General features: G+C 42.3%; 2 protein-coding genes across 2 annotated transcripts; one reads left to right on the forward strand and one right to left on the reverse strand.

Annotated features, from left to right (window-relative positions):
- Window positions 1-17812: 17812 nt before the first annotated feature.
- Window positions 17813-18754, reverse strand: GSX2 (GS homeobox 2). Its single transcript, XM_048943208.1, has 2 exons — window positions 18271-18754; window positions 17813-18153 (listed from the first exon to the last, which is right to left on the reverse strand). The coding sequence occupies exons 1-2, from the start codon at window positions 18752-18754 to the stop codon at window positions 17813-17815; spliced, it is 825 nt and encodes a 274-aa protein (XP_048799165.1).
- A 12921-nt stretch (window positions 18755-31675) lies between these two features.
- Window positions 31676-54238, forward strand: CHIC2 (cysteine rich hydrophobic domain 2). Its single transcript, XM_048943210.1, has 6 exons — window positions 31676-31975; window positions 39362-39416; window positions 39562-39717; window positions 49331-49387; window positions 49554-49613; window positions 52330-54238. The coding sequence occupies exons 1-6, from the start codon at window positions 31857-31859 to the stop codon at window positions 52378-52380; spliced, it is 498 nt and encodes a 165-aa protein (XP_048799167.1). The 5' UTR covers window positions 31676-31856; the 3' UTR covers window positions 52381-54238.
- The last annotated feature ends 16705 nt before the right edge of the window (window positions 54239-70943 follow it).

Raw genomic sequence — 70943 nt, forward strand, 5'->3', positions numbered from 1 at the left:
GGTCACACTATATGCTTTCACTAGTTTGTTTTCCTAATCTGTGGGCTTTATATTCTAATAAGGGTCATTTTAGCAAAGAAAAATCTGAGTAGCAACCTCAGAGAAAAAATGCATGTACCCAGTCTGTGTAGTGTATTATACATTACCTGCCCCTTTGATGATGACGTATTTTGCAGGAACAGATATAATTTTAGTTGGTGGTGTAACCTTAGACTCTGATTTCAAGAATGCTACTGATTAATATGACCAGCCAGATTCCCATGAACTAGAGATGTTGTGCAGTGCTTCTGCACTGCCATGCCTTAGCACAGATCTTTTTCAGAACAGAAGGGCATTGCATCATTTCTGGGGCAATGTAGGTAACTTTGCAAGGCATCTCTTCTGGAGAAGGATTACCGTCACCCATTATTTCCTCCTCTGATTAATCCAAGAAGTGTCAAAAGCCAATTGATTGGCTGCAGAATGAATGAATGAGAAAAAAAAAAAAAAAGTAAAGAACATGGAGAAGTCACAGTGCAAAATTTTGCCATTCACAATAAGTCTCCCTACAACCCTGATGGAGTAGCAGTATTGAACGCCGGCATGCCAGGCTGGCAGCAGTCTTGTGTTTTTGTTTGTTTTTTTTTCAATTGGTTGGAAACAGAAATGCTGAGGAACTAATAGGCTGACTCCTGTTCTTACCCCTGCCACCAAAATGGTTCCAAAGAATGTTTATCAATCAGGTGATAGGCGCTTTATGTACAAAAATATAAATATAAATATATATTTAAAAAGAGAACTGTATGAGTCAGCTACATTCAGAAGTCAGTTATTATACCACTTTTCTGCACATGATGTCCAAGCATACTTTTTTCAGCAGCTTTCTTAATTTCTCTAGGCTTTCATTTAGATTTGTCCTGCATTTATTTGTTCGTTTCCAACAATTGCTTATTTACCTAATATTTTGTTATTTATTTTTTATGACAGTAAGATAGCAAGGCTGGGGCTCTATAGTGGTGGATGCTTTGCACACACACACACACACAGATGAACGGATTGTTGGATGGGTGGATTGCTGGATGGATTGATAGATGGATGGATGGATAGATAGAGCCTGCAGGTGGGGTCCCAGAGCCTGCAAACACATGCTCCCCTTGCTTCTGTCTCAGCCCTCGGGTCCCAGAAGAATTTAGTGGAGTTCAGGTCTGGTTCAGTCACCATGCAGAAATAAAGCTGCTCTGGCCCTTGTTTGGGATAAGGGCTGAGTGCTACCGAACAGAGATACTCTGGAGAAATGATTACTGCTGGCAGCAAAGCTGTTACCAGCAAGGTTGGAGAGGCTCAAATACAAAGTCAAAATGGAGAAATAAAGTTTTAGGGATGCCACTAAAGAGAAGCATAAATCACAGCAGGCAATAAATAAGGAAATTAATTGAAAGATTAATTATAAATTTTATAAGGAAAAGCACAAAAATTTTTAATACAGTAAGAGATTCTTCACCTATATTAGAAAGAGGGTCTCACTGAAAGATCCGAGGGCCCACTGGATCATGAGGGACGGAAGGGAATATTCAAAATAAATAAATTGCTGAGGAACTAAATAGTTTCCCTTCATCCACGTCTATCATCAGAAATGTGAAAATATGCCTGCACTGGACTTGCTTACTTCCTTTAAGAAATATGAGATCTTCTTGAAGATTAAAATGTCAGAAGAAATTAGAGTTTACAGGCAGTTAAGTTGCCAGTTCCAGATGTTGCCTATCTAAAAGCTGTAACCAAACTCAATATTAGAGGAACTGAGCAGCCAGCAACAACACACAGTCCCAAAAGTCTCTCAAAGACTTGGGCGATAAAGTGTATTAACACTGTTTGAAAGGCAGGAGGACTGGGACAGCAGCAAAAAGAGGAACTTAATGACAGGAGTTAGAGAAATTAGATAAAATCCATGATAAGAAAGTGCAAGGGCATATCACAGTGGACTGTTAGAAGTTTTGCTGTGGAAGAAGAAAGATTGTAGATTCACAGCATAACTTTGAGCTCCGAGATGTGTGAAGGCCAGAAGAGAAGGCAAACAGATAATAGGATTTCTTAGGGCAGGAATTTACAGCAGAGAAAGGAAAGAATAAAAGTCGTTGTGTGGAGAGAAAGTAATCTCTTCATCCTGATGTTTAATTGTCTTAAATAAAGGGAAAGAAGCAGTGGTGCTGCTGGTTCTTCAGTTGGCTTGTTGAAGTTCAGCATTCGGTCAGGATTTCCTCATTTGCTGAGTAGGTCATCAGAAAGTCTGGAGAAGGAGGCAAAAAACCAACAGGATTGAAACCAAGGCTGCAACCTGGTAACTCCACTGTGAGCTGGCACGCTTCTCTGAAAGCAGCTCAGAAGTATCAGCTTGTGAATCTTCCCTTCTCACCACACAACCTTTCAGAAGTTGGCTGGAGATGACAGCATATCACAGAATACCTTGGCTGTGTGCTGAATTGCCTTATTGCACCACCAGGAGTAAAGGGAAGATATTAAAGCAGGCATAGCTGGAAGCTATATTCTCGGAGTAATCTGGACCTCGTGTTGTTTATATCTGTAAAGTGATTAACCGTTGCACTCCTCTTTCAACACATCAGCCCTGTTTTATTCTAAAAATAATTCAGTAAAACTACATCTGTGGATATTTCTTAGGTAATTCTGTATGTAGCTGCCATTATTACTTGCTTCGGGGCTTTCTCATTCTTCAGCACTCACATCTACATTGCTCCAAATAAGAGTATCTAGGGGCTGGTACTGTGCCAGTCTCCTCTCACTCATGTGTACTTGTTGCCCCTTGGTTGCTGAGAGACACAAAACCCAGATTTCTCCAAGGTGCTAGTAAGTATTTCCCTATGTTTGCTCAGACTCCCAGAGCAAATGCCACCCCTTCTCCGTGCATTTAGTTTCTTGTCTCTCCAATCTCCTCTTTCTCTACTGCATCCAGAAATCAAAATGTTTTGCCTTGGCCCGGGCTTTCTGCTCTCCACTGTTGTTTTTCTAATGCCGCAATGGAAATGTCCGCTTTTCTTTGCTCTAGCAGTCAGGCAGCTAAGTTTTTGTAAAGCTTTGGTGCTAGCAGAGGGATACTGGTTGACATCTGTGAGCGTGTGACTCTCCCCCCACAGGTGGCTCGTGGGGGTTCATGTGCTTTGAAGTTGAAGGACGATTTTCCTATTTCCAACCTCACAGTTCTGTGAGGGTTAGAAATAATTTCTGTCAACTGTGCCCTCAGTCTACATCGCACAGCTCCACTAACACCTCCATTAGAAAAGTACACTGACTAGCTGCAACAGTTTAAAGTGTTGCATGTTTCCTGTGGAGTGGCAAATTCCAGTGTGGACCAATGGAAAATGAGGTCTCTGTATCAGCACACTTGGAGGCAGGAGGGAATTAGAGTCTTTTCAATAATCAAAAATGTATAAAGTTAAGGCTCATTCAAAGTCTGAATCAAAACCCATTGAATCGGCTGGAACACTTCCAAGGGCTTCAGTCAGCTTTGGGCCAGTTCCAGGCTGTAGAAAATAAAAAGGTGAAATTTAGTATCCTGTGATATATGGGTGCACACTTTGGATGAAGTAATGATTTCATTTCAGACATCAGCTCTGTATGCCTTGTCAACTCTGAGGCTTTTTAGCCTGTTAAACAGTTCTAGCACAAGAGGTGTGAAGAAAACAAAGTAGACGCAGACACCAAGTGGTGGGGCACGATACAGGTCTCCCAGGGGCACTGCAGCCTGCACGCTGTTCTTCAGCTGCATGGCACTGTGCCCAGGCTAATAAGACCTGCTGAGCAGCAGAGCTTGTTAGCATCAGAGCAGCTTGGCCTTTATAGTTTCTCATCTCTTATGTTCCCATTTCTGTATGAAGACCGCGCCAGTTTCTATCTGCTGAGCTGTTTGTAGGGTTCTGATGTTTTCCACAGAATAGGTCAGCTTAGAAAGATTCTGTTCTTTGAAGTGACTAAGTTAACCTGGTCCATCTCTGCTGACTATGCAACATGAAGGGCTGACTATGTAAAGTGAAGTAGGAGCAGCTTCAGGTACAGATAGAAGCTCTGCACCAAATCCTGAGTATCTTATTCTAGCACTTTGTTGCTGCTCAATCTAACTCAGACATGATTTGAGTTACGTGGACATGGTTTCATGGGCATGGTGGTGATGGGCTGACAGTTGGACTAGATGATCATAGGAATCTTTCCCATCCTTGATGATTCCACGATTCTACAAAACTCTCAGGCAGAGGCGCTGCTCTTCTGCTCTGGAGGGGAGCTGCAGCTCAGGCTGACATCAGGAATGTGAGATTCATCCCAAAATCAATAAGCAGGTATCAAGTGCAAATGAAACAAAGAATAACTGAAGAATCCTTTACTGTCTTCTTTTGTTATTTGTTAACTTTTACAGAAGAGATAGTAAATGTAGAAGAGTCCATTGTTCCACCTGTTTCTGGCTTTAAAATTAAAATTTCCTTTCATCATGAACAAAGACAACAGCACATTTTTCCAGACTTTAGTTTATCATTCTCTCTCAAGACAGTTGATTATGTAAAAATAAAGGCTATGCATCATTTCTAGTGTTGTGCTTTCATAATATTAAAAGACAGCAATGGCAATTTCACCAAAAGGAGATGTAGTATGTGACATTTTCCCATCATACATTAAAACTGCTTTTAAAGTGAAGCAAATAGACACAATTTTCCAAATTATGCCAGGAGACTATAACTCTTCAGTACTCTGGAGGAATGGAAATAACAGTTGATTTTTTTACTGCAGAAAGCAGTATTACTCCAATAATGAATCATTTGAAACATTCACACGGCCTATTATAACAGTATTTTAAATCAAACTGTAAGGGAGTTAACCCCATAAATTTGAAAATGGGGTAAGCCATCTGGGAACTACACTGATGTCTTGATAGGCCAGATTCTGCACCACTGAAATCAAGGAATAGTTTTACTTTCCTGGGAAAAAAGGTATGAGGAATTTATGTTCTATACGTTTATCCTATTGTGTATCTATAGGCATGTGGATGTGTTCAGCATATTAAAATACAGTTTCCTTTCTGTTTAAAAAGTCATCAATCTCTCTTAACCATTCCAAGTTCTCCCATCATTCCTGCCTTGATTTCTCATGCACAGTGTAGGTTTCCCAAATGTGTTTGGGTTCTGGTACAGTAGTGTTTAGGAACAGGAAGCAAAGAATGCTAAGAAATCCCTCTGGTCTGGAAAACACACCAGTGGAGTAACTCTGGGGCACAATACAGAAACTTACAGAGGTGACCTTACCCTAGGGTCGACATAGATATAAAAAAGTAATGTCCTCAATAAAACTACACTTAGCATTTGATGCCGTGTGCCCTACTTCCATCTAGAAATGCTCTCTATCACATGGGAAGGTTCTTCCAGATAAAACCACACAGAAGTTAATGTGCAGTTAAAATATTATATTATTACAGTACTACCCCCTCTTTTTTTTTTCTCCTTATAAAGCTGTCAAAATAATATGGCAGTTATTAATCAAATCTCTTTGGTTTCATCCCAGTCCTGGCCACGTTGCCAAGGCTGCTCTTGATTCCTTGACAGGGAAAGCATAAAATCCCACCTACTCTTCCACCACACCTGCAGCCAAGCATGAGCTGCTCTATGAGCTTGCTCTGAAGCACATCTGTTAGACCCCCTTCTTCAAAATAAACCTCCTTTGAGAGGATACCATCCACTCTAAGGAATAATCTTTCCCAAAGAGAACCATAAAAATTCTTGAGCTGAGGTGGAGAAAGTGAGTTGGGGAAACACTTCACTACATACTTAACCTTTGAAGTGTGTACTGAATTTTCTAATTAAAAGCCTGGGTAGTTATCCAGCATACAGCCACAGTGATGAGAGACAAATCAACGAACATGAAGTACTACGAGCATCAATTTAGTCTTCCCTTATGATGTAAATTCTCTGCAAGATTTCTTGAGAGCCCTTGCACACCGTGCCTTCTGCTGAGCACAGCCTGCATCTGGACTACTGCAAAAGTGACAGGAGAGCATCTAACTGAGGGGAGGCAGAATTGGGTATGGAAAGTCAAATCAGAAAGTCTTCTGGTTCAAAGTCACATTGGATTGATTCCCAAGGGGAGGTCCTTGTAGACTGATGAGGGAAGTTAGCAACAGCAGCACCAAGTCTACTAATGTTTGACTTGAAACACTACAGAAAAATGTTTGTTTATAGTGGAATGTGTATATGATGTTTACCTCTCTCTTTTTTGAGTATTTCAAGGTGAAATCTCTATGCAGCATAGTGATCGTGTTTCTCAAAGAGTTTAAGTACGCTTCTGGGTATTCCAGGTGTTCTAGGCACCAAAAAATAATAATAACAATAATAATAATAATAAAAATTAAAAATAAAAGAAAGAAAGAAAAAAAAAAGAAAGAAAGAAAAAAAAGTTCCTTGACAATGTTTTATACTTGATTTCGTCACATAAATATACATATATAACTTACATATGTATATATATATATATATATATATATATACATTTGTAAGATAGGTGCAAATGCCTAGGCATACTTACAACGTTTTACGATCATTCTTTAGGGCAGAGGGGTCTTTCACGAGTCTCACATTTCTGTAGTCTGGGTAAATGTGAAAAAACAGGAAGCTCTGACACCTTGTAAAATATACAGCATAGCCAATTCGTGAGCTTTTGTTTCCTTCTGGCCAGGGAGGGATCCATATTGCCTTACTTCAGGCACACACTGTGGGTTATTTGTATATACAGGCTGGGTTACGGCCTATGGAAGAAGTGAGCTGAAGTGGACCTCAAACTGTATTTTGTATATTGTATTTCACTGTCCTTGAGTAGCCATGCTTTCAACAAAATTGTTCTCAAATGTGTGTTTTATTTTTTACTGTTTAATATATATTAAAAAAAAAAAAAAATCCATGTACATATTTCCACTAGAAAACAGACAAAACAAAGTAGATAGGAATGAAACTTTGTTAGTTTCTATATTTATAATTGTTTTTCGCTGGACATGGTGCCACATCATCTTCAGAACAAAGGCTGCAAGATTTCATCACAAATAACAGAGAAGTGGTTATCTGCTGAATGTGCATTAAGGCTTTCTGTGTTCCTGGATTCCAAAAACAATGATCTACTGATCACATGGGACAACCTCTGTGCACAGCAAGAATTTTCTCTCTGAGAGAATTTAGTAGAGTACGTTCACTTAATTGTTTGAAGAGCAGAAAAAAATCTTCAGTCTGAATAGGTTAAGCACTCGTGGAAAAATACATGTTTTAATGCATTGAAGAGGATCACAAGAACAGCTGACTTCTGTGCAACTGCAGTCCAGACTGTGCATGTGAAATGTTCTTATGTCAGTCAATGTTGCCTTAGGATGTGAGCTTGCAGCAAATGAAACCAAAAGAGATCTTTGTCACTGGTTTCAGATAACCATATTCATTTAGGGAACTTAGAGGAAGATGTGGAAGACTGGAAGACAGTGTTAAATCTGGAAGTGGCAATCTGTTAAATGCAGAAATGGAAACAGATCAAGGATACAGATAAACGCACAGCAAGCCTTCAGAACTGGGATGATCTTGAGCAGAGAGTAACACATCCAACAGCAGTTACAAAATGTGGCCTTTGGTCATCAGTCTGAACTGGTGCTCCTTCATTCCCCATCACCCAACATAAGAACTAAGCATGCTGATAGCTCTTCTCCAAGCATTGGGCCAGTGAAAGCTCTGACAAACACTTAACACTGGCTTAAGAAAATAAACAGAAAAAGGAAAGTGGTATATAATCTCCTGCATTGTTTTTATTGTTGGTTGCCCACAACAGTACTGAGGACATGCTCTGATAGCACTGATCTCTATGTCCTACAGGTATCTAAAAGCAGTGCAAACATCAGACTCTTCAAATTTGTATTCAAATATAAACCTCACAGAGAAGCCATTTTGGTTAGGCAAGAACTCGACAAGTCCAGACATTTTATAATCTGTGTATGGAAAACTATTTTTTCCCTAATGTTGTTGAAATGTGTGAGTGCATTACGATTTGTTCAAATGAACAGATGCATTTTCTTCGTTTTATTCCAAATCTATTCTTTTTCCTCAGAATACTGATAATAGATTTAAGATGAGGTCACTGACTGTACATACATGGTGGGTGGTTTTCCAATACCACACCAGCAGAAGGACAATAGCATCCTAAAAAAAGGAGCATTTTTTGTTTATGAAGCAGCAAGAAATATTGAAAAATGCAAATGAAATAAAATAGCTAACGCCTTTGGCATGGATAATTAAAACACATTTATAAAAGTATCTTTTGTGTTAGATGGAAAGCTTAATTCAACCCTAAATATGAAGCCATCACTCCCCCCCTCCCCCCCTCCCATTTCCTTATTTATAGTATTAATATTTCATTAAAACAATATGTGATACTTTATAAATTTAATCTGGGCATACTTTCCCCATAGTTATCTCTGGAATTTGTCTCTGTGTTTTTGCTAAATGGTACTTCATGCTAGGATTCCCAAAGTGTTTGGATTAGGTGCCAAGCACACCTACAGGAATCACATAGATTTTAATTCTAACAAGTTTGCCTTACAAATTTGGATGTGATACAGAAATACACCACAAAGACTTAGAGCATCACCTAATTGGAGAGCCTTGGCTCCCATCCTGCCCCTGCTCTCCCCCAGTACTGCTCCAGCACTGCTCCACCCTTGGCTTGGAGGCTCAGCAGCCCCCAAGCAGTCCCTGGGAGCCTTTCTGCACAGACCCATCTGACTCTCGCTGTCACTCATCCCTGGATCTGCGTCCCACTTCTCTTCCAGCTGGATGCAAAACAAGTGAGCTCTATCTGCAGCGCAACAAAACCTTCCCAGCTCTTTCCCAGGAGAGTGGGAAGTGGATAACAGCATGAAATGTTCCAGGCAAATATTACCATCCTGTTTCGCTTTCTAAAACAATTAAAGCAACATTTTCCCACTGTTTTCTGCTGCGGCTAATCAGTGTGTGTAAGCAGACTCCTGTTTACACACACGAATCCCATTTTGTATGTGCAAATGCACGCCTGCATGCAGACTGCATGGGTTGTTTGCTCATGGGTACAGTTGTTTGTCTGTGTACTAGCCAAGACACGCAGTTTGAAATATTTGTCTCTTGACTTTTTCTGCTGAAAATAAGCACAGAATATTTTAGACAGAAATCTGCTTGTTGAAGCACTCAAAGTGACCAGGATAGGCTGCTATGGCAAATGTGTTCTTAACCACCATGACATCACTTTTGTAATGCTATAGAACAGTATGAAGATGTTAACTGATCAGCATCGATGTAATTAAAGTGGAAGCTCCTGCTCCTCAAAGATGAATACCTATTCATTAATGCAGTGTTCCAGAGATGCGAGCATACAGTCAGTCCAGCAAAGAAACCAGCAAATTCCACAACATAAAGAGCCAAAGGGTGTTGGGACCACACAAGGGCACCTTGTTAAGGCTGTAAGGGGTTACCTTTGTGCCAGTCCCTTTCTCATTTACAATCATTGCGAATAGAATGGATTCATGTTGTGCCATTTTCTGTCCTGACTACAATCAGAATGAAGTTTTCAAATCCCTGTCTGCTCTTTAATTTGACTGTCACTCCCTTTCCCCTTTTATAGCTTGGCAGCAGAACAGTAAATTCGACAGAGAATCAGAATATCCCTTTTGGCGGGCAAGCTTTTGTTCTCCATTTGCCCTTACAAATCATGCCTTTTGCCCTCCCCACACCTTCCAGAGAGGCCTTACAGGGACCGGCTGCAGCTTCCCTGCCTGATACTGAGCGCTGACCTCCTGGCTGGCAGTGGTTTAGTCTCTCCATTAGGTGGCATTCGCTCCGGTTCCCTCTTGCACATCACACAGCCCCCAGCAGCAGCCTGGCGCCCCCCTCGCCCCGCTCCTGCATGGCTCCCACCTCCAGTGCTGCGAGTTCTGCAGGCCTGCCAGCGTTCCCTGCCAAAACTTTGCAACAATTTGCAAATATACACGTTTTGTGTGTGTGTGTGAATAATCTTTTAAAGCACACCATTTTCTGCGAGCTACTTTCAGTGCATAGAAAGAACAGTGCGTGTACTTCTGTGTTTAACTGAAAATGTGTACAAAGCCAACCAATTAACTATAAACCAGTGTCCAACATTATTCTGCTTGCTTCAAAGGGGAAAGATGTCAGAAGGTAAGAGGGAAGCAAGTCCTTCCTTATCTCTTTCCTTAATGAATCCTGAAACGGCAAGGGGAAAAAAAGCAAACCATTCAAAACTTTTTTTTCTTTTTTTCTTTTTTCTTTTTTTTTTTTTTTTCTTGAAAAATGCAGTTGGGTTCTTTACAGTAAAAAGATGTGGCAGAAAATCCAGGGTATAATGCTGTCAGCTTTCTTCTGAGAGAAAAGGGAAAGGGAAAGGGAAAGGGGAAGGGAAAGGGGAAGGGGAAGGGGAAGGGAAAGGGAAAGGGAAAGGGAAAGGGAAAGGGAAAGGGAAAAAAAATAAAAAAAAAATAAAAAAAAAAAAAAGGAAAAAGAAAGAGAAAAAGGAAAAGAAAGAGAAAAAGGAAAAAGGAAAAAGGTAAAAGGAAAAAGGAAAAAGGAAAAAGGAAAAAGGAAAAAGGAAAAAGGAAAGCACATTAAAAAGAACATAGGATCATAGATACACCTATATTTTTCCTTCCTGCAAAAGATGATCCAGGAGTTTCCCAGGTCCCTGCATAATAAATAGGAATGGGAGATGTGAGGTGTACAGACACCCTGGTGAGGACTGCTTTCTGTCCCAGCACTGGGGAGGCTGAATCTGAATGCTGCAAATGAATGTAAAACAGAAATAACTTTCAAATATTTGTTTCTCATGTTGACTTTTGAAACAGAAATTACTGCCTAATTTTGAGGATGGGATTTCTTCATACGCCCTTGGGTTTGCCTAGGGGGAGAAATGCGGACACAAGGAAAAAACAGTAGAATCCTTCCACTTCCATTCAGAGTTACAGGAAGAGCTCAGCACAAAGTTAAGAGGGGAAAAAACAATTGTGAAAACAACATGTCTGTGCTGCCCTTTGCTCTGAATACACACTGTTTACTTTCTCCTCTTCCTGAGGCTTTATGGAAGCTTTTTCTCTGCAGGTCAGATCCCCAGCTGTAAAAGGACCCCAGGACTGTCATTCTAGGCACAGCACAGTGCTGCTGATACTGCTACTGATACCCAACATCTGCAGCACTCTTCCTGCAAGAAATGCCTCCTACAAAGGCTGCAATTGCACTGACGATTTTTAAAAAGATTTCAACTTTGATCCAGCAACTCTGGGAGTGCAGCTTCTGCCAGCAGCTGTAATACTGCATTTTCCAGGGAGATGAAGTGGATGAGAGCAGTCTGCCAGTCCCTCCATCTGTCTCTCAGACTTGTCCCATCTACTCAGCTCAGCAGTTCTGGGGTCCATGAGCCATGTCGGTCAGGAAAAGAGCAGAGGTCTGAAGGATATGCTCACACCCTATCCTCCCTGCAGAGGCAGAGCTGTAAACAGGATGACCTGGTTGCACCCTCTGCTTTCTTGTGCTTCTCGGGAAATGGGATGAAGACAAGGGCACAAGTTTTGGTATGAAATAGAGGAGTAAAGGAGGGGACAGGCCGCAGAACAAGAGATGGGCAATGGCAGGAGGCAAATGCCACCTTTTTAACTAGATGATCTTTGAGATCCCCTCCAGCCCAAGCTGTTCTGTATGATTCTATCTTTTCCAGCAACTCTGCTGTCTTCTTTCATGACCCTCCAGCACAAACAAGGCTGATACACACCAGCCTGGCAGCCTAAGTTTCTTGCAGTTCACTTTCACAGGATTTCCCTCAAAATTAAAAGCAGCACATTCCCCTCTGTTTGCATGGCAGTACCTTCAGGATGAGGAGCTCCAATGCTGCTGTTCTCAGCCCAGCAGCATCCATGCAAACACCAAGCTCAACTCCTCGTAGGGCCATATGGGGATGCATCTGCTCCCCTGTGCATTCTGTTGGCATTTGCCACACAGGCACACTCCAAGCATTGAAATAACTCCCTCAGTCTTGCTCATGAGTATTCAAAGAACTTGAAGCCACAAATCAAGGCTCTCAAAGAACTCAGTGTCTGGTTTAGGAAAATTCGAAACTTTCTGTGCACTCATTCACTCACATTTAACAGCAATTGTGAAAGGGAAAAAAATGCTCTGACAACTTCACTGCAATTTGACAACTCTCACTGAAAACCCAGTGGGCTGAACTGCCACAATCTATTACATCACATATTGCCTAAGCCCACTCAGTCTTGCAGTAATTACAGAAGATAAATCTGGCTGTGAAAATGGCTTTTTATCAGGAGGAAACTTGATGATAGACATAACAAAATGCCTCCTGTCTTATGACCTTTCCTTAATGGCATTTTGATACAATGATTTTTGAGATCATATCTTTTACCTGTGAAAGACTGGTAGGTACTGATACCTGGAAAAAATAGGAACTTCTGTTTGCTTCCCTTTATCTCATTACAATCCCCTTAGAGGTACTGAGGTGTCTGCACAAGCAGAATCGACTTATGATCAGAGTTCCCCTGTACTCACCGAAGTCACTCATGCGTCTAAAAATTCCATGGTGTCTTTACTATGATTGTCAGCTTAATGAAAGCCAGTGCAGGATCCTTGTCTATTCATTCCAGAATATGTAGGCTAGGCTGAGTCTTCTAGGGAGCTGAACTACAAACACCTCCCTTGCTGTACTTGGATTGGAGGTGAGGTTTTCTGTAGCCATACTGAGAGTCTGAAGCTGAGAATGCTCCAATACTGCTCTGCAGAATGGAATAACAGTGATAGGTTAGTTAAAAGCTGACTATACTGGTGAATAGCTAGAGCGACAAACTTTAGTTCAAAGGTTTCTTAGCTCAAAGCAACCTGCATCAACTGCATATGTGGTTGGCCAATTCTGGCCTATGCTTCACACTGTTTGAGAAGGTCAGGAGCACTTGTAGCATGAAAACACCGTTGATTTGATCCGTTGCTGCCTCCTTCTACTGAGTGCTCCTTCCTCTGTGGACTGTTGCTGGTAAAATACACGAGTTTTGGCTGGTGGGTGTCATTTACCTATAGCCGAGTAGGACTGGGGCTGTGCCATCAGATATTCAACAAATAACAGAAGCCGGCACACGCACGTCAGCTAACCCACCTAAACACATTTCCAGCCCATACCTACGTTTGTTGTTGGTTTTGTTGTTATTGTTGCGTTGTTGTTGGCTTTTTTTTTTTTCCACCTCCCCTTCGCATAATTAATATATTCGCGTTTCCTCCCACTCTCCCAATGGGCTACCAGCTGCAGCGCTCCTGAATAGCGAGCTTAATTGTGCTTTGTCATGCAGAGTACCTCTCTTTTCTATAGCAGGTTCCAAAGGGGCCCCAGCGGAGGTGGCGGCGGGCGGGCGGCCCCGCACCGCTCAGGTAGCGCCCGCGGGGGGACCGATCCCAGCCCAGCAGCCTCTCCGCTGTCCCACACGGGGTGATATATGTGGGACCCCGCGGGCGGGTTTCGTAGCAAAGAGAGGAGATGGGAGCTAATGGCAGAGTCCGGGATAGGAAGAGATTGGCCGTTATAGGCTAATCATACGTCATACCGGCTGTATAAACAGAGTGGAGTGTGGGCTGTGGATATTCACTGCGAATTACGGCTAATTATTATTTGGATAGCGAGATTTGGATACCGCTGCCTCTGCTTGCTGACCGGCACCTCTGTCTTCACAGTATCTCTCTCCCCCTCTTGTCTCTTGTTTTGACAGTTTGAATGCGGGTCTATGAGACATAGAAAGCCAATAAAATTCTCATTTCATCGTTAATCTGATTCCGTCGCGGTGTGGGTTGTTACCCTCACACCTGCGTGGCAGGGTGTAATTCCATTAATAATAATAATAATAAAATCAACATATTCATTGCATGTCTTTTCCCCGATGATATATTGTGAGCAGTGTGAGTTAAAAAGAGCCATTTATTCTCACCGTGAATGAGTCTGCCGGGAGCCGAAGACTTCACCTGCCTCCTCCGTCAATTAGGAATGTATCGAAAATTCTACCAGAAAACGAGTTAAATTAACCGTTGGCTAATTTCCTTGTGTCCCTCCTCCGTAATCCCCCCTTTTCAGCTTGCCCCAGAAATTACCACATGTTGCAAGGTTCAAATAGCGCCTAATGAAACAGTGACTAAATGGTTCGCTCAAACTCACAGCGAAGCCCTTTCGCTGTGCCTTCAAAGCCTGTGGGGCTGCAGCGGTCGGGGGTCCCTGTCTTAGGAAAGAGGAGGGGAAGAAGAAAAAAAAAAAAAAAAGAAAGAAAGAAAGAAAGAAGAAATGCTCGGTTTTGGCAGAGAACCCTGCCCGGCCGCACAGCCCTCCCGCCCCGCCGCACACGGACGGGAGATTGGGACTGGCGGAGGCGTCTCGGGAGGCGCCCTGGGGACACGGGGACAGGGGGACGTGGGGAGCCGGGGGCTCGGGGACAGAGGGACATGGGGACAAGCGGACACGAGGGACGGGAAGCGCCGGGGGCTTCCCGGAGCCGCGAGGGCTGTGCGGGCGCTGTTTGCACTGATGGTCCTCTCATATACTGCAAACCTCGGTTTTTATAGAGGTCACTCGGTCTGGGGACGGAAAGCGAAGCGAGCCCCGGAGCGAGAAAATAAGTCCCGGGCGGAGTTTCGCCCCGCGGCGAGGGGCTGCGGTCACTGCCCGAAGCTGTCGCACCGACGTGTCATCTGCTGAAAGTCGGTGAATTCCCTGAAGGGAGCGGAGTCACTTCTGTGAAGCGGTGAGGCTAATACAAAGTCATCAAAGCACTATGGTTCTTGTCTTTAAGTGACAACTCCCTTTATGGGACTGCTTGAAATACGCCTCCCGCTTTTCAATGTCCCTCTATCCATCTTTGTCTGCTCTTCAGAAAAGCAGACAATATACAGCAAAGCCTGGCGAGCTCCCCACGCTCTGGCTTGGGCAGTGCCAACGTTAGCCTTGAAATTGTCACTCCTTCATTAATCTGCAAGCAGTCCTTTTGCCAGAGCGCGCAGCACACGCTGCCGGTCCCTTTGGGTTCGCCTGCAGCATCTTATGCCTAAGGAGGGATGCTTCGGGCCGTATCATAATGCGGGGCTGTCACCCGCGGCAAGAGCTCTCTCCGGCTCCTCGGGCCCCGGAGAAGGGTGGTGCAGCGTTTCCTCCCCAGGGCGAAGCGCCCGCTTTCTCCCCGTGGCGCTCCGCTCCGCCCGGTGCCCGTCGGGTCACCGCCCGTATTCGGGGCACCGGGACGCGGCCGGCGGCTGTCCCCGGCGGTGCTGCTGAGCCGCGCGGTGCCGGTGCCGCTGCGGCAGCGGCCGTGTGCGTGTCGCTGAGCCTTCCTTCCGTCGCGGGCTCCTAAAGAGTGGTTGATGGATTGCTCCCGCGGGAGCGCTAAATCCGGCCGCGTTTGCAGCTCCTCCAAACACCGCCGTGACAAGTGCCAAAGTAAGAGGGCAGAGTTTGCTGTTCGTTCACCGCGGTTGCAGCGAGTATAGAATAGCACGAAATCAAGGAAGGAAAAACCTGCTGTCTGAGTTCTGTCCTACGGCCCTTCAGCCATCCCCACAGCTCCTGCATCCCCTCTGCTGCTGTCCCTGCTTTCGGGCTGCCCTGGCAACGCTGTTTCCCTTTGTCACGGCCTTTCAGGATGCGTCAGGGCACACCTATAGCTCTGTTCCTGTATGGGAATGGGGAGAGCTCTTCTCACATCCGATGCTCACTATGAAATCAAACAAGTCTGGTGATGGCAGCAGCTGCCTCAGTGGCACAGCTTGCACACTGAGTGTAGGTCACTGTTTCCTTTCAGTCCTTGAACAGCACACATTACCATTCACACTGCAGGTAAGAGAAGCTCATTTCTTTTCCTTCTCATTTTTAAGAAATTGTCAAATACTTCAAGGTAGTATTCCCACATCTCTGGTGCTGAACACCTACTTGTTCCCTGAATTACTTCCGCAGAACTGCACTGAGGACAGACATGCACACAAGCAGCACCCCTGCAGCTCCAGTGACAGCATCATCCTGATGTAGAAGGGTGCAGTGATCCTCAGGTCTGGAGCTCCTTCTGCTTTGGAACAACGGTGACACTACTGTGATACCCACGGTGTCAGTTTCTCCTGTCACAGCTTCCAGGTGGGGAAGGCTCAGTGTGACTTTAGGAGCCAGGAGGTCCTCTGTGAGGAAATTATAAGGGCTATGAGAGGACACAGTTGGAATAGATGGTCTAAAATGTTTTTTTCCAGATTAATGATGTTACAGTTCTATGACATAAGGGAATGGCCTGGGCAGTGAAGGGAAAGCCTCTGGGGAAACAGTGTGCCCCCCCGTTCAAGCTGGGTGCCGACCTCTGAGAAGGCCCTCATCTTGAAACACTGGATTGAGGTTCTGCACTTATTTCCCAATCCCAGGCTGGTTGCCAACCTTCCCGGAAGGATCACAGTGCTATCCCAGACCCCTCAGTTGGCACAGACTGTGAGCAGTACACCCTGGGCCCTCTCCTCCTGCCCTCAGCAGCTACACCCTGCACTGGGCAGTTCCTGCTGAGCTGTGTGAGGTCTTGTTCCTCGTTTTCTGATTAAAAGCAAGGCAAGCACTTGGAATTGGAGCTTTGAGCTGAACTTTTGAGGTTATGAATCAAGCACAGAAAGTGTTTGGGGTATTATTTTCCTAAAGGCTCTGCACTGGATTCAGGGGCTGAAGTCAGAAGTATAGATGGAGTCAGTGGAAAAGCCACACTGGGAAAGGACTGGGAAAGGTGCGAGTGGGGAACAGCACAGCAGGAGAGAGGCACACACATCCTCCAGGACAAGAGGAACCAAGAAAAAGTTATAAAGAGGCACGGCTGGGACCGAGCAGCTCTCCTTTCCACAGAAAAAGAAGTTAAAAAAAATGTTCTTTTAAATAATCTGATCTCTGATTGTCACCACCCAGCTGAGCACGGGATAAAAGTAGAGAGGTCGCTGTGTGCATGCAGCCCCTTCGAGAGGCTGAAACTGAGGGCAGAAACTGAGTATCCCGGCGCACAGCCCCACGCCGGCACCGGCGGACTCGGGACAGCGGCAGCTGTCTGCCCCGGACCCTGTTTCCCTTCCCTGACGGCAGAGAGCTGTGGTCGGTTTCGGGCCGTGCTTTCCCGGCCTCGTTCGTATACTCGGCTCCACCCTGTTGCCAGAGCCCCCACCCCGCCCCGCCCGAGCCGTTGGTGGCAAAGAGCCGCTCGGCTGCTGGCGGCGGAGCTCAGCTGGGTTATAGCGGAATTGGGGCACACGGAGCCGCGCTGTCCCTGCGCCCAGAAGCGCACACTGCCCCGGCCGCTACTGCGCCTTCGCCCGGGCAAAAGAAATAAAGAATAGGAAGAGGAAGAAGAAATTCTCATCCGATCTCATTTATTTAAATAAATATAAATAGAACTTTTATATAAAACTATTCACAAACAAACCGACGGCCCGAACCCAAGCGACTGGTGCTTTACTGCCTTCCTTATTCACTTTCAGAAAGTTCGTCCAGGAGGTTCTCAGCCTACGAGTTCTTTTAAGGTTTTAAAGTCTCGGCTTTCTGTCCGAAATAATTCGGGCGGCTTTTTCTTCCTTCAAACCGCTCTGGGGAGAGGCGGGGAGGAACCCCCTGGCCGGGTCCGCGCTCCGAGCTGGGCGGGACAGGTGCCCGTCCCAGGGTCTGCACACAGCGCCGTGGCTGACCGCACCAACAGCCTCTGCCCGCGGGCTCCGACGGCGGTGCTCGAGGTGCCCCCGACGGTTCAAAGCGGGGAGATCTCCTTCTCCTCGGTGGCCGAGGATGGGGACAGGGACTCCTCGTCCTCTGACCTGGGGAAGTGGCCCTGGCCCGTGCTGCACTTGCAGCCGCCGTGAGAGCTCCGCGGGGCGCCTTTGCCCTCCTTCTTGTGCTTGACGCGGCGGTTCTGGAACCAGATCTTCACCTGCTTCTCGGAGAGGTTCAGGTACGTGGCTATCTCGATGCGGCGCAGCCGGGACAGGTACATGTTGGACGAGAACTCCCGCTCTAGCTCCAGGAGCTGCGTGCTGGTGAACGCCGTCCGCATCCTCTTCCCGTTCTGGATCTGGCTGGAATCGGACCCTCCTTGGGAGGCAAGCGACAAGTTAAGCGGGACGAGGGAAAGGAAAAAAAGAGAGAAGAAGGACACCCGAGGAAGGAAACCCGCCTCAGCCTCCCCGACTCCCGGCCGCGGGCTCCTACCCATGCCGAGGCAGTGGAACCTCCGCGGGTCGCTGACGCTGTACGCGGTGGCCGCGCAAGCGGGAGGGTGATGCGGCGGGTGCCCCAGGGCGGCGGCGGGCACGGCGGGCGGCGGGGGCTGCGGAGGAGGGGCGACGGGGCTGCCCCGCGGGCAGCACTGGGCCTCGCCGGCGGCGGCGGCTGCGGCGGGGGGAAACTGGCCCTTGAGCAGCGGGATGGCCCCGCCGCCACCGCCGCCGCCGCCACCGCCGCCCCCCCCGCGGGAGGAGTGCAGGTGAGAGGTGACACAGAGCGGGCAGACGCAGAAGGCCCCGCTCTTGCGGGACGGGCATCCCGGGCCCGCCACCGACATGACGAGGGGGGACGGCACGCCGAGGGGGATGAAGAAGTCCTGGCCGTGGTGGTGGTGGTGCTCGGGCAGGGCCGGCAGCGGCCTCGAGGAGTCCTTGATGATTAAGGAGTCCACATAGAAGGAGCGCGACATCGCGGCGGGCTGCGCTGCTGCCGACCGGGCTGCCACTGAAGTCCTGGCGAGGCGAGAAGGTGCTTATGTTGGAGAGGCGAACAAAAGGGTCCCCGGAGAGGGCTGGTCTTAAAGTCCCCCCGCCTGGATCCCCTGCGCTGAGGGTTTTATATCAACTATTTAAACACGTGATGGCTGAAAGCCTCTCGGACCTAAATCTGCCCAGCTTCTCAGGCCGGCGGGAGAGGCGGCGAGAGGAGGGGGAGGGGAGGGGGGCACCAAGTGTGCGCGCGTGCTTTTTCGCTGCCCGATGGCTTCAGTCTTCGCCTTCGTCCCAGACAAATTGTGAGAGCGTGGGAGCCGGGGGAGGGGGGGGGGAAGGGGGAGGGGTGAGGAGCGGAGCGGTGACCTCGCATCCGTCCAGCAGCAGAGCCGGAGGGGAGATAAACTTGCGTGAAACATTGTGCCCGGCAGCACCTCCGCATCCCGCATGGAGGGAGCTAGGGGAGAGCCGGGGATGCGTAGGGAGCAACGGCAGCGCTGCCCTCGCGGCCGGACCGGAGCTCCCCCGGGGCACCGGGAGGCCGCTTCCAAGCGGAGGAGCTCGGGCCACTGCTGTAGATATAGGTAGGGAATTCGGGATGGGGTGCACCTACATGTGTCCATAAACACTTCTGCTCACAGGGTTTGGCGTTGGTTGTTATTGTTGTTATTATTATTTTCACCCCTCTCACCCCATCCGAAGCTTTCTCCAAATTGGGACTGAGCCTTCCCCACCGGTGCTAGTCTCGGCCCAGTGCTATCACAAAGCCACTGCCCCGCCAAGTGCCCGGTCGCTCCGGGACCGGCGCGCAGCGCTGCTGAGAGGCGGCCGTGCCGGAGCCGCTTTGATGTGCACCGAATGTGCTGAAGCAATCATTCAAAGTAAAATTGGATAAACAGCTAAATACGGTCGGTGGCTCCCGAGCATTTCAGATTGCATTAAAGGGCCGAGGTATTTGCGGCATATTACGCGATTTTCCAATGACCTGTTTTATGGGAGTTTAAAAAGAGTCCTCGGCGGAGGAAGGGCAGTCGCACTCCTGTTGGGCAGATACGACGCGGCATTTGGAAGCGGCCGCGCATCCTGCGCCGCTCGGCTGGCGCAGGGGAGCGACAATTGTGCTCTAAGGCAGAAAACGCAGAGCACGGCTGATTGCCGGAGTGCGGCCCGGGAGAAATCGGCAGCCTTCACGCCTTTAGAGGCGGTGGGCGCGCGCAGAGCAGGGACGCGGACATCCCCTGTACCCCTTCACTCTTTAAATCGAGAAAAACAACACCAGAGGCATCGATACCGCTGCCCGCCCTCCGATCGGGGTGGTTCTCCGTCGGCCCGGGACTTAGCGCTTTGCCCTAGCCCCGTCAGAGGGGACACGGACGGCCCTGGCTCCCCTCGACGGCCGCGATGTCGCAGAGTTTTAGGGACGCTCCGCAGCCGCGAACTGAGGATTTATGGATGGCAATTAAAGTTTTATGAATTGCAGCTGAGGCTGGTTATGGAGCTATTTGAATGTGATTAGAATTCAATTAGAAAGTGTTTACCGGCCGGCGGGGCTCCAGAGTGTAAACAGACAGCTATTCCAGCAATGCGCTAATCCCGCGTCTTGTGACAACAATTAGGGACCGGCGGCTTTCGACGGGTCAACTCCGACCTCACCTAGCTCTCCCCAAACCGCTGCCGAGGCTTCGGGGCGGCCGGAGCCTTTCCCAAGGCTCTGTAGTTAAGGTCCCAGGGCGAACGCAGTGGACTTTCTCCGGTTAAAATGCAGTTTTGTCTTTTCTGTCTTTTTTTTTCTTCCTTTTTTCTTCTCTCTCTCTTTTTTTTTTTTTTTTTTTTTTTTTTTTTTTTTAGGAGAAGCTACTTAGAAAGAAGGGCTTCCAGTGTGCGTGGAAAACCTCAGTGTGCAGCAATGGAGCGGGGTTGGGAGGGGGGGGGCTGCTGTAAGTGGGGCGGACAGCGAGAGTCGGATCAAAGTTGCGATTTCTAATTGTTATAATAAACCAAGCGCGGTGATAAAAGAAAGGAGGAAAAAAAAAATAGCACAAAGCAAATCTCAGCCCTGAAAGCAGGAGCAAGAAAAGAAGTCATTTGAGAGCAGAGATATCCCAAACCAGGCGGAATGATGTAAGGCGTGCGCCCACATCACATCGGCCTCGTTACGATTTTATTTTTCAATAATTCTGTCCGATAAAATTTCATTGTCCATTAAGTAATCCCCGAAATGAGAGCTCTTATGAGCCTATAATGAGCTCTAATTGCTACGACTGGGAGAGCCACGTGGAAGGATTTAGAAGGTATTAAGCGGTTGGGTACAGAGCACAGGCTGTTACCTAGCCATTACTTTCATAATTCAAGGAGAAAATTAGTCCTTTTAAGGGAAAATCCTTTGATTCCCTTCATTCTGCTCGGGGTGACAGAGTATAGCTTTGTCTGCCTTTAGTTCAAGGCAGTGTAACAAATGAGAATGTAACGAAATTGCCCCCTTTTGAAAGTGGAGCAGTTCAAAAAGAACATCAGAGCCGCTCCCCCGGCCCGCGGAGCGCAGCGCTGGGCGCAGGTCCCTCCTTTCTCCCAGATGTCTCCAACACCTTTATGTCGGGGAGATTCACGGCTTATGCGACAAAAGCGGCCCTCTCCCCTCCCTCCCCCAGCCCCGGCTGCAGAGAGGCACTGCCCGCCCGGTGCAAACCCGGCAGAGAGAGCCGCACCTCGTGGCCGCGTTTTGAGGACAAAAAAAGGGGAAAAAAAAAAGTTTGCAGGGCGAACGTGACCCGAAGAGGGATCTGGGCGGGCGCGGCCCTCGCCCCCAAAAAAACCCCGTGTGGCCGCGGGGCCGCCGGCCCTTAAGCCGGGAGAGCGCTCCTTCCCCGATCTTACATCGATTTGGGATCGGCTCCCTAAGCCGCTGGCTATCTCGGAGCCGGGCTGTGTGAAGGGAGCGCAGGCAAAAAAAGACAGGACTTGGCCACAGCTCCCATTAATGAGGTCATTATAAAAGCGTGAACAAGTCTATTAATGTTTTGTTGAAAGCGCATCGTTAACTTGTATCCATCCTTTTCTGAGAGTGGCATTGTGATATTGCTGTCTGTGGCACATCTTACCCGATATAGCCCGAGATTTCTCCATTATCTGTAACCAAGCAACACTTTCTGAATACCAAAAATTGAAAAGAACCGCTTAGTCTTCAAGAAAGTCCTCAATAATAGTGGAAAAGAACAAAGATCCAGGAGACAACAAAATGCCACAGGGGTGACTTTTCATGAGCAATTATCTCTCATTAATCAGAAGAACAGCTGCAATATTAATTTTCCTTCTTTCTTCCTCTCTTTTCACACTCCCCAACATTTGAATAATCATAAATTTTGATTTCATGGAGCGGCAGCATTGCCAGCGGCTTCGAGACACAAGCCACCTACACGGGGAGGACGCTTTGCAAACGGCCCCTTTTTTTTAAGGCTGCCAAAGAATAAAGTGGAGAAAAGAAAAGAGAGAAAAAGTCGGGGCCGGGCTGCTTTCCCCTTTCCCCGGAGCCGGCCGAGGCCCGGCCCCGCCGTTCCATCGCCGCCCCCGCAGCCCCACGGCCCCGGCGGCGGGCGGGGACGGAGCGGCCGGAGCGCCGCGCAGCTCCAGACGTGGGAGTTTCGACAACTTCGCTGGCCATTTAACTTCCAAACGTGAAGCCAAGCGTTGTAGATCTGTCCAAAGAGACAATCTTAGGGCGTAACATGCATTGTGAGACATCAAAAGGCCTTGGCGTTATATGCAGTAAGGAGTGCATTCAGCAAGAAGGGTGCAATGCCTCTCCTTTCAGGGCTCGGGAGCTGATTGTTTAACGAGTGATGTCGCAGCGGCCAGAAAACCGCACTCCTTCCAAAGAGAGGGGTGTAACATTGAAAACTCCCCACCCGCCCCCCCTTTATTTTTGAGGGTTTCAAAGGATCTCAGGGACAGGAGGCGGCGACTGGGAGAAACTGCACTTGGGGTCGAGAGCTCAGCAGGCTGAGACCCCTCAAACTCTGCCCCACCTCCAGGCGCTCGTATGTCCCCGCCCGGCCCCGGGGAGCTGCCCATGGAGCAAAGGAAGCCCGTTATCCCCATTGGCCCACAGATGCGGCCCTGGCTTGCTCTTCCAGCGCCTTTCTCTTCTCTGCCTGCAGGGCTGATTGCAGACAACTTTCTTTAACGCAATGACCTTATTCTCCCGCTGTTTATTATTATTATTATTGTTATTATTAGTGGTAACTTTCTTTAAGGACTTAAAGGGAGCTTATAAAGTGGATGAAGACCGACTTTTTACATGGTCTGATAGTAATAGGACAAGATGGTTTCAAACTAAAAGAGGGAAAAATTAGATTAGAAATCTAATTAGGAGGAAATTCTTTACTTAGGGCATGAGGCAGTGGCACAGCTGTCCAGAGAAGCTGTGGCTGCCCCGCGCTGGAGGCATTCAAGGCCAGGCTGGATGGGCACTGGGCAATCTGACCTGACGGGGTAGCAGCCCCATCCACAGCAGGGAGATGGAATTGGGGTGAGTTGAAGTTCCTTCCAACCCTGGCCATTCTATGATTCTACAGTTCTGTTATTTTTGTCTTGGACTTGAGAGGCTTTGCCACGTCCCTAAGTACATGGGACAACATCAGGACAGACTTCAGTCCTGAGTCGTTATTTAGAGCTCTTGCAGCTAAAATTGTTACCTACCACAGATGACTGAACACACCAACCATGATGGAATTAGTTTTTACACTGATGTATCACAAAGTAACACAGGAGTGCTACACTTCATAGTAATAGGGACAAAGAATATAAGCTTCTGTGTAATGTTAATTATCCTATTTCATTTCTGCTCTTGAAATTACACCCTCAAGCATTTCAACCCGTGGAAGTCACACTTAGATTGAAGCATTCTGCTTGAGAGTGATGAAAAAGTGGTCTCCCTCCCTCCCTCCCTCCCTCCCTCCCTCCCTCCCTCCCTCCCTCCCTCCCTCCCTCCTCCTCCCTCCCTCCCTCCCTCCCTCCTCCTCCCTCCCTCCCTCCCTCCCTCCCTTCCTCTCCTTCCTTCCCTTCCTTCCTTCCTTCCTTCCTTCCTTCCTTCCTTCCTTCCTTCCTTCCTTCCTTCCTTCCTTCCTTCCTTCCTTCCTTCCTTCCTTCCTTCCTTCCTTCCTTCCTTCCTTCCTTCCTTCCTTCCTTCCTTCCTTCCTTCCTTCCTTCCTTCCTTCCTTCCTTCCTTCCTTCCTTCCTTCCTTCCTTCCTTCCTTCCTTCCTTCCTTCCTTCCTTCCTTCCTTCCTTCCTTCCTTCCTTCCTTCCTTCCTTCCTTCCTTCCTTCCTTCCTTCCTTCCTTCCTTCCTTCCTTCCTTCCTTCCTTCCTTCCTTCCTTCCTTCCTTCCTTCCTTCCTTCCTTCCTTCCTTCCTTCCTTCCTTCCTTTCAGAGCATGGGAGCTGAGTGGCAGAAGTTTATGAGATCCAAAGCTCTGCGTTAGTGGTAAGAAAAGAGACTGAAATGGAAAAATATACAGTGTGAAGCTTCTAAAAAAGGAAGAAATAGAACAAATACTGAAATCTAAACCATACGAAGATGTAACTAGGAGGGTTAAAATAACCATTATAGATTAACCAGATGAAAAGAAAATCAGCCAAGAATATGTCTGAAACTTGAAGAACATCTCAGCCTCAAACATTTCTTCTGTGCTTCACTGCAGCTTAGCCAAAGAACAAACATTCCTGTTAGATACCTGTATGTACAGCGTACAGCTAATGTTATCTTATGTAAGAGGTATGGCTGTATGTATCCTCAAGCACATGGAGACATAGACTTGTAATGAATCAGAAGGTGGGAAGATTTGGGCAAAATAATGCACTTAGTTATGTAGCTGGAAGATAGAGCTACTCAGCAGCTATGCTGAATAGTGCAGCGGGAGTAGAATTTGGCCGGGTGTTTTGAAAGGTTAGTTAAAATACAACCTTTTTCAGGTGAAGAGAATGAAAGAGGTCAGCTCGTTCTCCAGAGCTACAAAAGGTCTTTCAAGGGTACGAAATAAATAAAAATGAAAGCCACAATCACACTTCCTAGATCCACGTAGAAACAACACTTGTACATTAAAGTGCTGTCCAATGAGGAAAACCCTGGGAGCACTCTGGTCAGTGAGAGCTCTGCCAGAAATTCACCCAGTGCAACCAACTTGTACAGATTCAAACAATTGATTTTGTCCAAGGTCCCAGAATAAGATCATTTCAGCACTGCGATTAGACCCAGTGTTTCTTATCTTTCAGGATCTTGCAGTAACTAACAATGCCTCACAAGTGATCTTTTCAGAAACGCGAAGTCTGTTGAACCTGATTGACTGCACTTTAAAAACTGCTAACATAAAGGAAACCTAATGCAGCTTCCCCCTTTCTTTGTGGGCAAGATTTTCTACAGGCTATTCTGCTCTCAGGTAGATTCTGGTACAAGTTGTTCATTGAGTACAAAGTGATCAGTACCCAAACTTACCATTTTTTTATTCTTTACTGCAGGCAGGAATTGTTACTCTCCTCTCTTCAAGGAGAGAAAACAACTCTTTCAGTGTCAGTTTCAGTGTCGTACCAATCTGCAACAAGATTTACAAATCTGATTACAAACTGCCTCTGAATCACATGGACAATTATTCACTCTTCTATTTTTCACACATTCATCAAGAAAATATGACTGCTACATCAGGCTTGATGGACAGTGCAAGGCTGCCAGCAGCCAAAAATGAACTGGAGCCAAAGAAAGAACAATATCTCAGAGACAGGCAATTATGTTTCCAATATCCCTCTTGCTCTGAAAGGAAAATAGTTGTCTTTTCGAGTTGCAAGTTATTCCCATCTCTCATGGTTTACCATAGAGGTTGGGTAACTCTTCCAATCCTTGAGGACCTCATACTCTAGGAATGTAATGTGTTCCACTATAAGTTCTTTTGCTATACTTTAAATAATTCCAAGAACAAGAGCATCTTTTTTTTTTTCTTTCATGGTTTTAGAGCAATTATTGGTCAAGACTGATAGTATCAGAGAGAAAAAAATATTTCCTTGGAAGCAGAAAAGATAGTATTCAAAGATGATCAGAAATAACATTCTATCTCAAACAGACATGCTAGGAATATGTTTTTGCATGCATGCAGAAGGTGTAAACATGTTAGTATATCCAAATATCAGTGAACATTAAAGTGCTTACGGAAAATCTTCATTGCTCATGTTTTGAGGACTTCACATGAAAGCCATCCTTCCTTCTTCTCTTTAGATCAACATTTGTCACTGTAATTAATGAGAAAGTAATTATAGTGTAATTTGTCAGAATAATCTGACAGGCAAAGAATTATGTTCTCAATCCTAAAAGAATACGTAGTTCTAGTTTTCCGACTGATTGGGTAGATGTGGGTGGCATAGCAGAAGGTATTTGCCCTTAAGCAGGATAAAAATGTTGGCACTTTGTATTTTCAAGCAAAAGTGGGCAGAGTAATTATCTAACTCTCTTAAATATGTTATAATAAAGCATTTCATCCTAACAGCTGATTAGTGTATCTGATTTTTGAATCTTCATAATGTTATAGTGAAGATTTACAGCTCACTTGCAGTAGTTAGCTACTCATCACTATTCATCCCAGCCAGACACTGACTCTTTGAGATGGTGAGTAAACATCTTAGGCATTCAGTCATGTGTACTAAGAGAAAAATACTGCCCTTGAAAAAAACACAAGCTGTCAGGTGAGGCCTTAAAGGAGGTAAAACCAGTAAAACAAGGTAAAATAATGATGATATTCAAGGGGATATGAGCAATCACATCATTAACAGCTAGAAAATCCTCAACTTTGTCTTTGCCTTTTCTGTTTTTTTTTCTTTTTTTTTCCTTTTTTTTTAACTTAGAAGTCAACTGCACCTTTACTCAAACAACAGCATCTGTATCTCTTACAGTGCAGAGAATCTGGCCCTCAGTAATCCTTCGAACTTGTTCTCAACAGTGCCAACAATATTGTTCTTAAAGACAATCTTCAGAAGAAAAGTTAAGTACTGCACATTTGCCATTTGTACATCTTGAAAACCTTGATCTTACAGGACTGTTTGTACTTCTAAATGGATTTGCTCCATTTGTATTTAGTGCACTTCACACTTTTGTACCTGCAGTGTGAAAATATGCCATCAATTTCAATGCTACATCCATCTCACCACATGACAGATGAAGACTTTGTCTGTTTCTGCTTAACTGATGTGATTATTATCAATAGATGCATAAATAAATAAATAACCAATAAAGATAGTGCTCCATTAGATTTTCCTGTTGATTCCTATTCCTATAGATTTCCTATTTCCTACTGATGATGAAACGTGACCATGCACATTTCCTACATCAGCAAGTTCTACTGAAGATTAGAAAGAAACTCATGTCTAAAAATATTCAAGAACTTATCTTGGCTGCAGGTTATGTGAACATAAGAAAGTCTTTAACTTCAGAATATTCCAAATTCTTCTTGGGTTAGGAAATTCTGCCTTTGATAATGTGCTCTCATGTATTTCTTGAAGGAGCAGAAGCATTCAGCTGCATCTCTCCACAGTTTTAGAAGACTTGAAACTGCAAGAATCCTATTATTCATTTTGTTATATGCAGGTTGCTCCAAAAGTAATGCTTCCATAATGTAACAGAAATCTGACACTCATTTTGTTGAAACTCCAGGGGTCTAGATGACTGATACCATAAGCATACATTATCAGTCAAGTTTGTAGATAGCAAAGGGATGCTTATGCAGGACAGAGGAGCCAACTCAGAGATGAGAGGCTGTGTGGCAACGGAAAGGCTGGTTTGAGATGTGGTCTACGTGAAAAAAAGTGGAGCACAAAGTGAAGTGAGCATCTTCAGAAGTCTGCTATAGTCCTGTAGCTTTTCTCAACTCCCTTTGCAGCATTAAGTGTTGTTAATTGTAGTCTACTATTTCTACCTTCTTATCTCTGACTTCATGCCCTGTCCTTCCCTGCTTGCTCTCTTCCCTTGCTATCACTGTCCACTCTTGTTTTCCCTCTTACTACCTCTCTTCTCTTAATTAATCAGGGAAAGAAAAAGAGAAGCAGCTCCTGTCAGCTTTGCTTTGCTGTTTAGTGGTAGGAGTTCAAAGAACGAGGTTACCACTGCACCCGCTGCTCTTTCTTTGATTTTTCACTGTTGAGTGAAAGAGTTTCCTTCAGGAGCTGAACACCGCACTAATTAACAAAGGAAAAGACAGGGAGAAACAAGCCAACGTGTTTGGCAGGAATGAGGCAAGTGAAACAGAGATGTTAGAGGGAAACGGAGGGAAGGAAAAATGACAAAGGTGGAACTGGGAAAGAAGCACAGTCAGGAAAGGAAGAAGCAGTAAGGGAAGGAGAGGCAAATAAATATATCAGGCAGAAAAAGACAAAGAAGGGGAGCTGGTATAATGAGGTACAAAAAAAAAAATAAAATAGTGGCAATAGTTTAGAGTCCCCTTAGGTTGCAGTACATGGGTCTTACAGGGCAGCTCTTGAGAGCAGTTAGTACTTTGGTCAAAGGCAGTTGTGTGTGGCACCAGTTCTATCCTACTGAACAAGCAGGTGCAGAAAACAAACTAACGGGGCAGGGAAATCCTGCTTGAAACAACAGCAAAGCACTTTCGAGTTGAACTTTAAACCCATCATCTTTTATTTAGATACAAAAAGTGGCTTAAAAATACAATCAGTACAACACTGGCATTATTTATATAGTTCCTGGTGAAAGGACGATGCACTGTTGATAGGAGAGGTGTCCCACCATTTTGGGCAAGCAAATGTGGTGATATGAAGGCACAGGCAGGCTCTGTTCTGGCTGAGCAAGTTTCTCACAGCTGACAGCAAGCGGCTGCCAGGGGTCCAGATGACAGTAGTGAAGGTGTGACAACTTGTGTGATATCCACTGGAAGACAGGAGAGAGGCCCAAGGTAAGTCCTTCTGCAGCATGTGGTGGGACACCAAGAGCACAAACCATGGAATTTGCTACCCCTAAAGGTAGTACATAAGGTGATTGGGAAAGATTTTTGGCAAATGAGACAAAGAAACACAGCAACCATGTGGTTAAGGCATATAATTTCTGCCTAATTGCCTAAATTTAGGCTAACTATTCCAATGTGAGATGATGAAAATTTGACTGAACTTAAACTGAACTTTTCAGAGGTGGCTAGCTGTACGTACTTTGTGAGATGCTGAAGTAACTGGTACTCACTACACCCATTAGTCACAGAGCTCTGAGTAGGTCAAGTGCTACAGAAAACAGTGTGCTGAAACATCATGGCCATCTCAGCCTCAGAACTTGATACTTCAGTTCAGTATTTGTCACAGCTCTCTCTCTGTTAAGATAACCATAGAAAACAGGGAATGTATACCTCACACGATAACCAAGAATCCTGGGACCATTTTTTTCCTGGTCTTATCTCAAACCCATCAAGACAGCAAACCAAGCTTGCCACAACATGCAGACAGGGATTGCAGACCTCAAACAAGATAACTGGCTTGTGCAGTTCTGCTATAAGAACTCATACATAGTGTTGGTAAACCCACTCCTGCAAAACTATTTCCAGCATGGTGCTGCACAGCACTGACTCCAGTTATCTGGCTGGTAAAGTGAAACAGTCATTTGAAAAAAAAATGGTTACCAAATTCATTTGTGGAATGAACTTGCATAAGAAACTTCACTAAAACCAGTGAGTTTTTACTAGCTTTTGCCAATATTAAGTTTGGTCAATTTTTCCAATTTTAGGACTGTTAGGTAGGAGCAATTAGTTATCAGTATCACAAATTCCAGTTTCTACGCGCAAGACACATGCAAGAACATTCACTAGGTAAAAAAAACAAAACAAAAAAACAACACAAATAACAAAACAACACATAAGCATACTATTATGAAAGCAAGACATTAATCAGTGGGAAATTTGTGTTGTTCTGCAGAATCTTGTTATTTGGTAAGTGAAACCTGTCACAAGTAGGTCATGACATAGAAATACAGTTTTTCAGTGTGACAGTGACAGACAATGCTTTTTTTTCCCTCTGTGGCAAGATAGCGTCATAGAATTCTTCATAGCTATATTGCCTCTACCAGCAGTAGGCACCGTTACATATTTTTATAGACTTTATTCTTGAGAAATACACCATGAACATCTTTATGAATAATGGAAATCAATTGCCAACATAGTCTTTCAGAAAATAAGCTGATTGGTACATGTATGCTGTAAGAGAAAAGGAAAAAGAACAGTAGGTTTTAGAGGTTAGCAAACGGTGAAGACTTTTAATATGAGTAAGAGATTGATGTGATTAAGATAAATGTAGCTGGAAAAAAAAAGGAAAAAAAAAGGGGAATGTGGAGTTCTAGCTTCACTTAAAAAAACAACAACAACAAACAAACAAACAAAAACAAACAAACCAACCAGGTTCATCCCCAGAAAGTTTCTGGAGAAGTTTTCCATGTCTTCATAACTGTATTATCTATACATGATCCACGAGTTCCCTGCCCAATAAAAATATCTTTTCTCTCTTTTGAAACATCACCTAGCTGAATACTACTCAGTGCTGCCTTCCTCTGCCTTCACAACAGCCAAGAGCTCACCTGCTGTTTGGGCTGTTACACTCTCACTGGCATTTTTTAGCCTTTACTTTAGGTTCTGGAGTCAGTATAATGCCTGGTCCTGTTTAATATCTTCATTGATGATCTGGATGAGGGGATTGAGTGCATCTTCAGTAGTTTGCAGGCAACACCAAGTTGGGAGGAAGTGAGGATCCAACTGAGGGTAGGAAGGCTCTATAAAGGGATCTGTGTAGGCTGGAGCAACTGGCTGAGGTCAATTGTATGAGGTTCAGCAAGCCCACAGGCCGAGTCCTTCACTTAGATCACACAAGTGCCATCCATTTTTTCAGGCTTGGGGCAGAGTGGCTGGAAAGTGGCATGGAAGAAAAGGATCCAGGGGTGTTAGCTGACAGCTGCCTGAGCATGAGCCAGCAGTATGCTCAGGTACCCAAGGAGGCCAATGGCATCCTGGCTTGTATCAGAAGTAGTGCAGCCAGCAGGAGAAGAGGGGTGATCATCTTTTTGTATTCAGCACTGGTGAGGCCACACTTTGAGTACTGTGTTCAGTTTTGAGCTCCTCACTTCAGGAAAGACAGGCTCTGGAGCATGTCCAGGGAATGGCCACAAAGCTGTGAAGGGTCTGGAGCACAAGGGAAAGTTCAGATTGGACACTGGGAAAGAATAATTCTCAGAAAGAGTGGGGATGTATTGGCACAGGCTGCCCAGGGAGGAGGTGGAGTCACTGTGCCTAGAGGTGTTCATGGAACGTGCAGATGTAGCATTTACAGATACAGTTAGTGAGCACGGTGATGATGGGCTGAGAGTCAGACCAGATGCTTTTAGAGGTCATTTCCAACCTTAATGATTCTACAAACTGTTTAGAGAATGAGAATTTCACTCTTTCAGGGTTCCATGGTTTATTTTAACGCGCATAAGGACCATTCTCCTGCAATTTCTCTGCTTTGCCCTCCACGCGCAGGCTGCCGGAAGGCTGCCAGTACTCAGACACACTGAGCACACCAAGGGACAGACACACGTTCCGCACAGCCCCCATCCGAGCGGCAGAACAGCAGCGCTGGATGGAAATCGCTTCCCCTACAGAGCCCTCAGCTAAGCCAGAAGGCCTAACAGACACCCGTAGCCCCACCACTTCAGTGGACGCCCCAGAAGAGAGCGTAGAGCAAAGACGGGCACCAACACCCACCCAAACCCAGGGCACAAGCCACCCAACGGCGCGCCGCCCTCCCCCGCCGCCCATCCGCGCTTCCCGTGCGGCGCGGGGCGGGGCGTCCCTCCGGCCGGATGTTGTTGTTGTTGTTCCTGCCCCGCCCCTCGCCCCCTCCCCCCGCGGAGGGTGACGGGCGCTTCCTCGCCCGGAGCCGCCGTCTTGCAGCCGCCGCTTCTCCGCGGCCCTGCTGCCGCCCGCTCCGGCCCCGGGACCCGGGCCTCCTGCCGCCCCTCCATCCCCCCCCCCGCCGGGCCCGCCGCTTCGGCTCCTCGTTTCGACCTCACCCTCCCGGGCCCGGCCATGGCGGACTTCGATGAGATCTACGAAGAGGAGGAGGACGAGGAACGAGCGCTGGAGGAGCAGCTCCTCAAGTATTCTCCCGACCCGGTGGTGGTGCGCGGCTCCGGCCATGTCACCGTGTAAGGGCCGCGCCGGGGCCTGCGCGCCGGGTGCCTGGGCGGGAGGCGAGTGGAGGCCGGGGCGGGCCGGGGGCAGGCGGGGGACGGGCGGCGGGCCGGGCTGCGGACAGCGGCCGGAGCCGCTGTCCCGGTGCCGGCTTGGGGCCAGTTGGGGTCGCCCGGGACTCGCGGGTAAGCGGGGAGCTGCGGAGAGGCGAGGAGGATACGAGGCTGTGAGTAAGAGAGGAATGCGAAGCGCTGGTCCGGAGCGGTGAGGTGTCAGGAAGTCAGGTGCGTGGGGCTCTGTGTGGGATTGGGAACGCGCCGCAGGGCTGTCTGCGTGCCCGCTGCCCGTCCGCGGCCACGTGGGGCCGCCCCGAGGGCTCTAGGGGGGGCGGAAGAAGCCCCGGGACACACGGGTATCTCTGCGGTAGGGTTGGGTTGCGGTGGGTGCACGTGGTTTCACTTTGTCTGACACGGGAGGTGCTGCGAGTTTTGGTTTGCAAATATCCCTGGCGCTAACGCTGTGAGTTGGCGTGGGGCTTCTCAATAATTAAACAGGTGAGGGTGACTTTCCTCCAGTTGGTTCCATCGGGCTCACCCTGCTGAAGCATAAGGTTGTCTCCAGCTTCAGGTACTGAAATAGCAACCTAGAGACAAAGCACTGCATGGCAAACTTTATATAAATAGTTATGTTTGTGTGTATATATATATATATATATATGCATTAAAAAAGTATATTTTAACTGTTCATCAGGACTAGCCTTGCAGCAGAAGCATCAAAGTTGAAGGTATTGTGTTCTACTTCTCTGACTCCCCTGACCTCTGCTGATTTCCATATACCGCCCTGTCCAGAAATCTGGGTTTAACTTTGGAATAGTTTGGTGGTGCTTTGATTCATCACTGCTATAGTTGATTGATATTATGAAATGCTGACAACGAGATGGTGGAGATTGCCAGCTGGCTATAAACAGGAAACAAGATGTGATAGACAGAGAGGTTTAGAAGCTTGGGAGGGTGTGGAGTGGGCAGGAGGCTGTGAAGCCCACTGAAGGGAAATGTATCCAAAATGTTCAGTGTATGACTTTGTATTTCACTCCGTTGTGATTGAGATGTTTTTGTCATCCAGTGGCTGTTTGCCATCTGTGAAAATAAGCTGGTAGCCTTGATCTTTTTCTGGTGAGCAGATCAAGAATGTGGATGGTTGTCTTATTGACGGATGGAAATGTATCAAGAACTGAAATTGAGGCAAGCACTGGTTTCTTCTCCAGTGCGTGAAGGCAGGTTGTGTGAGATCCGTTAATAAAACCCTGAGGAAGCTTGCATACCATGTCTGTGACTGGTATGGACTTTGTGGCTGAAGGATAGCTGCCTCATTAATTGTTTATTAATGATCACTAGCTCATAGCTGTAACACCTTACTCAAAATATTAGTTCTGTAGCTTCTGGATGAGTAATGATATGTGAGCATGGACCTCCAAAATCATGCAATTGGATCTTAATGTACTTTTTTATTGCACTGGGTGCACAAACAGTTCCCTGAATAGTGTTAGCCCCTTTCACCTTTCCGCAGCCTATGACATTTTTCCTAGTGGATGAGAAGCTTATTACTAGTACTTAGATCACTGTCAGGACACTCGCTTCTTGAATTTAAGAAATAAGTCAAAGTGTATGTGTCTAATTAGTTTGTTTTGCGTGGTATAAAAGCATATGTGTGCTTTGAAGGTCTGGCCAAAAAAAAAAGGAAAAAAAAAATCAGTGGTTAAATAAAGTGAATGCTGGATTGATCTGTCTCTGACTCTGTTGTTTAAAGAGGTGCTGACTGATTTTGCTGTGTGCGTATTTAAATAGATGCTCTCCTTTTTGTTGTCTTCTGTTATATCCTCTGATCTTCTATAGGAGTCATAATGTTTTGTTTGAAATATGTCATTTTCATGACTACAAATTAATGTCAGAAAGGCATTTACTATTACTCAATTTCATCCAACAGATAGTGGAAATGTGTGAGAATCCTTTCTAAGCTAAGTAGTTAAAAGAGAGTCAAAAGAATTCAGGTAAATATTATCCAGATAAAATGTACGAAGGCCTTGCCTTCAATTTTGGGACTTTTGTTTGATGCTAAGAGTAATCCTCTTTAAATTCACTGTTTGGAGCATGCTGCACGCAATCCTATATATATTTTGTAAAAGCATTTTTTTTTAAATATTCAGGTAAGTCATTTTCACACCAGCAAAATTTAGTTATTTTGGTACTCAGTAGTAGTATTTGAGGTGGATTTTTTTTTTTTCTTGAAGAGATCTCTAGTGACAAGAACCTTGAGAGCTGAGAGAGTACAGAATATTATTTACATTAGTTAACTGAATTGAAAAATCCAGGGTATTTCACACTTTTTTTTCCCCCTAGAATCTTGTTGGGGTGGAAGGAGAGGTTCAGGATGAGTCTGAAATCGCTAAGAGAATATTTGTGATAGATGTTATCTTACTGTATTTTCAGTGACTTTTTCTGGGCTTCCCCGTTCCTTGGTCAGCTGAGACATACATGCCTTATCCCAGAGGCTGTTTTAGCTAGTAAGGTTGGGTTTAGTTGTCTTCTGCAGCACCAGACTGATAGAGAGCTGTTGTGATGTGCTTCTGAATGCCTTTCTGTGCTGTGCATCTTAGCACTTCTTGTGTTGATGCAATGTAACTGTTTGTGGCAGGGCAAAACCTTCAAAAATAAATTTTCATGGGAGTGAAAAAGAGGGTAATGGAAGAATCATGCATGGGAGAGTGTGAAGATGTGTGGAATCTGTATGTATTTTGTAAGAGCTGTGAACGTGTGGAAGCCCAGAAAGGACTTGCTGGAACTGGTGGATAGCAAGTGGACATGTGCCAGCAATGTGCCCTCACAGCCCAGAAAGCCAACCTTGTCCTGAGCTGCATCAGGAGTGTGGCCAGCAGGTAGAAAGTGGTGATCCTGCCCCTCTGCTCTGTGCTCATGAGACTTCTCTTGAAGTGTGGTGTCCAGATGTGGAGTCCTCAGTACAGGAGAGACATGGACCTGGAGAGTGTCCAGGCAAGGGCCACAAAATTGATCCGAAGGATGGAACACCTCCCCTGTGAGGACAGGCTGAGAGAGTTGGAGCTGTTCAGCCTGGAAAAGAGAAGGCTTTGGAGTGACCTGATAGTGGCCTTTCATTATCTAAAGGGGATCTATGAGAAAGAAGGGGACAGACTTTCTAGCAGGGTCTGTTGTGATAGGACAAGGTGAAATGGTTTCAAAGTAAAAGGGGGGAGATGTAGATTGGATATAAGGAAGAAGTTTTCTACAATAAGGGTAGTGAAGTAGTGGAACAGGTTGCCCAGAGATGTGGATGCCCCATCCTTGGAGACATTCAAGGTCAGGCTGGATGGAGCTCTGAGCAATCTGATCTAGCTGTGTAGGTGTCCTTGTTCATTGCAGGGGAGTTGGACTGCATGACCTTTAAAGGTCCCTTCCAACTATGATTCTGTGATAGATGAGAAGAATGGAAAAAATGGTTTAGTGTCTCAATAAGAGATGACAAAGAGGAGGAAGATAATGCCTATCAGTTTTACGTGTTAGGAAGATGAGAGCTGCAGCCTGCGAAAAAGTTGTATGTTGGCTGAGCTCTATACTGTAATTTTTTTCCTTTGAAGATTGCACCTCTCACCATTTCTTTCTCCCCATTGTAAACAAGGGAGGAACTCAGCTATGCCTTTCAAGCAGAAACATGTTCGAGAAACACTTTTTCAGGTTCCAGGAAGGTTAAAGGAAGTGCTCATGCACAAGGTGAGCGTGAATGTGTTGAAAACATGGAGGTCATGGTATGAAATAAGAAAGGGCATAGAGCAAGCAGAGGAACGTATGCTTTACTGGGAATGGGGCATTGTACAAAATACACTTAGTGCTACATGAGGACAGCTGTCTGAGGAAATGCAGCTCTGGAATTTTATTTCAAGTGATTTTAAGACATTTTTTGCAGCTTTTTCCTGTGTCATTACAGTGAAACTAGCAGTGTTATGTGTAGTTCCTAATCTTTTAATTTCCAAATTATAGCATGCAGTCAACAGCGATAACACTGGGATCATATCATTTACTTACCAAAGCATTTGAAGTATGGAGTCATCGTCTTTACCACCTACATGTGGCAACTGTAAAATAGAAAGCTCAGAGTGCTATTGGTAGCTGGCTAGCTTTGATGTTTCAGTTTAGCTATCCCAACATGTATTAGACATTGCCACAAATCTTGAATACTGAACCTTAGTCTCATTTGCTTGTAGCTTTATCAAAGTGCATCTGTACTGGTCAGAAGTTTCCGTGCTAGAAAGCTGCACTTGAAGTAATTTACAGTCATACTGAGGCAGTGTGACTGTTTCCAAGTGGGAGAGTGGGGAAAAATATTTTGTCTACTTTAAATACTGATGTTTTATTTTAAAAGACTAAAGATAACTCTGCAGCTTTTGAGTTGGATTGTCTTTGTCAGGCACAACGCTGTAATGTTTGAAGCTGTCAGTATTTAAATACTTTTGGATCGTGACTTTATAAAAAAGCCTTGTTTCTGTTCTGCTGATTTCTCAACCAAACTTCAGCGTGAAACTGCAATTATGTTGTTTTGTGATTTCACTGACAACAGGGGGACTTGGGCTTTTGCTTTACCTGCTTGTGCCTCGGGGTAAAGACTTTCCTTGGCATCTCTTGGTGCAAGGCTCAGCCTCACTTCCTCTTGGGAACAAGAGTTGCTTTGAAAGGAATTATCCTTACAGCTGGCCACTCCTCTATTGTTTGAGTTCATATTTAATCTTTTCTGGGTGTTGAAGTATCAGGTACATGAAGATTGCTTTGTGATTCATTCTTTGAAGATGAGTTGTTTTAGAGAGAACATGCCTCTATTGAGTGGATGGACTTATTATGTGTTAGAATGGTGTTACCAGGTGTGGCTGCACATGAAATATGTGTGGATATGTGAGATTTTTTTCAGCAATTGGTTTCATCTTCAGCCTACTGGCAATTATAAGTAGCTTAACTGATAGGGTGTGGTGCTTCTGACATAATCTTTGTCTGGGTGCTTGATTTCACTCAAGATTTTGGGGAAATGTAGAAGGTCTTCCTGACATAGAGTATTCCACAGAACTTTCTGTTGTGGAGTTGTAGTAAGAATTTGTGTGTGTGTGTTCTGTTTTGAAGTGGTAAACTTGCCTTTTGTTTCTCTAGTTAAGTTTCAATTTAATTCCTCAGTTTTGAGGGACTTGTAGGAATTGCAGAGCTGCTATTCTGCTTAAAGTATTCCGCTGTGTTAGGTGACTTAGGTGTAAGTCAGGTACTGTGTTCTGTCAAGTGGCAGGACTGTGACTTTTTTAACTTCTGAAGAACATATGTAGGGGTTACCTATGGCATCAAATTGATAAGCTATCTATCCTGGCATGCTTTTGCAAACTGTGGCAATGGACATTGCTGCTTAGAGGCTGCGTGCAACCCTACTTGTTCCTGGCATCTGTTTGCCCTATAGTCTCTGGCCTCCACAGCTGTGTAGGGGTAATGTCTACTTTAACATCTTTTTCCTTTAGTGCTTGTTTGACTGGGAATTTGTCTAATCTGTCTTAAAATCTGTTGGCACAGTCTGCCTCTATAATCTCAAGTCGGAATAAACCCAGAAGTTTACTACTTGCAGTTTAAAGAAGCTCTTGTCTTATCTGTTTAGAACCAGTCTCGTGCCGGCTTCAGCCCTCTGTTGTGGGATTTGATGATTAAGAGTTGATCATTGACCTTAACCACTCTCTTCCTGAATCTTTGTACTTTGGTCCCATAGCCTCCCCCCAGCCTTCCAAGTTAATGTCAGCCTCATGGTCTTGTAAGGCACCTGTTTGTACTCCCGTAGTTATATCAGTCTTCCTTCTCTCTGCTTTCTCTTAACTCCAAGTTCTCCATGAGATGTGGATGCCAGAAGAACAACCTATACTGAACATGTGGGCATACAAGGGTTTTATGGAGAGTCAAAATGATGCCCTATGTTGTGGTCTTAATTGTCTAGCTAATGGTTCCTAGTCTTTCCTTGCTACTTTTCATGGCTGCTGCTGTTGAGCTCATGTTTTAAGAGAATCATGCCTTGAGAGATGTAGCTACCGAACTAAGTTGAGCATCATGTAAGCATAGTTTACATTGGCTTTCCCAAGATTCAGAACCTCTTATGTAAGTTCACGTGCCATTTTTTGTTCACTTGGTTTTGTGAGGTGTGTCTGCAGTGCGTTTCCATTGGTGCAGCACTTAACTGCCCGTTGTCCGCTTACGTACTTGGACACATTTGTCCATTGGCAAGCAGAGCACTCTGCTTAGTAAGAAAATATTGCCTGAGGAATACCCAGCTGCTCAGTGAATGTATTCTCAAAAAATTTATTTAAAATAGTCAACTGTCAGGGCTCAAGTTAGCTGGAGCACAACTGAGTAACTGGTCTTGCGGTCAACATTGAAGTCTTGAGTAGTTTAATGTCTGATTTGGTTTGTAGTTTTGGTGATAAATCTGCATTGGTTTGTGTTCAGGAACTTGTTAATTGCAAATAAAATTTTGACCTGAGTGTTGTTTTCCAAATTAGTAGCTTGTCATACAGTTTTGTTATCACCTTTTTCAGGCTGTAGAGTCCCTTAGCTGCAACCTAGACTGGATGCCAGAAAGCATTCAGGTTTTATTTGAGATGTTTTCATTCACGAACCCTGTCAGCCACCTGTAAGATAGAAAACAAACAGGCTTTTCTGTCTTTTTATTTTTTATAAGTCAAGGTGAAACTCATAATCTTGAGATCTTCCATGACCCAGGTCAGACCGAAATTCTAGTCCATATCAGGTTTTTCATAGCTTTCCATTCTCAATTGATATGGATGTTTGTTTGTTTCAAGTTAGCGCTTAAACTGTGTTTAGTAAGTTTGAGAACAGCAAATACCATCCAGTAAACTAGTAATTTTTTTTTTCTGAATAAGCAAGGTGTTATTGAATCCATTTTTATGCTTAGAACAGTTTGGTGTTACTCCATTTAGATCCTGCTGAATGAGCTTTTCTTCAAGATGCATCTGTACTGGGTGGAGTGGGAAGATTTGCACTGTGACCTTACCTTTCTCTCCTCTTAAATACCTCTAATTTTTCATATTTATTCTGTTGCTTATGAAGATTTTGCTGAGTTTAAGGAAGAGTCAACAGTGTTTATGGATCTTTAAAAGAGGCTGAAGGCAAAGTGAATTCCAGACTGTTTATGATTGTGTGTTTCTGCCTGTTAGGATAGCATTTAGTAATTACCTTTAGGAAACATTTTTTTCCATAAATCGATGCTGTTCTTTGGGTTCATATCGGGTGCTCGTAGCTTGGGTGTCGTAAGTTGGGGTTATTTATGATTCTGGTATGAGTATCATTGTGTTTTTTCAGGTTTGGACTAAGCAACAAATTTGAAGCAGAATTTCCTTCATCTTTAACTGGGAAGGTGAGTATCTGTGAATAAAAAAAAAATAAATTAGAATTTGATTTAAGACTTTTGCTATTATAAAAGCAAAAGCTTAAGTTGTGGTCCAGTCCAAGAGTAATAAATCACACTGCTGTGGTAATAAGTATTTTGCTTTTTCTTGTAGGTTGCACCCGAAGAATTTAAAGCCAGCATCAGTAGAGTTAACAGTTGTCTTAAGAAGAACCTTCCAGTTAATGTACGATGGCTACTTTGTGGATGCCTTTGCTGCTGCTGCACTTTAGGTTGTAGTATGTGGCCAGTTATCTGCCTCAGTAAAAGAGTAAGTTGAACTGTTCTTATTTTTGGTAGTCAGAATTGTACTGGCTTTGTTCTTTTTTTTCCTCTTATTTCTCATATCCTCTTTTTTTCCATGTCAACTTTAATAAAGCATACTTCTGCTTACGAAGATGAGTTTGATTTCATACATTTTAATCCCTGTTGTCTGTCATACAACTAGATGGTAGTGAGAATGCTGAGCTTACAACTCAGTGACTCATAGTTTAGCAGTGTCTCTGCTAGAGCTGTGTACTGTGCAGCACTTACTGTTACAGAGATAACTCTGAGCACTTTTAATAGCTTCTCTGTGATACTCTGTTTGGGATCATCAGAATTGGACATTGTTTGTTGTGAAGAGTATGTGAGGAGTTTCTAATTATACTGTGACCTAAGTAGCCATATGCTTGCATTTACAAATAATTTTTTTAAAGATTGTTTTATCTTCCTTCCTAGCTGTAGATGAATAAGATATTTCTTCTTGCATCAACAGCTAGAAATTAGTGTTTTGTCTGTGTCTCTTAGTGTGTTGTTCGCAACAGAAGCTTCTTGCATGTGTCTGATTTTTTTCCCCTCCCTTATTCCACTGCAAGTAATTTTGCAACCCTCCCCATCTCTTCTGTTGTCACGTGTGTAAAAACTTTGGCTCATCTGATTTCACTTCTTTGCAAGAAGTCTCTGTGCATCACCATCCTCTCCTTATATTGGTGCTGTAATGCTTTCAAGTTCATGATGACGCTTGTGTGTATTCCATCTTGTGTAATACCTTCGTGCTTTTCTTGACAGCAGACCTCATTTTGCAGTCCGTAAATCAGTGCTCTGAGGTTGACAGTGATTATATGCTTCTGCAATGTGATTATATTTATTTATATTTATGTTATAATTTATATTTATATTTTTATTTGCTCATCTTTTCAATATTGATCAAGCATTTTCAGATGGAGGCTCCTGCACAAATGCACACCTGCTCAAGCATGTGGTGCTGCTAAAACCAGAAGCTGTGCAAGCTGCTTTGTAGTTTTAGTATTGGTAGTACCATTATGTGCTGTAAAAGCTATGTCTGAACTCCTGAAACCCCCAGGTACTGAAAGCAAACAAGAAGAATAGAGCATAATAAAACCAGTGCATATTTCTTTTGTCTAATTTTTTTGTGTAAATCTTAATGAGTATTTTCTTGGAGGGATTACTTTAAACTGGTTTTAACTGTATGCAAAATAACCTGCTGGTAATATTGGAATCCATGGAGAGATACAGTTTCAGTTTGAATTATTTCAAGCCCTTGGATTTGTACCTTTAAGTTGCTATGAACTAGTGAGTTTCCTGTAGGATGACCATATATCTACATCCTGAAAGTCTGCTGCAGGAAATCAGCTGATTACTTCAACAGGTAGATTGGTGACCTAGCCAGCTTGCAGAGATAACTATTTTCTATTTGAAGTCTAGCTCTGTTTGTTAAAAATGTAATCTGGTGGTAGAAAGTAATGTTGCTTTTGGGAGGAAGAGGCCGATGTCTTGGAATCCAGTACTGAAAGTCGCTAGTAATCAACTTCTTAATGCAGTGTTTAACAGTCAGAAAAAAAGGTAAGGGCTTATAGTATCTGGGGCCAGGAAACAGAGTTGTAGTATGAGGAAAGAGGTTCTGTGCAGGAACCCAGTGAAGCAACAGAGGAGTGCTTCAGTTGTTGTTAGCTTGGGATGGGAGTTCTGGTAAGCTCTCTTTCAGAAGGATAAATCTGGAAAAAAGGCATGGATACACAGTTCAGAAGGTATTACTTCAGGAATTCCACAGCTTTTCCTGCACTGAAGGTGGGTGATTCATGCTGGACTTACAAGCTTAGAACCTGATGAAATTAAAGGTAGGTCTCAGCTGCCTGAACACTGTTGTGCCACTGTGAGTGGCATAGTGGCATTAGACATGATACCTGCAGCCTTTGTGATAGCACTGAATACATGTGTTCAGGCTGTTTGATTATTACTGTGGAATGAAAATCCTTTAAGTCAGATGTTGTGACAACATCACTTGTCTGTATCAGCAATGCAACATATAGATGTCTGTTTAAAGGGTTATTGTCTATCAGGTGAAGAGCTGGGAACTCAGTTGGGTGAGTTGATGACTATAATATAGAGGAGAATTAATTAACTGACTAATACAGGAGTGCTTTCCCAAATTGAAACTCTTAATCCTGGATCTGGCTGAGAAAGGCTTGATGAAATGAAAATGGCACTTTCATCAGAATTTTGAATTAGTCACAGTAATTCTCTTTTTTATTTTCTCCTTACTGCTTAGAATAGCTTTATGAATTCTAATATTTGAATGCTATCACAAAAGTAAATTATTTTGAAGCTACACACTTTGAATGACTATTTGTATAATGGGAATATGTGCTTATTTTTGTGCATTTGTGTAAAAATTAAGTTATGGATTTGTCTCCTTAGATCAGCAAGTCCTTCAAACCAGGAGTTTTTTAAATCACAGGCATTTGCAAGCCTTTCTTCTTTTGCAGTGAGGTATTAGAGAGAGAGCCTGGTACTCTTCACCAGTAGAATAAATGTTTAATTTGATTAAATATCTTATTGCCTCTTTCCTTTAATGTGGTCTTGATTGGATTTAGATGAATAAAAGCTGCAAGAAAATTGCAGGAAGTACAGTTCCTTATTTGCAGATCTAGATTGTCAGTGATCTTCAGCAGTTATACACAGATTGTACCATCCTTCCTGGGACAAGTTCCAGGTTGTACAGATGGACAGTAAGTCTGAGTTTTTTTCTTTAAATAAAAAGAATGACATAATGAGTTATAATTCAAAAATGTGTACAGGCTGAGGTGCCCATTTGGAGCCACTTTTTCAAATTAATTGACAGTCATTTCAGTACTAAGTGCTGCTGTTCTCGATTTGTAAATGGGGTAAATGGTTTCAAGAGAAACTGTAATAGTGAAAGCTATGATAAAATTGCCGTACCTCTAGATTTCTTAATAGTGTTCTGCATGTAAATTACATGTTTCAGAGGTTCATAGGCAGTCTCTTAAAATGAATAGATGAGATATTTAAGAGCAATCTGTACTAATACTTTTATGAGCTGCTTGTTTGTTTTTGAGTTCAAACAAAGCTGATGAATGCTGCTTAAACCCTGTTATTAATTGCCACTTGCATAGCAATTTACATCTTCAGAGTGCTGTATAAACATAAGCTAATTACAACTTCCAAACTGCTGATTAAATTAAACATGCAGTAGAGATGCAGGATTAAATTTATGGGTGATAGTGATAAACCACATTAGTTCTGTTTATTGCTGCTTTTAATACAATTCATTTATTTACACAATTGAAGAAAAAAAAGATTTTCTTCTCTGCATACCTGCCAGGAACTTGACACTAGAGATGCTCTGATGTGGTAATACTTTTCCAAACAGTTTCAAGGGACAATCATATAAAACAAAAGGTGCTGCTTTTTTTTTTTTCTATTTAGAATCTCTTTTCTTATAAGCTCACATTGTAATTTAATTTGGAAGATTCTGGAAAGTTGTAACCTCTTTGTTTATTCTAACCAGAAAACATGCAAAATTTATATTGGGTTTGGCCAGTTTAGTGAAACTTTTAAAAGAAGAATTTGTATGTGCCTAATATACAGTTTTTTCAAATCATCTCCTTTTTGGTATTGATTCTGAAGGATGAGACAGCTCTCCTACAAAGAGAAGACTGCAGGAGATCATAAGTCTTCTATTATGCCGAATGCATGTGGAAAGTGACAAGTTACTGTTCATTTTGTTCCCTATTAACTTATTTTTTTGAATTTGGAACAGTGATGGTATTGATGGAAAAATCTGAATTTTAATGTAGCAATGTTTATTTTTTCCCAGCTAATTGATTATCTACAGGATCAGCACACTTAGGATTCTGTGATCTTCTGGTTCAGTCCTAGAGAGGCAGGATGCTAGAGACTGTTCCTTTTAGAAGGATCTTCAGTGTGCATGCTGGATTTTGCAGGGCCTTCTGAAGTTGTTTTGTTGCTTTGTGCTGCCTCTCATGTAGTTTCTCTTCCATTCTTTGACCCTGCCCTTAGATAATCGTAACAGCAAGAATCAAAGGCTTCCTATTAATAAATGAAGCCTGGGAGTGTTCCTAGGAATTGGAGCTTTATAACTTGTACTCGTAGGAAGGTCTGTGGCAGGTGTTGGTCCTGTGTTGTGTAACAATTTGTTGTGTAACGATTTCTAGGCATTGTCAGGGTGCTTCAGACACTATGGGTGGTTTGGAAGTTACGAAAACTTACTGATGGAGATGTCAGCTCTTCCCTGCCAGCTGGCTTCAACTGAATGGGAAAGTTTCTGGGCACAGCTTCATTTCCTAATACAGTTGTAACCTGAGATCATTGAGTTTCTCCACCTACTCTGGCCCTGAACTATATTCTGTGGCATGTTACTAGATACTTTGGAAATAAATGATCAAGATCCAAACTGACATCTTTGTAGTCTTGAAAGGGGAGATGGAGGTAGAATTTTAATAATCTGCACTCAGTTTATAACTTTTTACAGTGGACAACACCAGATTAGTTATTTGGTAGATTCTGTTTTCATCCCTGCTGTGGTCAGTTCTACCTTCCATGTTCCGTGTGGCCATTTCTGTGAGGGTGTCCTTCAGCAGGAGGTGAATGCCTTTATTGTGCCCAGAATTAAATCTATTTGGAGGGAAGGAGATTTGTGGGTTTAATGGCAGATTCAGAGATGGAATTTCATTTTGGAATGCAAGAATTAAGTCGTTTACCAATTTGAGTTTGGAGTAACGATATTAGTTATCATCTTGATGCTTCAGGGATTGAGTCAATATATGTCTGTCCAAGAAATGTTTATGCACTTCACAGTTAGGCCTTCTCGAAGGAATACTGCTAGTTTTGCCAAGGTCAAAATGTTTCACTACAAGACTTCTCCATAGCAGGAAGTTTCCACCAGAACTGCTACATTTGTTTCCAGGTGTTATTCAATATATGTATATGGGTTTCATATACACTCACTTTCTTAGTGCAGTGGCTTCTGATATGAGTACACACTCTTAAGCTTGTAAGAAGCATCCTAGCTGCCAACAGGAAAGGTTGTGCAAAGTGCACTAATGTGATCTAACAGACAGCTTTTCAAACCTCTATCAAGATACTTGTAGTTCAGTTATGTATGTTTTGATTACAATATTGGTATTTTCATGCCACTAATATAGAACTTAAAGCTGTTTGGACTTCTGTCACAGTCCACACATTACGAACTCTACAGAAGGGTTTTTAATACTGGAAGCAACATGCTGTGTGACAGCATAGCAAGACCTCCTCCATCTCAGCTCTGTCTACAGTATGTTTTTACGTTTCTCACACAAATATGGTTAATAGATACTTGATATTGCCTGAGTGTCAACTATATACCCGCACTTTTAGTGTTTTTTTTTTTTTTTTTTTTTTTTTTTTTTTTTTTTTTTTTCAAACTCTTTGTGAAAGAATTAAATCTCTGAAAGCATTTGTGTGTGAGAGAGGTGGTTTAGGGATATTCTGGCTTGTTGAAAGTGAGCACACAACTGTGTGACTTGGTTAACCTCACTATCAGGGGTGATAACTAAATTACTTGGGTGTGAATTTTGTAGACCAGTATATCTTTGTCTGGAAAATTAACAGGGATTCATTCCTACTTCTGTCTTTTTTTTTCTTTTTTTTCTTTTTTTTCCTTTGAATGAAAGGAGATGGTGGAGGTCAGAGTTCTGATAGGATTCTGAGCTTATTTTCCTTGAGATGTATTTGAAATTCGGGCAGTATGACCATTACAAAAAGTTTCTTGAATTGGTCTCCTTGCATTGTGAAATTTGAGCATAAAGTATGTTTATTTTTTCAAAGCAATATTTGAGATCATTAATACTTGATTGTGGTAAGATTTTGTATTTGAAAATCTCCATGTGCAGTTTATGGGACTAACATAACACTACATTTGCATAAATGTTGGAAGTCTTCAGATTCAGATCAAATGCACGTAAGGGGAGATTCTTCTGCTGTTTCCAGACACCTATGAATAAAATTGGTGATGATGAATAGTGTTGTCACCGTCTGTATTGTTTCTTCACTTAAAGCATAGGGAGTTACTCAAATGAGCACAACTTTGGGTATCACATAAGACCTCTTGTTTAACATTACGTTAGTCATTCGTTGGGTTACAGCATGAGGTGGAGGAGCTTTGACTCATTTGCTGGTACTGCGTGATGCAGTGTCTATATTCCAGGTTACACACTGCAGGGAGCCTTATGTCTGTACAGCCTTGCAGTCCAGATCATAACTGCATCTGGAACTGCAACCTAACGTCACTAGACACTGTGAAGACATAGGAGAAAGCTCTTGTGGTTGACAGTACAAGTGGCACTCTGTTTGTAATAATTGGTGCCTTTTTTCTGTGTGATGAGTTCATAGTCTTTCTGATATTTTTCATGTTCAGGGCAAAACTGTATCTAATTGAGAGTAACACGAATTGGTAAACTGCATTTTGATTTGGGCTTTTTTGGTAGTTTGAATATCCAAAGAATACAGTCTTACATTAGCATCTTTAAACATCTTTAGAGTCATTTAATAAAAATTCTTTCGTTAAAGGTTGCATCTAGACTGAAGGGATCTATGCCACAAAAGTGTATTGCCAACGTTAAACACTACGTGCGATTTTACAGAGCGTGTTACAAAGTACACTTTCATATCATTAGTATACTAAAAACTATATTTAAATTGCAGTTTCAGCTTTGCTCAAATATTAATGTGTTTTCTTAGAAAAAATGTAGAAGCTGGATAGTGTTAGATCTTTCTAACGCTAGCAAGTCTCTCTTCCACTTAATTTGTGCTTTTGTTGTGGCTAACAAATAATTTGCTGTATAGGTTTTTCTGTATACCATTGACAGAATATATAAGCTTGTCATCCTGGTGTGCTGGAAATGCTACACTCAAATCAAGTGCTTCTTTCTGGTTTTGTATATCCTCACCTGCTCCTCACTGTAAATCATTGAGATGTCAAGAGCAGTGATTAATTAAGCTGCACGTGCAAGTGCTTTTTTTCACCTGTCAAGTAGGAAGAAAACTTACTATAGTGAATTGTCTGATGCTGCTTAATTCATTTCTTTTTATTCCAAGCTCAGATTTGCAGAAATAATTTACAGTCTAATTTTCATTAACGTTTTAGTATATATAATGTGATGTGATTTGGGAGCTGTGAATATCCCAAGTTATACTACAGGAGGGTTTAGATGTGCATCCTTGGGAACTCAAATAATCACGGTCGCAAGGCTGCATGTGTTTTTATCTAATGCTGCTCAAATGACTTTAAACTGGGTTCCTTTTTAAGACAACCAATTAATACTACATAACTACCTATCAGTTTCTTATTTATGTGTATGCATTGTAATATATTTGTAATTTTATTGGAATTTGAAAAGCTTAGATGTTTTTCACACTCTTTTGGGCAAACAATGAAATTAAATTGTATAGTGATCTTAATCTATTATTAAGAGGTCCCGGCAAGGAAGATTACAAGGTAGATTCAGGTTTTGAATCGGTTTTGCCATTGGTTTAGCAGCGGGTGGGCAGGCAGATGCCTGCTCAGAGTAGAACCTATTGCCATTTTTCACCATTGATAGAGTAGCCTTTCAGAGTCAATGAGCTCTGTCAATGTGAGCTTGTCAAGGCTACAACTTCATAGACCTGAGAGGCGGTTTGAGAGGTCAGCCCTTTTCAGGTTTGCTGTGATGCAAATGAACTTTAATGCTTAAACAACTATTGGAATTTTTATGTCTGCTCCTTGTTCTTTTTTCTTCACAAAGTCATTGACGAGACATTCAGTGCTTTTTAAATTGGAAGTTGCATTGTGCTAAAGACCTAGTACAGATTTACGGAGGGCTGAAAGCAGTTAGATCATGTTCTTTTCATGGTGCGATTAGAATCAAATCGATTTCCCTACAGCCTTCAGCATTCAGATGGCAATTTTAACAAAGCTTGGGGGCTAGACAAGGGACAAAACGACTGAACTGAATGTTAATTACACTCTGCAGCCTTATTTTCTTTTGATTTGGAGCTGACTGGCAACTAAATTAACAAAAGTGTGACCATAACTGCTGCCCTATTTTCATTTAAAAGGAGAGCAGACTCTAAAAGGCTATCTTTACAAAGAAACAAGTGAGGTCTACTGATTATTGTTAAAGGGCACTGTCTTTAAAAACATAATAATAACAATAACCCCCAAAACGCTCGGTTCCAAACTGAAGTGATAAATTAGTCGCTGGCACCTCCACCTTTGGATAGTTCCTTGACTTACGCTTTTTGAAATACAAAATAATAAAAATTCAGTTTAATGAGTATTTATGGATGGCAGTGATCTAATTTTTATCACGTGACCGCAGCCCATGCTTAGACGTGCTTCCCTGTAGCCACCACAATATTATGCTGGAGAGTAACTGGAGGTTTAAAAGCAGAAAATGTTAGAATTTGATGGGAAATGAATAACTTGTTGTCTAATTTTTATTTTGTTCAGACATGCTTTTTTGCCAGGGCTGCATTTTGCTTGATTTGTTAAGGTTCATTTACAGTACTTGTATTTTGTAGTAATAGCAGCAAGATGCTTTCTCATCCCTTCCCCTCACCCCTCTGTGCCTTGTAAGGAAGCTGCAGCTGCACTAAGTTGTATTTGATCCTTGTCATTGCTCCGTCCTTTTGCACCTGCAGCTCTGTTGGTCTCATCTTAACACCTGGCACCATGAATTATCCTCTATTTATTCATAGTCAGTAGCAAATCCCATTTAGAGCTGAGCAGTATATATATTTTGGCAGTCAAATGACCATAAATGTCAGAATGTATTTCTCAAATGTAAATACAACAGAATAATTATATTCAAAATGCCGTGAAACTTTACAGTGCAGAAAGTCCTTTAATGCTTGTGTGTGTGGTTTGAAAAAGCTGTGAAGAAACAGATTTCAGAATTCTCTATCTGAAGTGTCAACTGTGGAAAAGACAGGCATTCAAACTTGGCTTTAGAGTCCTAAATACTGGGTTTGCTCTTTATGCAAATCACAGGTTTTCTAACGTTTGTTTCTGTGAGTTACTGGGACTTTTTGCATTTTGGATTTGCTCCCTAAAATGTGAGCATAGATGTAACGACTCTGTTTTTGTTTGCTCAAATGGACTACTGCGTGTTTGTACTCAACCTATGACATTGTAAAATACTGTTTGCAACTTTTGTCTGCTGAAATACTGACCTTCTAAGAAGTGAAGTTTAGACCACTGGTACCACTGAGTTATGCTCCTGCATTTATGCTTAGGTCATGTTAAAGTTTCTGAAATAGGTTTTGAAGCTGTAACTGCTACGAAGGTGTATATATGTGAACAGATTTTGTTCCAAACTGGTTATATCTTTCTACACTATTTTGACAGTAGTTATTTGCTTGTCATAAAAAGCAATTTTCTCCACTGGTTACTTTTTAAAACCAGGGAAGTTTTGGTAGTGCTACAGACCACCCTGTACTCAGTCACTGTCCTGTACCTCTCTCCTTTTCACACAAAAGCAGCTGCAAAACAAAGTTTTTCTAAAACCACTCAAGAGTAAAATTCTTTCTCATTTGTCTTCCAGACACGAAGATCGATTGAGAAGTTATTAGAATGGGAAAACAATAGGTTATACCACAAGGTGAGTGCCGCAGGGAGCAGCTTCGTACTGTTGGAGTTTGAATTGCACAGTATGGAAACAGATGCTTTTGTTGAACGAAAAATATGAAAGGTGGACAAATGGGCCAGTCTGTGTGCTGCAATAAAATACAGCTCATTTTTCTTCTTTTTCTTTCCTCCTTGTCTAGCTGTGCTTGCATTGGAGACTAAGCAAAAGGAAATGTGAAACGAATAACATGATGGAATATGTAAGTTAAAGGGCTGTTTTGTGAGTTTCTCTATTAAATGATCATTTATTTTGCTTCTGATCTTATTCTTTTCGTGATTATTAATCAGTAAAGGTGTCAGGAGCTTAATCGCCTGAGTGCAAGGATTTTCTACGGTTCACAGATGCATGGTTTCATGTGCAGGACTGATTTATAAAGTTATGAATGACTTGAAAACAAGGCTTCACTGTGTTCTAAAAAATAATAAATTAATTGCCAAGATAAAATAGCTCGAACATGTGCTGATGGAGTGTGAAATTTTAGATGCTGTATAAAGAATAATCACAACTTTGGTTACGCAGCAAGTCAGATATGGCTGTTTTATATGATGCTAATCAAGTCTAAAAGTATGGAAGACCTTTCAATTAAGCTGTTGGAGCTTAAGAAACCTTTAGTAGCCTTTTTGGGTTTTAACTGCCCCTTATCTCAAGTGTCTTGAAAGTATTTTTATCTCAAATTGACGTCACTAAATATTTTTAAGTTTAGCGTTCAAAATCAAAATTCCAGTCTTTGGCTGAGAAATGCACAGTGATAACTTCTATGTATAATATATCATGTCCTGTGTGGGATTTCAGTTTTTTTAGCTGGCAGCATTCTTACTTGTTCTTGATGCTGTTTATGCTTCCATTTTGAAAATCTCTTGGAGTTGCACAGAGGGTACCAGAGAAGGTGAAATTAAGCTGCTAAAATGTAAGGTTTATTTGAATTTGCAGAATTTCATTTAACCCTCTGGGAAGTAGCTGACAGGAGGAGTTAACTTTTTTGAAAAAATAAAGAATAATTTTTGAGAAATATCTACTGTATTAGTTCCAACTTATCTGTGATTTTTTGTTGTATGATACTCTGTTTTTTGAAACAACAAAGCTATCAGGCATGTAAAATTGATTTAAAGCCTGATTAAATAGTAGGAAATTATATTAACCTTTTCCCTTTAGCTTTTTCTGTATCCCTGTTTCTACACTAGATCTGATTTCTAGTCTGAAACAAGATTTTCAAGTTCCTTTTTCTTTTGCAGAGTAGCACTACTCAGTTCACTGAGGGACTTTGTATCATCTTTTCCACAAACTTTAGATAAGTTTGCATAAAGCAAACTTCACAAAGTAAATTTGAGTTTCTCTTTAATTAAGAATTGTAGTTCTCTGACTCATTTTTCTGAAGAAAAACTTTGTTTCATCCAGTGTTTTGCAGATTCAATTTAAAAAGAACAACAAAAAACGACACATACACAGATAGTTTTTAAATACTGTGGCTCAGCAGCATTTTAAGATGATCATTTCTTATGTTAAATACAGTTTAAAATGTTTGGAACTATTTGCATTAATATGTAAGAATAGATGTAGAGCTTTACAGGGTGATGGTCTAAGATTTTATTTTCAGCTTGTGAAACGAAACATTGAATGTGCAATCTATGGATATGTTTAATCAGATTTTAAAAACCTCCTTATATCATTTCCTTAGTTTCGGTTAACTAGCTTGTCTCTTATAAAACCTACCCAAAATGTTGTAGTTCTTGTTTAATTTTAAGTATATATATTTTTTTCAAAACAAGTGCTTTAAATTAGGTTCCTGTACACAAAATATGTAGCCTTGTTCACTTCACGTTCTACGCCCACTGTTGGAGATGCTAAATTGTGTAAGGTGTCATGCTTCCTTGGCATAAACACAGACTTCCAGCTTTTCTTCTTGCTCTTTTTAAACTTTGCTTGAATATCAGAAGCCCCGGGAGCTCTCCAGTACCCAGTGGTCGTCTCGTGTCAGCCATCAGTGGGATTTGAGCTGCTTGCATTGCATTCTGCTCTCAGGATATCAAACCACTTCTGAGTGTTTCTAAAATTATTCATATACCATTCAATTTTCTTGAAAGAGTTGGCCTCATAAGTCATATCAGAGATACTTTTTCTTTTCTTGTGTTTGGTACGTAATCAGATTGGAGCATTTATTTATACCCTACGCAGCCAAATTCTATTATTCTTTTTGATTAAAAAAATATTTAGAAATTTTTTTTTTTTAACTCTATAGAAGACCAAGCTCCCCTTACAAGTAAATGAAATCTTTAGTTATATTACCAAAAGTGTTTATTTTTTACTAATACAACCATCGTGCTATTTGGTAGTCTTATGAAGAATGAAAGTGCACACTTAAATATTTTCTTGGAGCTTTCTGTTTAAATATAAAACAAGATAACTACTTGAATTGCATCCTTGACTTTACAATACTGGATCTGTGTAGTTAAAATTTGAATAGGGACCTGAAGCATAATCATACAGAAACATTAGTTAGGTTTCCTGTTAACTACTTGCAGGTTTGCTTGATATGCAAATTTTTCTGTAGTTGATACAAATTTCAGCATGAGTTTTGAAGTGTAGACTTGCCTTTAGAATCCTATACGGAGTGGAAACAATTTCCAAGAGAATTGCATATGAAACTTAAAGTGGATGTTGCACACGTTTTTGGTTCTTCCAGTTGAAGATGTGTTTAATATTACCAGACAAACTTTTGTTTCCTCTTGGTTCTTTACTAGTAATGGTTTTCTTCCTCCAAAACATTGTTTAATATGATTTCTGCACCTGTTGAAAATACTATTACCTGATGGACTTCAAAATAAAACAAAACTAACAAAAAAAAAAGTGCATTATCATTGTGATAAGTAATAGGGTTGCTACTGCCATTTAATATTGTTTTTTTTCTTTTTGTGCAGGTCATCCTTATAGAATTTTTACCAAAGACACCGATTTTTCGACCAGATTAGCATTTGATTTATTTTTAAGAGACTTATTCAAGTATGTTGTCTTTCCAATGGTGCCTTGCTTGGTGCTCTCCTGGTGGTGACATAGCATTGGTTCTACAGACTCTTGTGGTGTTTCCATTCTTTTTTTGTTTTGTTTTTGTTTGTTCATTTGTTTTAATAAGAGCATGTTCTAAGTGCATTTGGTCAAACTCTGCAAAGTCATTTCATGCAAATGTTAACTACTACTTAAGTTATTACTTTTACTACTTCTGTTTGTTAATGTATCTTGATTTTCAGAGAGTCTTTTATGTGTGCGCGCGTGTGTACATATATTACTATAAATACACAGCTGAAAATGTTCTACAAGTGAGCAGGTATTTTTTTTTACCCCTAAATGACAAAACTGTTTGATTGTACATTGTGTAAGTCCTCTTGATTATTAGTTTATGTGCTGAAATATCATCAAAGATCTACCTAAACTTTTGTCAGTGACTAGTCAGTTGTAAATATTTTTATTTCTTTTTGGATATTGGCTAGCTTCTTCCAACAAAAGAGGGTAATAAAGTTCCTTTTGAAATTGTGCTTTTTGGAACCCATATGCCATTGCATTAATAGGAATCTCTGTGCTTTTCATGAAGAAGTCCTGTCAGCTGGTTCTGAAGAAGTTCTAAACTTAGAAGAAAAAAAAGCAAAATAGAATTACTCATATTAGAAAATTGTTGAACAAATTGCATGCATCTGATTAGTAGAATTCAAGATTTCAACAATATGTTAGTATGTAAACCAATTTCTTATGTTGGTTTATAATGTAGCAGTTTTAATTCAGGCTAATGCCATGTATCATTTTATTTGTATTGTTTACCAGACACATACAGTGTACAGGGGTGCAGAAGATTGTTTTACTAAAATTTTTTCTCCAGGCAGACCTTTCAGGGTGGTTGGTTTTTTGTTTTTTTTTTCTTTTCCATTTTTAATTTTATTTTAAGCCACATAAGCAGAAGAAAGTTAGTGGGCTAATTTTGAATAGTACAATTCTGGGTACAAATGCAGGTGCCATATGTCAGAAGTTATCAAAATACGGTATGCTGGTCAGCAGTGTAAATGTAATTATGTTAAATAATTATGTACTGCACCCTTGCTTCTGCTCATTGTCTGCTTTTGGTTTACAAAGCTTATTTTCTGCACAGTACGAAGTCTTTTTTTTTTTTAAACTGGATATTTGATGTTTGCTTGGGTCAGGCCAGTTGTATTTTATTTCTTCTGCTTGTATCTTAGTTGTACATATCTTCAGACATAGCTTTTCTAAATTGCTACCTATATTTTAAGGTTTGCTTTATGTATCTAAAATTACTGTACATGAACATTAATGTAAGCTATGAATATCTTCCTTGTACAGTTGTGGTAGCAAGCAATAATGTGAATATATGAAAAACAGATACACTCTGCTTAATATTTGTATGAATGAGAAGTTGATACCACTACAAGAGTAATTTTCTCTTTTTAATCTTTTAAATACAAGTTTTATTTCAAGGTAATATATTACAGGTACCTTGATGCTGTGAACTATTTTTCTATGTCTTCAAAATATTTATTCTCTGTAAAATATTCTCCAGTGAGTATTATGTTCCTAAATGTTTGATAGTGGGAGTGGTCTAGGAACTTTTAAGTTTTCTTAAATTCATATCTCTGTATCAGCTCCCTAAAACCACCCATTGCTCAGCTTTTGTGTGTGAATTCCTGCTGTTTACTTTAAAAATAGCTCAGCTATGCTTTTCATACAGCCTACAAGTGTTTGTTTGATTTCACTGAAGGTGACTTTTTAATCAACAAGTATCACTTTTGTGCTGTCTAGGTCTTCTGGGGCCCGCAGTGGTTTTTTTTCCAAAGAAACTAGTTACAATGTTCATTTCTATTTTCATTTAAAATCAGTTACAGCCTCTTCTTTAGTACAAATCTGGTCTGCAGCACTCTTCACACTCAGAAGTATTGTTGTAATCTCGGACCAATTTCAGCCTGTGAAGGAGGACAGAAGCTTAAAGTTGATGGCAGCTGAGGTTCTGGGGGTTGGGAGTTGCAGGGATGAGGTTGAAAATGAACTTAAATAATAACTAGTGTTTAATATTGGTGACCAGAAATGCATATTGATTTCTCGAAGTCTCAGTTTCCAATAAAGTGAATACTGAATATGCCATGCCTAGATTTTATTATCAGTGTTCTCAGTTGACAGCGAAGGCAGGTAAAGTACTGGTAGTACTTTAGCTCAGAGGTGTAAGTTGGCAATGGCTTGCAATACATGCATAGCAGTAGTGAGCTGAGTGTCAGCCGATGACCTTAGTTTGCTCCCCAAGCTTCCCATACTGTATTCTGTGACACTGTGACTACCTTGCCAAACCTGATTCTTAAAGGTACTCCGAGATTGATGTGTGCTGAAACAAGTGCAGTGAATGCAGTCTGACTTTAAGATTTGCGGAGAACACCTTGTTAGTTAGAATACCACGTAAGTAGTAATGCTTTCTAAGAACTCATCTGTTTTAGGTGCATCTGCTGTTAGGTATTTCTGTATTTTTCTCTATCACTTACTCTCTGAGAATTATATTTGTAGAGGGTCCAAAGTAGGGCTTCGAGCAAATAAAAGCCTAAATCCCACAGTAAGGTGGTAGACTAGTTGCCTTTTAAAACATTTCTTGTCTTATTAATATCTCTGAGCATACTTCCCAGAAAACTTGAAAAAGTGCATTTATATATAGATGAGTTTAGCTTAAAAGCATTGCTCCCTGTTGAGGTAGTACCCTTGTCTAGTAAGAATGTTAGCAAGCATTTTAGCACAATGCCTTTCCATTCAGTAATTACAGTAACAAAAATTGAACTGAAGAAAAACTTCAATAAATCTCCTACTTAAAGCCTGCAGCAGTCAACAGGATTTTTCTTTGATATTTTTTTCTAAAGTGTTTAATTTTATTTTGTATGCCAGTAGGAATACATATTACCTTGTTTTTGTTCAGTTGACCAGAGTTGAAATTGTTTGAGCAGATCAGAAGCTGTAGTAGGACTTGTAAGACAGGCTGTTCTTTGCTAAAATAATTATTACATTAGAGTAACCTATTCAGCTTCTAGTAACTCAGCAATTCCTACAGATCTTGTCTATTCCCAATTTCCTCGAGTAGTGAAATTTAGATAGCCACTTGGTATTAATCATTTAACAAATGATTGTTGCTAATTATGTCTGTTTCACCTTTAGCCTGATTAACTAATGGTAGAGGCATCGTTGACTCTGTCAAAGCTAATTATTGTTTGTAGGAATAGTGGCCTTCAGCTAGTCATTGAAGAGTTATTCTGTAACATAATATTAAAAATATATATTTTTATTCTTTTAGTGATACCTAGAAATAAGTTTTGAGGCAGAAGGGCTTTCTTTCTGACCATATATAAGAATTCTGTAGAGTTTATCTCTTGATAAATAATTATAATGTGAAGTTTAAAATGGAATTAGCAAATTTCACCAGAAATTGTAATGTTTGGGAATAAGTTACATTCTGTAATAGTTTTAATACACTGTGTATACAAATCCAAAAACAGCTCTAGTAAATCTAAAAAATTCCCTATGATACACAAAACCAGGTGAAGTATATTATAGGAACTTATTTACAGTACTTAGACATAAGCTAGATCTGGAAATTAATTTGTTAAATGACACTTTTATTTTGTAACTGTCAAGACCATGTGCTGAAAAAATACATATTTTTAAGTTACATGCTTAGAAGTCAGTTTTCATTTTTCTAACGGTCATTGTCTAGCCCTGAAGGTTGCAGGGAAGAGCTTTAAAATGCAATCTGTAACTGCTTGGAAGGCAGAAGTCAAAGGGAAAGAATTTGTCTTCATTCCCTCCTCCCAGCCCCCATCCTAGAGTCTTAATTTTCAATCAGTCCCCCTGTTTTGGGAGCCTTAGCTTATAGTTTTTGAGCAGCTGGCAATAATGCAAGCTGTCCACCAAAAAGCCACCATTTGAATTCTGAATAATTTAAAGATCACTTTAATTGAAGAGGCAAAAGACTTGTTAAGCAAAGAAAATCCCTGGTTCTTTTAAGTTCTTTAAGCACTGCTGTTGGGTAATTAAAAGAAGGATATTGATGACCCTACATTTGGTCACAATCTAGATGATTTTGTGTGAAGGAAATGCTCAATTAGAGAGATCTCAGAGCCCCGAATCTCTGGGTTCACAGTAGCGACTTATTAATGAAAGGTTAAGAGGAGCTGGCTAGTTTGTACCCATGACTAAAATAACTCACGTTGCTTTTCAGCTACCTTGCTTACAAAAACAAAGTATTTTAAAAATGCAGTCTCTATTTGTCACCACTGATTTGCTGTAATTTCCGTGCTGCTTCTTCCTAAAGCCACATTGCATTTCTGTTACAAACAACTAGGTGTAATGGTGGTTATAATGCCTTTAATAGCCATATTGTAGGTAGAAATATTAACTACTCAGGGACTAATAGAAAATAGGAAAATGGAGTTTATGAGCTGAATGCCTATCTGCATGAAGGCTTACTTGCAAACGGCACCCCGGTAAACTTCTGATTGTATTATGCATGACCATTGTGAATGTTACCAATATATGGCGATGAGAGCTCTATTTACCCTGTATTATTAGGCTGCTGAATGTCAAAGTATGTTGAATAAGGATAAATGAACTTTTTTTTTTCGCTGATTTGGACAGAGTGATTATTTCTAACGGTGCTACCTTCGTTACTGTGTTTGTTCCCTGTATCGAGTTCTCTCTTCAGGCTGGATGAATCAGGAGGTGCTGGTAATGAGGAAACTGTGTCATTCCTAGGGAAGTAGAAACATTTCACAAGGGGAGAAGCACCCGAAAGCAAATGCTTTCACTGGGAGAAGGAAAACAAAAAAAAAGAAAAAAACCACAACCCAAACCATCCTGCAGTTGTTCTTCATTACAGATTCGTTACAGATATCCGTTCAGGTTGTTCTGTTGGTAACAGTGTTTCGTAGTTGATGAATTTTTTTTAAACTTATTTCACAATGGTGTTTCAATCAGCATGGGGCTGAATTGGAAATGATTTTTTGCAAATTTTTAAAAGGGAGTCCTTGTATGAAACTGTTTCTTGACTTGCTCTGATGTGTGCATCTCCACCACGTGGCATTTGGGTAGAACATCTCTTATTAACTGAATGTTGAATTTATTTAAAATTCTTCTGCTTCAATTAGCTCATTAATATTTCATTAAGATTTATTATCTTGAAAGAGATTAATAAATGCTTGGCTCTTGAAAATACAGCAGACCATTAGGGGAAATTTAATGAAACACAGAAATTAGAAGAAGCAACACACGAAAGACTGAACTCGAGGTTTAGGTTTGAAATTTTGTGTGTATTGGAAAACAGTTTTGAACCGTATGAAATGATATTAAGTAATGAAAGTTAAGTAAAGGCTAACAGTCAATTTCAATAATTATATGAAGTGTCTTCATTTCTACTGTAGTTTTTTTATAACAAGTGTGCTATTATGCAGATAGGGAGACAAGCGTACTTTGTAACTCAGCATCTTTCAGTTGAAAATATCCAGACCAAAAAGGAATCGCTGGTGAGAGCTGCACAGATTGCAGACCAGTCTTTCCCTAGGCTGGGGCCTGTAATGCACGGCTGATTGTTCCCAAAGAAAATTCTTTTCTTGCCCAGGCAGCTCCTGTCATGTGACAGTATATCCGAGTGCCAGGAGTGGCATCCAGTTAGGATAGCTTAAGTTCAGGTAACTAAAAGAGATCTTTGTAGTTAGTTTTCAGTTCTATGGAGAAGGGAGCCATTAACAAATCCTCATTTTCGGAGAGCGGATCTTAAATGCTTTGCTGAAACATGCTTTTTCTCCTTGTTTATATCACTGATAGTTTCTTTGTCTCATGCTGGAAACTAGACATAGTAATTAGCTGATGATTTTTTCTGTTACAGTGCTTTAGGTTTGTGAATCCATTTTTTATGATCACGCTTAGAAACTGAACAAAACAGGAGTCAGATATCCGGATGCAATATAACTGATATTTTTAGTGGCTCTGTTTAAACTGATTTAACTGTACCAGTGCACGCATCTCACTCATCAACTGTAAATCTCTCTGCTCCTCTATGCTTGCAACAGGCTTTCTAACTTGTTGGGATATTCTGTGTGTTAACTGTGTGGTAGTTTTGCCCATGAGTGGTTTGGTTCAGTGGGGTAACAACAAATGCAGGGCACTTAGAGATTTGGAAAGTGATTCTTTCTATATGAGGCTAAATGTGGCAAAGAGAATACGCAACTAATTCCAAACATAAAAAGAACAATAAACTAGAAAATGGTGCCTAAATGTTGTGTGCTAGCCCAATGTAATTCATTTTGTTTTAAAAGGTTGCAGACTTTGCTTAGGAAGAACTTCTCAAACATAAAAAGCAGTAGCAGAAAGTGAGTCATTTAAGGGGTGGTAGCTTTCAAGATGGCAAACTTCTAAATAAAATAAATATTTTGCATCTATGCTAGATCTATGAAACAGAAAATGCATAAGCAATAATTTAACATAGAACTGGATATTAAGAAGCTGCTATTTATATGGATTCGATGATAAAGCCTGCAGAGGATTCCCTTTAATGAAGAGTTTAGGAAGATAGGGTTGCTGTGATTTTTGCTGTTGTAACATTCCTCTTCAAATATTTAAAGTCTGGATGAGAGTTGTTAAAATTCAGAGGCCAGCACTGTGTTCACAGGGCACGGGCTTTGGGGAGAGAAGACAGAAAGAACGGGACTTCTTTTTAAGGCTGCACAATTGTAAATACACGTATTTAAGAATATTTAACCACAACTGCTAAATTACTGAAGTTAATCTATTGTTGAATTATAGAATATTATTTAATACATCAGCATTGTTTTTCCTGACCTGACCCAGAATTGGAATGGACTCCAATATGATTTTTTTAAAGCGTTGTTAAGTTGTCTGTATTCCAAACTAATAAAATGTTTGTTAACTTATCTGCTAAGCCTTACTATTTTTTGCCTATGTAGTATTTTGGGGTGGAGGGGAAAGAATAAGAAAAAAGAACAAAATACCTCAAATTTACACAGCATTCTCTCCTCATTTCTAGTCAATGTTTGGTTGGACTGGGGGGGTGGGGGAAGAAGAAAGGAAAACAGTAATTTAACTCTAGTCCAAGAGTCACCAAACTTAGAGGAATTGCCTGTCTTAAAATTGTCAGGCTAGCATCAAGTCTGCGTTTGGAGTTACTCAAGCTTTTCAGGTCCTAATGCCGGTAAGCTCAGTTGTGTATGTTACCGTTATGGTTGGGTGATAATGTTGAAGCCGTTTGCACACCTTTAATGTGCTAGTTTTCTCCTTATGCACTTCCCATCTCGTTAAGGCAGACACCGTTTATTCACAAGGGAATCACTCCATTCGTGTAATTCCAGTATGCATAGGGCTCCGCCTCGAGATGCAGGCAGACCTGAACCCAGCGAACAGAGCACGTCCTGTGCTCTCGGGACCGTGGGGCTTGGTGTGGTACATAAAGAGCTAGCTTTTCCTCCTGCATGTGGAATGCTTTACAGTTCTTGGGTTATTCGAGTGTAGAAATCTTAGCACCTTCCTCGTACGGTGCGTGTGTGATATGTGTGTGTATGGTTTATCTGTGTGTGTGCGCCAACGCAGCGCGCATCAGACCGAGTGCATGCGGGAGGGAGCTCGGCCAGGGGCTGTGAAGCATTCCGTGTTGTAATTTCGCCTTGCAAAGCGGTATGATACAATGTTGCTGAGCAGAAAAGAGCACGATAGATTTAATGTAGCCAATTGTGTACTTTTGAAAAAAAGAGTAACTGTTCGGTGTGAGTTAATTTTGGATTTTTTCAGCATCTCTCTTTTAGGCTTTGTGCTGCATTCTTCTAGACAAATGCGTATTCCATGTGGGCCACTGTTCTGCTAAATGCTCTCAGTTCTCCTTTTGCAATCAAGATTATGTTGCTAAGGAGATTTTGCTTTTATTGGTGCCATTGATTTGTGTTAATACGTTTTGAATACCTCTCGGTATTCTTCCGTAGACAAGGCCAAAAGAAAAACTTCCCTGAGTTTCCCGATTTACATTACAAATGGAGCGGTGGTGTAATGAAGCCGATATAAAGTGGGCAGTTGAAAGGGAACTAAAGAAGGGCACTCAAGTGAGAAATGAAGAAATGTGCCGAGAGCGCTCTGCGGCCGCCTTCGGCCCAGCTGCAGGAGCTGGCTCAGGCCAGCGGCCGGGCAGCGCGGAGCCCGTGCCTCGTCCCCGCGGACCACCCACTCTCTGCGGAGGGCTCCCCGGATTACCCTGGCGCTTCCGACCACGGCGGGGCCGGCGGGCGGCCACAAAGCGGGGCCCCCCGGCCCCTTCCCGGCGCCCCGCCGATGGGGAACGGGGCCCCGGCCCTGCGGAAGCGCTGCGGGCTTCTCTAGCTCTGCACCCAGCGCGAGGGGAAGGGGAGCGGGGAATCGCATGTGGGACGAGTCTCTCCCAGAGCTTTGCAAAAAACGGTTTACAACAAAAGCAAAGGCAAGCCGTTCTCCCTTCCCCAACGACTAGCTTCCTTCGTGCTCGGAGGTGGTTCTGCTGGAGAACAGCCCCAGGAGGGCATCGGACCTCTCCTTCTTCCATGTTACATGGGGGGGACTCAAAGACCTGGTCGTTTTGTATAGGAGGAGGCTGAAGATTCACATCCAAAAGCCAACAAGTATGCCCATCCCATCCAAGCATGAATCTCCAGCCTGTGGTGACCTCAGCCCCACCCGATGTCAGGGTGACACGGCTGCGTGAAGGGCCTCGGCTGAGCAACGCCTGTGTTTGCCAAAGCAATGGTGGCTGAGCTGCTGGTCTTTAGAGGTAAGGACTCTACTGAACAGCATCCCAGTGTCACAGGAAGCCCCATTCCTTGTGCCAGTACCAGAGCCGGGATGGTAGCTGATTTCAACACCTCATTTGGGTTGTGCTTCTCTGCTGATTCAGTGGCTAAGTGATGGTAGCAGAAAAGTGCAGCCTTGACTCTTATGTTTGGCCTTTAGAGAACTCTATGTATTAAATGAGTTCTTGCTTGTGTGCCCATGAAGATCTGGATCATAGAATCACAGGATGGCTTGAGTTGAAAAGAACCACAATGATCATCCAGTTTCAACCCTCTGCCAACCACCAGACCAGGCTGCCCAGAGCCACATCCAGCCTGGCCTTGAATGCCTCCAGGGATGGGGCATCCACAACCTCTCTGGGCAATCTTGGATAGTTAATGAAATGACAGTGAAAGACATAATGATAGCTACTGTATCCAAATTCTGCAAGTGTTGTTTCAGCATAGCATCATACTTGCAATTTTCTGCTTTTCTTTATTAGCGTCACAGTTCTAAGTGAAATCCTTTGTAGTGTTCCAAGAATCTATCCCTAAAGACATTGTCTTTCATATCCTTTTCCATAGCTTTTCCAATACACATTATGTAAAAGGCTGGATTTTATATGAGATAATGAGTTTTGAGGTTAATGAGGATAGAGCCCAGCATTCCTACTGTATTGTGTGCCATTGAGTATACAGTAGAAATAAATTAAGAGAGGCAGACAATGTTTTAAAATCCTCTTTCATTTAGGCATTTTGTTTAGCATTCAGAACACAGCCACATTACATGATTAGCTGATTTTAATGAGTGTCCTCTAGTCAGTTAAACAAGTGTGTGGAAAACCTAAAAAGATTATATTTGCAGAGACAGTCTGTTTACATTGTTATACCTCAGCTAAGAGGATACTTGGCATGTATGATGCATCTAAGAAGAAAAAAAATAATGTGGAAGGCCAAAGAAACCTTGAAGACAATCGGATCCAGCCCATTCTCCCTTTCCCCACAATGCAAGCTCTGATGACTTAGTATTTTAATTAATGTCAACCCTTACCATCAGTGCTCATGGGAACAATCATTAAACCAACACAAAAACATTTTAAATGGCTGGCAACCTACCAGATACTGAGCTAAGCATTCCCATGGTAGAGTGGACGGTTTCATAGCCAATTCTGCTCTGGATTAAATACATTCTCTAATAGTACTGCCTTGAAAGCCTATTATTTTCATGCTAAACAATACAATATGGTTTCTAAGTTCTATTTTAAAATGTTTTTATATTTACTTCCCAACACTGGTATCGAAGTTATTTATATTGGTGTGGTTGAATTTTACTTTGTTGCTACTAAGACTTGTTTTTCTTTTTCCTCCTTTCCCCCCCATTTTTGTTTCCTCACTGCTAAACCAAAACCATGTTTTTTTTCTCCCAAATAATTCACATGATCAAGCACAGCCTAAACCAGCAGTCAGTTTCCTATGCAGCTCTGAAAATTGCTGGCTGAGTGACTTTTTAAAATGGGATTACTTATTTATGTTCGTTTGGTTTTGCACAGTAGGAAGTTGGGCACATCTCTGTCTATCCCGTGGGTACTCTGCCCTCCTCACTGCTGCAATGTTTGCTTACCAAGTATACCAAGCAGTTTGACCTCTCCAATTCCTCGAAGGCTTTTTCCCCACTCCTATCTTCTGTATTTCCTGTTTGCTTAAATTGTTTAAACATGGAGCTCAGTGAAGGCTGTTAGTGCTGACTGGAGCCACACATAATGTGGCCACATGTTGTGTGAGCTTTGCAACTTGTCTTATAATTTGCCTCAGGCCTGACCTGAAATACCCTTGCTATTCTCATTCTTGGCCCTTACTGAGAAGAGGCAGACACTCTTGTTTGCTTGGCGAGCATTGGGGAGGTCCAGGTCCCCAGATGTAATGTCAAAGCCCTGTGAATCTACCCAAGGAGGGGATGAAGATGAAGCCAATGGTGTGGAGTGAGGAAAGGGAAGAGGGCAGTGCTCATTCCTCTTTTGTGCTGCGTGTGGGGTGGGAAAACCCATCAGTGTGACATTGAGTGCTGGTGTATCTTTTCCATGGCGAGGTTACATGCAGCAAGGAAGGAAACCCAAGTGGGCAGATGTGGAGGAAACTATTCTCCAGTCTTTTCATCACAATTGTTCATGGCACTGAAATGGACATGGAAAGGGGGGAGATTTTGGTTTACATCAGTTGGCACAAAAAGGGCAGTGCATCTGAGACCAAACCAAGGATAACAGAAACACAGTGAAATGTTGAAGCTCTGAGAATTTATTCATTAGAAGAAATGCTTGTTGGACAGAGAATAAATGAGCCTGGAGGAATCTAAAAGATGGAAAGTCACAAGAAGAATGCAGGTGCACTGCTATCCAACAGAAGGCATTAGTTGGAGAAATGGATTTCAAGTGATGAGGTATTTGTTGCAGTGCAAGTGCTCACAGTGCAATGAGCTGTAGGACTGATGGGTTGACAGGGCTGGTCAGAGAGTGGAAATAAATTCAAGAAACCTAAAAAGGCCGTGGAAGCTCCAGCAACAAACAGTGCTAAAATAGTCTGTAAAGCGAAGAACAGACTAGAAAGGGGGAACAAGAAAGTTTTGGGAGGCTGGAATTTAGGGAAAGCATGTAAATTGAAGGGTTGGGAAAATCAGTGGATTTTGAGTGGGGGAAGACAAATAGCACGCATGCACACAAAGGGTAAGAAAAAAAAAGTAAAGAGGAAATTCCAAAGACCAGAAAGGAAAGGATTTAGAGGTGAAATGGCGAGAGTTATATGAATTAAAACCACGGGGAGATAAGAGACATCGTCACAGAGAAAAGGGCAAAAAAATGGATGATGGCCTCTCTTCATGAGTAACAACATACAATCTGTGTATGGTCTCTTTGGGAATATCTTTAAGCCTTCAAAACATGGACAGCTTTGGAAACTTCAAAGACAGTGATCACAATCTGTGTTTCAGTGTGTTGATTTTATGGGAAAAATGGGGACAACCGTTACTACTCCCAGTTAATGAATGTACTTCACATAGATTTTGTTGGTTTTTTTTTTTAAAGTTATGGGAATCTTGTCACCATGAAATGTATCAGATATTGTGTCCCATCTATCTCAGCAATCAAGACTCACAACACATTCCTGTGCTGTTTTTAGATCCTTGTCTGGCATCTCTTCATTCGCTGCCTAAATTCCCTAACGTTGGGAAATAGAATGGCAGAAGGGTAAAGGGACTGCGTTTACATTTCCTAAGCTGCCGTTAACAACTTTCCCCATTAAACTGTGATTTTCCTTGAGGATGAAGGGCTGTTTTCGAACACTCTGTAAGGATCTAATCACTCTTGGATTTTTTTCCTTTCTTTCAGTTTATGACCCATACTACAAATACATGCTGTAAAACCTGCGGTTGCTACAACGTCCAGAAAGTCTCTGGCAAAGTCATCATCTGTTACACGAAGGTGAAATCTGTTGCAGACAGATGAATAGTTTCTCTAGCTGAGGCATATAATTACACCAGCAGAATTTTCATGCGGATTTCTCCCCCAGGAATAATGAACAAATACACAGAATTTAGCGTGCCATGTCAGACCACTGGCTCAGGACAGTTGTTCAAAAGATCTAAAAGAGCTGGGGCCGGGCAGCTAAAGGCAGCTTAAAGTTGATGCAGCTTCACCTGTGACAAAGATCTTGCCTCTTCTTGTAATTCAACTATGAAGCGTCTGGTGCTCTCATTTACATGGCAAATAGAGGTTCTTATTTATAGAGCAAAGCGGAGAAGTTCAAATTAGTCTAGCAAACATTTTTCTGTGTGTTGTACAAATACATGTGTTAGAGTTGGACCTTGTTCCAAAGACCGTGCAAGTAGTTAAACAGGAGAGGCAAACAACACCTGATACAAGCATGGTATCCTGTTAGTTCCCTTAAAATAACGATGCTTCTTCACCATTTACCCCTGCTTGCTTCAAGCGTGCCAAAGCTAGCGATGCCTGTCACTGCTACTGCATACCAAGCATCCCTGTCACCCTCACAGCAAGGCTTTACTTTGGGATCTGTGTGTTAATCAACAGGATCTTTCTGCGGTGGCTTTTTGTTTTCTTTTTTCCTTTCTTTTTTTTTTTTTCCTTCTAAGAAGCAATTATCTTTCTCAGGTCTAGTATGAATAAAATGAAAGAGGAAAAAGACAGAACAGTTGGCACAAAAAGCCCAGGACAGTTTGTTTTTCTCCTCCAAATGCAAGGCATCTTGCTCCTGAGAAATTTTGCTTCTTTCTAGCATACAGATCTCTTGCTTTTCCCCATTCAGGTTAGTTGAATGTTAAAACTGATTTTCAAAGATCCTTTTTTCCTTTCTCCATAGTCAGCAGAGAACTGACTCAGCATCCCAACAACAATGCATTTAGAGCGGGCATTAGTTTTGAAAATGTTGATTCAACTCTGTGAGAGACCATGGCAACAAAGATAGGATGAAGACCTTTGAAGAAACCTTTGAATACTGTTTAGAAGAAGGAGAATGGATAGGAAAACAGAGGGAAGGAGAGTAGGATTCATTTGCTGCTTAGCGATGCTACCGTTTTAAGGAGCAGTACTAATTCCTATAATAGATTTCACTCCTGGGCAAAGAATGCTAGCAAAAAGCCTCAAATGAGTGCCACTTCCCATTGAGATAATGTCTAGGGTTGTAGGGAGGCTTTTTTTTCCCTGTGTTTGTTTTGACAAGTAGATTCTTTTGCTTTATCTCCCTTAAACAAGAGAAGTTTTAAGGCTTAAAGATTTGAGCCCTCTGAGAAATCAAAACTTCAGTCTTTGAGATTGTGCTAAGTATATTTACTCAAGATTTATGACAAATCCCACAGAAGGAAGGAGAATGCTTAATACAATTCAAATAGGCTGGAACTTACCATCTAAATAAGGACTAATCTACTGCCCGCCTGTGCTTCCCTAGGAAGAGACAGCACCACTCTTGGTGTAAAACAATAGGGGACTTTAGGGAAATAGAAAGTCTGAGAATCCTCCGTGTCTATTCAGGGGTTGTCTCCTTTTAACTGACATTTCAAAAGTTATGCCCGCTCATGACAAATGCAGTTTTAGGGTTTTGCAACTTTCATTCTTTTTATGATTTTCTGCCCGTGCTAAGAAATTCCTATAATACTCTATCTGCTCTAACCATAAATGTGGAAGAATTTTGATCAAAGGAGACTATTTTAACAGCTGTCTTTCAAGGCAGCATGTGCAGCTCTCTTGGCAGCTTCAGCTATTAAGTTCAGAAGAAAACAGAAGTCTTTGCATGTCTGAGGTGTCAAAAATATTGAATATATTGTCTTTCCTTTGGGATCTCAAAGCCACGGTCAGGCAATAAAAGAGCCCTGCAGCAGGAATCCTTGATTTAGTTCAAAGTGATCAGAATGAGTGCTTTTGTGTGGTGTTTTGTTTTCCAAAAGTGTTCATAACCTGCCCTATCCAGCTATTTGTTGGCAGAAACAGAATTTTATTTTCTTGGATAAATATGGTCTGGGATTAGTTACAGGAGAAAAGGAGGCCTGTTGCTCTTTTTGCCAAAGCAGAGAACAGGGACTCCCCTCCCATTACTTTTTCACAGCCAGGGGAAATGAACACTTCCATTATGCTGGACAATGAGGAGCAGGAGTAGCAGGTGGTGACTGCTACTAATCAGGAAGTTAAGTAATAGCAGTACTTGAGCACTTTCTAAAGGATTACTGTTTATGGGAAGATTTGTCCTCTATCTGGGCACCACTGGAAGGAAAACAGAGAAAGAAAGATGAAAAGGTGCCTATTGGTTACAGGTTTTCTATCCCCTCCCCAGCTCCTCATACACTTACACACGCAGTGCACTGCCCTCGCTCTCCTGCCCCAAATGTTCAAACTACTCCAGCAGACAACTGGTAAACCCATAAGAACAGATCCTTCACTTAATCCCATCCCTGATCCTTCACACACCAAAAAGTCCGGCTACAGTCTAGGCGCAACCTGCTGCTTGGCTGACTGGAAGGAACGTCGTTTCTTCTGGGCACGCTTACACAACAGTCAGTGACACATCACTCAGATATACAGATGTAAAAGTAGATCAAATTTGATACACAATTCAAATACCGAGTTCCAGAACTGCCGAACTCATGAGCTCCATCAGAATCCTAACATCCCACAAGCTGCCCTGGGATCCCAAGGGGATTCAGAGCCAGGACCCAGCAGGCTGTCCCATGGCATTTGCTGCTTTTTGCACAGGGAGAAGAGAGAGTCAGTGATGGACTCACAGTGACTTAGCACTGCCACACTCCTGTTGAGGAGAGGCTAGCGCAGGTATTTCATATGCCTTCTTAGCAAAAAAAAGAAATTAACCATGGGTCACAGCTACCTCAAGTGTGTTAGGAGCTCCTGTTTGGGGTTACCTTTTTAGATGGTACTCCATGGAGCTGACATTTTTTTAATTCTTGGATCAGTGCAGCCGTGCCAATCCTTCATGTCACGAACCACATTTTTGCAGGTCACACCTCTGACCTAATGTGATTTCTCCAAATGAATTGTGACCCTGGGCTTTGCTGTGCTGCCAGCGTGTCCTCGAAGCATAAAGGAGTGTCCTGTAGATTGCCAAGCACAAAGCTCTCTACATCTGCTACAACTCCTCCAGGACAAATCCTTCTTTTAAATACTGTTTGCTCCAGCCATTTTAGTGCCACTGTTTGCTTTCTGACGTGTTGACATTGTGGCTTAGCTTCCTCTGAACATTTTTGTCTGAAAGATCATTATTTTCCTTTCCAAGAGGCCCATGAACAGACTGATTGTGCTTCATCAATTTTAAATTTTGAGTGTCTGCCAATTGCTTTCTAATCTAAAGCCAATCAAAATTTAAGAAGATTCAGAAAACAGTGAAAGAGGAGCACATCCACTTCAAAAAGGTTACCCAACTGTTTGTTGTTATTGTTCCATTTTGTCTCAGACTCTATAATGATGGCTTTCAGCATCTTGGCTCCACTCACAGGCCCTTGTTTAAAGCCCAGTGCTGTACTCACCCTTCCCCAGGATTGGGGCACAAGCACGCTGTTGTGTAGCTCAGAGTTTGCATTCCAACCCATGCTGACTCCCAGTTCCCATCTCAGGAACCACTGTCAAGAGAGATACCTTCTATAGCTCCCTTTAGGAGAGTGAAACAGTCTAATACTGATAGGGCAAGGTAGAATAGCTTTAAACTGAAAGGGGTGAAATTTAGGTTGGATGTTAGGAAAAAACTCTTTACTCAAAGGGTGGAGAGGCATTGACACAGCTGCCCAGAGAAGTGGTGGGTGCCCCATCCCTGGAGGCATTCAAGGCCAGGTTGGATGGGGCCTTGGGCAGCCTGAGATGGTGAGTGGCAGCCCTGCCCACAGCAGGGGGTTGAAACTGGGTGGGCTTTGGGGTCCTTTGTAACGCAAGCCATACTATTGTTTTATGATATGATTCTGTATGTGTGTAGGGACTTCATTTTCACAGCTACTGATTATCATAGCATGACTTGGAAAAACTGTAGAAAGGCTGCGTGTTTTTGTAGATGTCTGGTTTTACTTGTTTTAATGGACCAAAGATCAGCTGATTGATTAGATTCACATATTTTATGAATAAGTCTCTAACCTAGCTTCATGCCTGGGAACTAATAAATTCCATTAGTACACAGAATAACTCAGGTCCAATGCTGCATTTCTTCTCAGGACTGTAATTATTCATTCTTTAATACCTTTGACATCAAGATGATCCCACAAGAGTGAATTTGATGAAGTTTCTATTAAAAAAACTGGGAACTTCAGCAGAAATCATAAGAAGAAATGTAAAATCATAAAGATGTGTCTCAGATTTTCAGGCTGAGCTGCTTTTCTTATTGTGGGAGCTACATCTTCTGAACAGGTATAGGTGAGCTGCTGGCCTCTGTGTTCATTAGGAACCACTGTACACATTGGAGGGTGGGCAGGGGAATTCCTGGTTTACAGGGATGCTCTGATTTCCCTGCAGGCTCACACTGGCACCTGAAAGGTATACTGCAATGGTTTGTAGTCAATTTTTGTCCCAAACTAAGTCAAAAACGATGATAGCTTTGATTTTGTATTTCTGAAGACCTTGTTAATTATCCATTTCACAGTTCATTTAAGAACAAAAGCTTTAGAAAAATATTAATTTTTGAAGATTTAAAGGCTTCCGTCTTGTGTCAATGGTTTGGAAGATATTTTGGCTTCAGAGTTAGAAAAACAAACAGCAAAATGGAGATTCTGATCATGTAAATGTATTAGATACTTTCACCATATTCCTCATACTGAATAAAAGAGCTTGGCAACAGACAAAAGACAAATATTACTAGCAGTTTACCAATTAACAATGCTAATGATGAATGCTGTTATTACTACAGCAGTTGAAGGTGACAACACATGCTGGTGGGGTTCATTCTGGGGGCTGTAACAGAGGGATCTGTGTTTATGCTGTGCTCAGTGTGTGAATACAGGCAAGCCAAAAGGGCAGCCAGTAGACAGCCTCAGCTCTGATAAATCAAGTTCTGTACACAGAAGGTGGGCATGCATGCAAAGAAGTGGAGTCAAGGTGGAAAACTACTTTTTAGAAAGCAGCTTAAACCATATGACTGCATCTATGTCCCTTGGGGGAGGAAAGAAGAGCTGCTTCCCACTGCTTCTCTTCTGCCAAACTCTGGATGAAAAACGCTGCCCAGGGCAAGTGCCAGTGTCCAGAGGAGGATTTCCAGACTGTGAGCCTCAGCCTCAGGGAGGGGAGATGGCCTCAAGCTGTGCAGAGGAGTCCCAGAGGGGTCTGCATTACTTCAGTGCTCCGACAGTTCTGCCTTCGGTTTCTTTCTGGTCAGTGTGCTGGCGGCTGCAAACTCTGTTCAGGTACTCCTAACTCTCTCTTTACAATGTGTTAGACTATTTTCTGCAGGAAATATGGTGTCTAATTCAGGAATTTAGCTCTGGAAAGCATAAACTAGAAGTTATGAGTGGCAATGAAGAGTATAATCCTTGTGGTTTAGGCCAAAAGCCAAGGGAGATGTACTGTGACTGTGCGTGGCTTGTTCTAGGAAATCAGACTAACTTCTATTTTTTCTTAGTGTTGACAATGGTTAAATGCAGAATAAAAGAAGAGTACGAAATACCAAGAAAAGTAAAAAATGTGTGACTTAATTTCTAGTTCAATTTTCAGCAAAATAAATATGGATAACCCCAAAGTATCTCTTGAATTAAGTATTTTCATATTAATATATTTAAAATAATAGTTTGTAAAAACTCTTGAAGTGCTAAGCTGAAAAGAGGACTAAACTTATAAAGTGCTTAAAACCAAATTATATATGTCTGAAAAATGCACAGAAGGAGACAGTTTTTGGACTTGATGACCTTAGTGGTCTTTTCCAACCTTAATGATTCTATGTTTCTGTGATTTTTTTACAGAATAAATTGACCTCAACCAGTGTTAAGGATTACTTTTTTTTTTTTCTTCCTGTAATGAAGCATTATGTAACATGACCAGATCTTGTATAGAGAAGACAGAAGAACTGGAGGAATAGAAAGGTTGGGTTTGTTTTCTTTGGAAGAGTCAGCTTAAGCAGATCTCCGGCAGCAAGCAGCGAGGTAGTTGGGCTCTTGTTCACTTCTTTCGCTGTGCTCTCACCTTCCTGCAAGAGCTCTTTCCTCCTCTTACCTATTGCTGTCTCAC

Source organism: Lagopus muta, chromosome 4, assembly GCF_023343835.1.
Source record: "Lagopus muta isolate bLagMut1 chromosome 4, bLagMut1 primary, whole genome shotgun sequence".
NCBI classification, from domain to species: domain Eukaryota; kingdom Metazoa; phylum Chordata; class Aves; order Galliformes; family Phasianidae; genus Lagopus; species Lagopus muta.

Excerpts from the sequence above, each read along its gene's own strand:
- GSX2 (XM_048943208.1), bottom strand. The coding sequence starts at position 18,754 with ATGTCGCGCTCCTTCTATGTGGACTCCTTAATCATCAAGGACTCCTCG. Across the intron at positions 18,154-18,270 it reads GTTCCACTGCCTCGGCATGG|GAGGGTCCGATTCCAGCCAG; the intron begins GTAGGAGCCCGC and ends TTGCCTCCCAAG.
- CHIC2 (XM_048943210.1), top strand. The coding sequence starts at position 31,857 with ATGGCGGACTTCGATGAGATCTACGAAGAGGAGGAGGACGAGGAACGA. Across the intron at positions 39,417-39,561 it reads CTTCATCTTTAACTGGGAAG|GTTGCACCCGAAGAATTTAA; the intron begins GTGAGTATCTGT and ends TTTTTCTTGTAG. Across the intron at positions 49,614-52,329 it reads CGAATAACATGATGGAATAT|GTCATCCTTATAGAATTTTT; the intron begins GTAAGTTAAAGG and ends CTTTTTGTGCAG.